The 72,089-nt window shown below is 38.3% G+C and overlaps 2 protein-coding genes across 3 annotated transcripts; one reads left to right on the forward strand and one right to left on the reverse strand.

Annotated features, from left to right (window-relative positions):
- Window positions 1-8,714: 8,714 nt before the first annotated feature.
- Window positions 8,715-40,835, forward strand: ephb4a (eph receptor B4a). Of its 2 annotated transcripts, none has more exons than XM_065284425.2 (17): window positions 8,715-9,675; window positions 24,620-24,690; window positions 24,815-25,096; window positions 25,298-25,688; window positions 30,530-30,685; window positions 31,107-31,442; window positions 31,533-31,657; window positions 32,706-32,874; window positions 33,076-33,172; window positions 37,198-37,259; window positions 37,349-37,462; window positions 37,580-37,827; window positions 37,942-38,157; window positions 38,251-38,400; window positions 38,487-38,680; window positions 39,381-39,539; window positions 39,720-40,835. In XM_065284425.2, the coding sequence occupies exons 1-17, from the start codon at window positions 9,597-9,599 to the stop codon at window positions 39,826-39,828; spliced, it is 2,958 nt and encodes a 985-aa protein (XP_065140497.1). In that variant the 5' UTR covers window positions 8,715-9,596; the 3' UTR covers window positions 39,829-40,835. The 2 variants fall into 2 exon arrangements, with proteins under 2 accessions (XP_065140497.1, XP_065140496.1); XM_065284424.2 differs by having other exon boundaries at window positions 8,716-9,675; window positions 33,073-33,172.
- Window positions 40,836-51,586: 10,751 nt separating this feature from the next.
- h1m (linker histone H1M) lies at window positions 51,587-53,314 on the reverse strand. Its single transcript, XM_065284681.1, has 5 exons — window positions 53,174-53,314; window positions 52,781-53,061; window positions 52,234-52,351; window positions 52,062-52,111; window positions 51,587-51,946 (listed from the first exon to the last, which is right to left on the reverse strand). Exons 1-5 carry the CDS (start codon window positions 53,247-53,249, stop codon window positions 51,671-51,673), a joined length of 801 nt encoding a protein of 266 aa, XP_065140753.1. The 5' UTR covers window positions 53,250-53,314; the 3' UTR covers window positions 51,587-51,670.
- Window positions 53,315-72,089: the final 18,775 nt, after the last annotated feature.

Here is a 72,089-nt window from a genome sequence, read left to right on the forward strand (position 1 = left end):
AAAGTCCCAAAAAGTCAGCGTGTTCTTTTAACATGGATTTCAGAAACATGGGTGACATACTGACATGTTTTCTTTTTGACGTAGCTAATATACATATTATGGATGCATGAATACATAATGTGTGTCAGTACAGATTTGCAATTGTTTAGAGCAACATAAGTTAAAAATGCCATATTTAACTTTCATTTTTGACCAGCTGTAATCATTTCTAATAACTGTATGACAAATATAAACTAATGCACTGTAAAAAAAATCCTGGTCGTTGAAGTAAAAGTTGTATCAACTTAAAATGACTTCAATTGGGAAAAAAATTATAATTACATTTTTAAGTTTTGTCAACTTACATTTTCTTTAAGTTTTCTAAAATATTTTAGGTGTTTACAAATTGTAAAGTAATTTTACAATTTTTTCACCTTAAAACTTTCACTTAAAGCAAGAAAACTTTATTTCACAAAGTGTTACCAGTTTTTTAAGTAGAGCAGCTGTAACTTTTTAAAATGTACATTTAATCAACTTGAATTTTTGATTCATTTAAATTTTGACTAGCGAGGAGTTGCTATAAATTATAAAAAATTAAGTTAGCTTAAGTTATTTCAACTTTATTTATATAATTTATGGCAACTCCTCACTAGTCAAGAAAGTTGAAATTAATTGTAATTTCAAGTTAAACTTAAAAAAAAAATAAGTGGACAGCCACAATAATATAAAAATAATATTGGCTAATTTAAAATAATTTACCTGCTCTTATTGCCAATTTTCAAGCTAAAATACCAAGATTTTGACATTGTCATCAGTCTTCAGTTTAGGAGTGATTACTGTTGCCCTCATAGAGGTGAAAGGGAACCGTCCAAAACTTACATTCTCACAAACTCACAGTTTCCATAGCCTTTGGTTGGGTCATCTGCCCATTGTGTCAAACAGGAAACAGGTCATGCAGTTTGTGAACAGTAGGAGGTGGACGACGTCTGTGTGTATGTGTGTGTGTGTTGTGAAAGATCTGCTCTATTTGCCTTTTAGCTTGTAAAAGTGAAGTGTCCTTGCAATGGCTTTGCAATTCAACAAATAAGCCTCTTATTAAAAAATATTTTTTCTGTAAAGGTTTTGAGTTATACAGTTCACTCAAGATTAAAACAGCTTTTAAAATATTTCTTGAATTTCAAGTTAAATATGCAGAGGCATTTGAAACACGGCATGCATGGTATAATTTTCCACATTTGGTCCGACTTGTCAACTTGAATCTATTTATTTAGATTTAACATTTACATTTTAATGAATACGGCACACCGTTTAATCCAAAGTGACTTACAGACACATTTTTTATTAGTATATGTGTTCCCTCAGATCAAACCCATGACCTTTGTGTTGCTAGCACTATGCCATATCTACTGTATCTGTCCATCTGTCTATCCATCTGTCTGTCTGCTCTATTCCTTCACTCATCCCTGCATTATTTCTTTTAAAGACTCAGATGTGTTTATCTATTATTATTTGTCAGACGCGTCCGGTTTCAGGTTGTTGAGTGTGTTTGTAGTCAGAATGGGGTCAGTACAGAGCAGTGGTGTGTTGTGTGTAATCCAGCAGGGAAAGTCAACGCCACACTGAGATCTCATGTGATGCATCATTAAACAGGTGTGATACTGATACTTCAGTCATGTGATTTAAACCAAGAGCTTTGAGTGTGAATCCATACATGTGTGTTTCTTATGTGATTGTGGCACGTACATACACACACACACACACACGATTCCACTCACTACACATCGCCGACCTGGCTGGTCACCATGGCAACAAAGCATTTTCATGTGTCCTCTCCATTCTAATGTCCCTAATTAAAACAGGTCTGTATGCAGATGCATGCGCGCGTGTGTCTGCGCATGTGCAGCTGTGCAGATGTTTAAAGCTGTTCTAAGTTTTCACATGACCTAGTTAGGTGTAAGATTGTACACCGTTAGAGAAACTTAATTTAGCCGACACGTTTATCCATAGTGACTTGAAAGTGACTTATTGGCTATAAAAAATGCCATGAGCTCTTCCAACTCACAGGTTGGGGAAAGCCCCAATTTTACTGGTGGGTCTTATGTAACCGGAGTATAAGTCTGGTAAATAAATAAATGTACAGTTATGGGAGTGACAGTGCACAGGGAATCCAAAGGGAAACAATGTTTATGTGTGGTTAAACTATAATAATAAGCAGTTGAGAGGCAGATTGAGTTGTGAGATTTCACACACTTTGCACCATTAAATCTCTAAAAAGAAATGGAGAGTTTTGCTTGTGGTAGTGCATGATTCACAGGCTTGTAGATACACAACCACTAAATGTCCCATTAAAATGTTTGGTTATAAGGTTATATGGTTCCTCCCCATCTAAATGGGTGGTTATTGAGCAGACTTTATGCCAATATTTTTTTGAAGTGTGACTACAGTGAGATTAACATTAATGTTAGCATGAATGACTTTTGACATGTCAGTAGTTACATTCCAGATGAAATGGTAGCTGCAGGCAGAATGAAAAGCTTTATAGGGTGGGATCAACTTAAGTGGTTAAACTGGTCACTTTACTCAGGTGTGAATTTAGGTGTGAATTCAGAAATGTGACCCTGGGCCAAAACCAGTCATAAGTCGCACAGGAATATTTGTAGCAAAAGCCAAAAATACATTGCATGGGTCAAAATTATTTATTTTTAATACCAAAAATCATTAGGATAAAGATTCATGTTCAATGAAGATATTTTGTACATTTCCTACCGTAAATATATCAAAAATATATTTTTGAGTTGATGCAGTTTCTAAGGACTATTTTCGATTTGTTGCACCCTCATCCCGGACAAATATTGTCCTGTCCTAAACCATACATCAAAGCTTATTTATTCAGCTTTCAGATAATGTATACATTTAAAAAGACTCTTGACGCTTGTGGTCCAGGGTCAAACATTTTAATGTCACACAAAGTCCAATGTTTATCTAAAATGGATAGACTGCATGTCACTTGCTGACGCTGTAAAAACCTGATATGAATACACGTTTCTTTCTCGTGCATCTCGTCCCATGTGCCACTCAGACTGGAGCTAAACTCATCCTGTGACTCCCAGCTCGTCACACTGGGTTTCTCCACAGACACGTTTGTCATTATCACAATCTTTACACGTTACGTTATAGAGTAACAGAGTGTTTGTGCGTGTGTGTGTGTGAGAGAGAAAGAGAGATTCAACAAGAATTGACTTAATAGCAGACCATAGAGAGTCAGACCGATACTATGCTCCATTTGCATTTGTTTGAATTTTTATTGGTTAACACAAACCTTTGAATTAATCAGTTGAAAACTGAGATGTTAAAAGTGTTAGTTGTTTGGAATGGAGGGGATTAAATGTGGGGCTGGGTATCGATTCTGATTTTCCGGATCGATTCGATTTCGATTCATAAGGTGCCGATTCGATTCTCGTTTCAATTACGGTTGTCGGGTCGATTTTTATACTCGATTCTCGATTTATTTAAAAAAACAGTGAACATAAGTTTACAAGTGGGTAATTAATAAAAACAAATTACGAGCCACCAACCTGTATATTAAACTCTTTTTGATCTTTGATCAAACAGGATCAGGTTATTTCATTAAAAAAAATCTATTTGTGGCCTTTGAGAATCGATTTTTAATCAACCAAATTTTTTGCCCAGCCCTAGTTAAATGGAGGCAAAAGTTATTATATTTTGATAACATTATTATGTTAGTTAATATCAATACAATTGTTCATTGTTTTTACATTGTGCATTAACAGTGGTTCTCAAACTTTTTTCTTCCTTTGCGCCCCCCCCCCCAAAAAAGAAAATGTATCACAAAAATAGTTCTTAAACTTAGCTTTTAACCAAACAAAACATTAAATTATAATGTTTTTTATAGGTTTAATTACACAGAATTCATGATAAATTAATGTATTTTATAAAATGTTGTTTCAAATGTATTAGTAATACTGAAATGAACATAAATGCTATAGAAAAATTGTTCATTGTTAGTTCCCTAATGCAGTGGTTTTCAAACGGGGGCCGCGAGATGGTGCCAGGGGGGCCCCAGTTTTATGACATTTTATGAAATACATTAATTTATCATGAATTATGTGTAATTAAACCTAAAAAAAATAAGGCTATTAACCAAAAGCACTACTTTTTTTGTATAATTCCGCGACGGAATGCATCGTTTACAAGGGCGGCGCACGCTGAAAAAGTTTGGGAACCACTGCCCTAATGCATTAACTTATGTTAACAAATACAACCTTATGGCAAAGTGTTACCATTTCCATGTTGACTAAAGGCAGTGTCTGCGTGCGTGTGTTTGGACATGTCTGGATTAGGTCAAAATCAAAGCAAAGTGCATATAGACCAATGTACTCGTAAAGGACAGGTTGTAACGGAGAACAGGCTCAGACAGGGTTTGTTTTAAACATCTTACCTTTTAGTGCACTGTTGTCATGTTTCAGATGTTTTTAATAAATATATGGCTCATTTCAGACTGATCTCATGGAAAGTCATGTTATAAAATTTGATTATTTGTTTCCATGGCACGAAATTCAGCTTTTTTTCGTGTCTTGAGCATGAATGTCTTTTTCGTGTCAGTGAGCACGAATTTCTGTAAATAGTTATTTCTTTTTCGTGTCATTTTATGTATGTATTTTATGTATATTTCTCAATGTTTTTTTCTTATTTTCTTACCATTGTCGCTTGGGGTTAGGGTTCTAATTACTTTCTGTTACATTTTTAGACATCCTAACCCAAACCCCAACTCCAGGCGAGAATAGTTTTAAGAGCAGAAGAAAAAAATGTAGAAACCAATACATAAAAGTATATCCTAACCCAAACCCCAAATCTAACCCTTACCCCAAGCGACAATAATTTAAAAATAGGGGGGAAATGAGAAAACAATACATAAAATGACACGAAAAAGAAAGTTGTGCCATGGACACGAAAAACTATTTATAGAAATTTGTGCTGAGTGACATGAAAAAGACATTTGTGCTCAAGGCACGATAAAAGCTGAATTTCGTGCCATGAATACAAATAAATAAATCAAATTTTTCGTGACAATAACACGACATTCCATGAGATCATGCTGCATCATTTTTATGTTTCATGTGGCTGTATTATAGTGCAGTGATGATATCAAATATTAATACAGTAGGATGTTGATATATACAATTTTTTTTATAATGCTTCAAGATACTAAAAATACTATGGTATTGCCATTGTACATTAAAAAAAGTATAGTTACAATACCATATCCGAACAAATATATTTTATATAGTGTTATATATACATGCCCCTGGTCCGCTATTCACAATCACAGATCCTTAATAAACTCCTACACATAACACCATTTCCCATTACGTTTCATAATGTTCTAATCAAAATCCTCTCCGACATATCAGTGATCTGTTTTGTACCGTCATGGAAAATCATTATCCCCACCGGAAAATATTCACACACATAACTTTAGATTTTTCACACTTAATAGTATCACCCCGATCTGCATCCAAAGACTTGTTAAACATAAAATACATGTCACGGCGTGATTCCGCTTCTCTTTTTCCAATGGCTCATCTCTCAAAGGCCCTCACACCCTCTGTCTCCAAGCATTTCAGCTCTCACACTTCTCCTTCACGTCCTTCCTGCAGCAGCTAATGGTTTACAGTAAGAAGACAAGTGCTTGAATTAGCATGACAAGAATCCCAGTGAATGTGCAACTCTCGAGCCAAATAACACGGCAATCCACATAGGTGCGATGAAGGGGGCTCCAGAGATGCATTAGCATTGGAATTAAAGGGGGTGAAAAGCTCCCCATGTGTGGTTTCATCTTACTTTTTAAAGAAAAAGGGGGTTTTGACAGGCTATTTGAAGCTCTTGTCCACGGATTTAAAGAAAGCGGTTGCTGTGCTCGAGATTTCAAGAGAAAATGCTGATGAAAGCGATGATAAGTCACCACTCCCTAACCAAAAAATACCATGGTGGTATAGCAATAGTATTATAGTACTACAATGTGAACTGCTACGTTGCAACCGGAGTATGGCACAGATGAAAAAATTATTGAAATAATATTTTACAATTTACTATTCTTCGCAAAAGCTTCTGGTGATGGACTTGCATGTTGTCCAAATGAAGTGTGTGTTAATAGTTTAAATAAAGCGTTCACCAATCATTCAAGACACAGCAAACAATATAACATTTAGAGGATATTTTTATAACTCAGCTGATGGTTTAATAGTGTTAAGCAAGACAAACATATACATCAGGAAAGCAATCTGGCCATATGGTCAACTAAATTCAATTTAAGCGGATAAAAGTCAGTTTTACTGGCGTTTTTCGCAGCAGCCACTATGAAAACCAGCCATTTTGTTGAGTGTTTTGCCACTCAACGTGGTCACATGGAAAAGTGACGTCGTTGCATACCCTCCACAGCCAACTCTTTTTCTAGCATAGGCAGATTAACCATATGGGCAATCGGACGAGTGCCCAGGGGCACCAAATCTTAGGGGCACCACCTCAAATCACAAATTAAATTGAATTTATAAAATTACAAAAGCACTTGATCTTTAGGGGCGAATCACACAGAATGCATTTGTAACCAATAAAATTTGCCTTTATTTGATTGACTTAGAAAAGAGCGGGGTGCTGCACTTTTTTGTTGCTAGGCGAGCTGTCCTGTCAGTCAAGTATTTGAAGCGTGAGAGCTCTTGAAACTTTGATTTGCTCTTAACTGTCATTTTAGCAGAAACTGGATTCTTGTGTGATCAATTTTGAGTATGTGGGTGGGGGGCATCTATATGGGGCTGTTGCACCACAAGGTTTTAATATGCCTATGATTGCCAGCATATAACTAGACCGTAGGGAAGCATGCAGGTAAGAAAAACTGGAATATGGCATTTAACATATTTTAACCCAATTTTCTGTTTAATGAATGCAAAACTAATTCAAATCAGAAGAGAGAGAGAGAGAGAGAGAGAATGTATTTCACCCGATATCAATTAAATAAAAAATAAATAAATACAAATCAGGATGAAACAATTAACAAAATCAGAGAACAGAGATAAACAAATCAAGATCCACACATCAAAAATAAAAAAAATAATATTGGGTGAGATACGTTCTCTTTGTATTTTTTTAAATACAGCATGACTAGGTTGCTCACACCCTGTCCATGTTTAGTGAGTCATGACTGTTGATGCTTATTAGTTATCGCTCTACATCTGCTTGCCTGCTGTGTCACGTGGTTAGGTTGTGCCGTTGAGGTGCGTTCATAAACAAATAAAAAGCAAGTTGTCACTTAACTCAAGTCTGAGTAAAGTCTCAAGTCATGAGTTTTTGATTAATATTTGTCAAGCAAGTCTCAAGTCCTAAAATTTGCGACTTAAAAGGGGACATATAATGAAAATCTGACTTTTTCCATGTTTAAGTGCTACAATTGGGTCTGAAGTGCTTCTATCAACATATCAATGTGAAAAAACAATAACTTAGTTTCGATAAACCATTCTTGGAAAAAAAACGTAGAAAATAGGTCATTAAAATTTGGCTCCCCTTGTGATGTCAGAAGGGGATAACACAGCCACTTAATCTGCACTATCCAACCACATCACTGCCATTTAGTGCAGAGATCAGCTCATTTGCATTTGAGAGGACACACCCAAAACAGTACACTTTGGCTCACACCTACAAAGTGGCAATTTTAAAGAAAAAACACCCCCTTTTTTCAACACAAATTAATACATACCTATCTTTTTTCAATGTGTGCACTTTTAAACTTTGTACAGCGCCTCGTGAATGTGTTAGCATTTAGCCTAGCCCCATTCATTCCTATGGCTCCAAACAGGGATGAATTTAGAAGCCACCAAACACTTCCACGTTTTCCCTATTTAAAGACTGCTACATGAGTACATGAGTAACTATGGTTGCACAAAATAAAACTTTTGTTTGGAGCCATAGGAATGAATGGGGCTAGGCTACATGCTAAGAAATTCAAGAAGCGCTGTACAAAGATTAAAAGTGCACGCATTGAAAAAGATGGTTATGTATTAATTAATCTATTTGAGGTAATAACATAGTAAAATATTGAAAAATGGTGGTGTTTTCCTTTAACATGCTATAATAAATGATCTATATGATATTTTTAGCTAAAACTTCACATACGTACTCTGGGGACACAAAGACTTATTTTACAGCATAAAAAAGTCTTGTTAAATGTCCTCTTTAAGACTGACTCAAGTCCCCCATATCTGTAAATGACAGTAAGCACACGGTACCCAATTCCAAAGTATTTGTTTTTCCTACTATGGAAGTCAGTCACCTTCGTGCCTACCATCATTTATTAAAATATCTTTGTTTTCAACAAAATAAAGAAAGTCATACAGGTTTAAAGCAACATGAGGATGAGTAAATGATGACAGAATTTAATTTTTTAGGCTAACCATCCCTTTAACTGCAGTTTGCTATATTTAATAAACTATACAACAGTATTTTTTATCTGGGTTATTTATTAATTTAAAAAATTGCAATCAAATACATTGATAAAACATTCACCGCGTTTTTTGCGAACACGATGACCGTGCAGTTAAATCAGATATTGTTTCAGACCGCATAAGTTTTTTGCCGTTTTTTAATGAGCAGGATCAATTGGCCTATAGTGAAGGGACTATCTGGGGAGGAGGTGCTCCAGAGAGGAGGAGACTGACTGACTGCTCCTCAGCTCCTTCACATTACAGCGACCGGCTGCTGGGAGACTCAACGCTTCGTATTAACTTCCAAGATTTCCCGAGATTTGTTTCATCTCGATGCGGTTTTCGTTCATATCCATACGAACGACTGCACGATCTGCCGTCACCGGAGCAACACACAGGAACGCGTTGAGTTGACTGAAGATCGCGTTCACGCCTCGGCGTTATTTTGCAGGACATTCACATGTTTAAAGATACAAAGGACGAGGTGGATACACGGACTGAGATCAGACTTCAGTCGCTGGACATCGATGTCATTTAAACCACCAGCCGAATAAAATCGGACGTCTCCGATGGGTCTGTAAACGAAGTGGCCTGCGGGACTTGTTTTAGTAGGTGGATTTTTAAAAGCATACGGTATCGGAGTGTGAAAATTGGGACAAGTCGACCTACTCCCCTCACAAAGAGGGTCCACGCAGCGGAGCTGAACAGCATGCTGTTGCACTGTGTGCTTTTAGCAAAACTGACACACATTTTTGCGTGTAGATAAAAGGCGAAGAATCGCGTGCTTGTGTTTTATAACGATACAGACCGCAATTAAATCAGCGCAGAAAGTTTAAAATCATTAACCTTAAACTTTTTTCAATCAGACATTTAGCTATCTATATGCTAACATATTGAAGCCTCGTTTATCAAATAGTTGGTTTTCCCCATCTATCACACTTCACTAGACAGTTTTCTTCATCTTCTATTGAAAGTTAAGTTTCTGCCATGGCTTGTTAGCTGTTCGCTGTCCTGTGACGACTCCCACCGCGAGATTCTTCATTCCTGATGGGTACAAGTGCCAGCTGACGACTCCCAAACCCTACACAGTTTACCCGAATTTGTAAACATTTATCTAAAGTAAGGATGGAGTTCTTCTCCAGGAATGTGGCCACGCTCTGGATTATCCTACTGGAGTTTCTGTTCAAAACACTGGCGGAGGAAGGTAACTCAATACAGTGTTATTAAACTCAACTACCTGTTTGCTACCCATTTGTTTACATGAACAAATACTGTAGTGCACTTAAGTAGTATTTACTATAGTAAACTGTACTAAAATTCGTTGAATTATTAAAGTATACTACTGTACTTACAACAGTTATCAATGCACTAGTCAATACTGCGGTATACATTAATAAAATGGTAGTTATTACTATAACATACTACATATTACAATACTGCACTATTCGTTCATGAGGCTATTAAGATCATTGCTCTTCTGTTTTTACAAGCTTACGTTTCAATTGCCATTTCCGAGCAATTTCAAGAATTTAATGTATTATATTTCATGTTAGCAGAACCCCGGGTATGTCAAACCATAACGCAATTTATTACACCAGTCCAGGCCCATTATTTTGTTACCAGGGGCACTTCGAGAATAAGGGATTTAGTTGTTAAAACGCTTTTTCGGGTTCTGTGATGTTACACCTGGAGTTTTGTTTGACGGGATTTGTTGAATTTTTCTTCACTAAATGTCTCCGTTTTACAGGTGTGCTTTAAAACAATTGTCTCTGTAAAAGAGGAAACAATGTAGAAATCTTTAAAAGTGCAGTCATTATGGTTGCCTCACCCAATTTAAAGCCTATTTAAAGTGCTCTTCAATAATCGATATAATTACAATGACTCTGAAATGACTATGGACTGTACATTTAATAACATCGATTGACTTCATTCTTAAGCCTCTTTGGTGTTTTCTCCACTGAAAATCGCCGCTGGGCGGATCAAGCTGGGGCACAATAAGTGCATCTCAAATAACACCAAATGTTAACTTACAAAGAGGACTGCCGATATATGGAGCTCTCGGGTCGATCGAAATTTGAGTCGTGTATTGTCACGGGATATTCCGTCCAGTAAGTTCAATAGGTGATCGATACAGTGATGAATGGCCTTGCACTGTGCTTAAGGTTCCCGTCGACAGAGGAAAGGCCAAGAAAAGTATGGATGAGTAAAGGGATGTTGTTACTACATACTTGTGGGTCTGTCGGTTTGCCGCAGGCTGCTTAATCGATGCAGGATTAGTTCTGCATTACATGGCGCGCCTCGCGCACACCTGCTTCCCGCCAACCGAAATCAATTAACCGACCTGTGTGACAGACACGCGCAGGTGATGCTCTTCCGACAGCAACACTGTCTCACATTAATGAGTTATTGACGCGTTTCTGTCGCAGTGTTTAGTTGATAAGTGTCCGAAATCATGTTGCTGGTGCCATCTCAAGGGAGAAGATGATTTCAGTGGACGAAATGCGGAACGGAAATGGTGTCTTGTCTTGGTTTGCTGAGGGAACTGTTCGTTGACGTGTTGCACGACGGTTACCGCCGTAAATTTCGCGACAGTCAGTCGCCATGAAACAAAATCATTTAGATACTTTATACTTTTCGTAGAGTTTTGTTTTGGTAAACGAAATAAGCATTTAAAAAAATAATGGTTTTCTAGCTAATTGTTCACACCATTTTGTCGCCCTACTGAAAAATCCAGCTAAGACCAGCATGAGCTGGTTTAAGGTGGCAGTAGCTGGTTTAAGATGGTCTTCCACCCTGGCAAAGCTGGTGGGTAAGCTGGACTTCCAAGCAGACCAGCTAAATCCAACTAGACCATCTTAAAAAGTGACCAAACCAAGCTGGGAGACCAGGCAGCTACCAACTTACCAGCTTATGCTGGTCTTAGCTTGACTTTTCAGTAGTGAATATTGTAGAAAACATTAATATTTATCTTGTTAAGGTTCAGAAACGCAGTATCTATTTTACTAGAGTTAACTGTAAAGTTTTCTACAGTATTTTTCATATTATTTTTTCATAGTCCGGTATGAAGCAATACACATTTTTGTTACTGTATGAAATAGTACACTGGGAACATTGCACTTTGGGAGGAGTTGTGGTACCGGGGGTTTTGGCAGTTGTATCGACTAATATGGTAAAGTCAGAAACAGAAGCAGCAGGGGGGAGATTGGATTTGATTTGATAGTAACTCAAACCCCTGTGTGAGATTAAACTAATGCCAGATCTGTGAGGATCACCGCACTGATCTCTAATTCCCTTTGTGAGGAAATATCAGCTAAAGGAGAGAGAGGTAACAATGGCTTTCATGTGAGGTCAGAGCTCAGGAACTTCTCTGTCTTCCTGCTTCTGTTACCCCGAAGCAAAAAAAGAGCTTAGCTATCCCACCTTCTGTCACTTATTCACTTCTCTTTGCCTTCATCCCCAATCTGTGTCTCTTCTGTTTCATCTTTTCTGTCCTTCTTCTTAATGGACACGTTGACATTTTATAGTTAAGAAATACAATCATACGTCACGCCACGTTTTAGAAGTATAACGTAGCATGCTATGCGTTTGTTGTCATGTAACCATATAACCACTCTACATGCATGCATGTTTGAAATCAGCGAGGATTATGTAGTTATTGTATTATAAATAGTTAATACTTAATTATCCTATCCAAGTTATACTATCATTCTAAAAAGTGAGTGAAAGCCAAGCGTAAAATTAACATGATGCAAAAGCTCAACCAGGCAATCGAGCATATCGGCAACACGTGTGTATTTTTACATGTGAATTGCATTGTTTGTTAACTTTTTGTCATTTAGCATTTCCTTTTGACTGGGGTGAAGTCTCCAACACTCTTCTCCCACTGCAGAAATGCACAACCCTCCCCAGAAATCCTATTAAATGGAACCGATTTTTATAAGACTGGGATTTGCATTTAAAGCAGTCTTCTCTCTCCCACTCACTTCATTCTCTCTCTCTTTCTCTCTCTCTCTTTGGTTGTTAATCCTGTGATTAGCCGCTTGAAGATTTAAACTGCAGCTCTGCGTCTCATCTCTAATCATCAGTCCAGCACCTTTACTCTTTCCGGTCTTACCACAGTATGCTTGTCTCAAAGCCTGCATGCTGGATCTCAGATGCAAAGAATCGTTTTCCGTGTTTCATGCTTTTATGTGTTTTTGTTGGACTGTGTGGTCTGCACGGTCCCGATTGCTGATCCAAACACTGCAGATTGATGGGATGATAACAGTGCTCAAGCAGCTCTTGTTGGGATTGGACTCTCTCTCTCTCTCTCTCGCTCATGTCTCTTCAGCCAGTGCATTGGTGTCAGTATGGCCTTGATGGATGAGGGGCTGACAGCCAAAGAGTCTTTATCTTTTCTCTTTCTGTCTCCATCATTCTCTCTCTCTCTCTCTCTCTCTCTCCATCCACCTACATGCCTCTAAAAGCAATCGAGAGGCCCTATTTAGCATGAACCTTTGACCTTATAGAGTCGGACACAATCGGTAGAGAAGGGACTTGATCAGGATCCTGCAATGCAGTTGTGCGTGTTTACAAAATGGAGTTGCAAAGTTATCACGCTTGCAAAGATATATAAACACCTGCATACCTTACTAGTGTTTACAAAATTGTCGCAGCATTGATCTCGCACACCCATAGAGCAATTTGCCCTTGTATGGTTCAGATATGGTTCTCGTTATGTACAATACTTGTTGATAACATGTTCAAATAATGTAAATCCAGAGTTTATTGCGTCCACAAAGCATGTTATAAGTGAACCGTGGTGGTGCTGCGGTCATCTTAAACATCTGTCGAAGTGCTTAACGCAATTTACCATAAGTCCGGCATGCTCCGACATCCTTGTTGGTTTTGGAACAACATTCCTATTAACCATAGATTTTGGGTTAGGTTTAAGCTTACCAGTGTCTGGGTTTATGGGGTTAAATTACATCCCAGTAATTTCCCCCTGTCCCACTTGGGCAAATCACATTTTGTCACTTGCCGGAGACAACACACTGTTTGACTTTGTACCAGTTTGGCCTTTCGCCAGCTTACAATAATTCCTCGGCTTCTGCTGTTTTCAGTCTCTTGGGAATACTTCACAGAAATGAATTGCTGGTTTCAGTAGGTTGGTTAGGTTTGTGCAATGTGCAATAATCTTTACAGTCCACGGTGTACACCACACAACATGAGCACAGATATAATGCACATAGACAGATTATGTGGGTTTTATTCATGAGCGTCTCACAGAAACTACCGAAATATGTATTGTCTTAAACATTTTATGCATAATTTGGTTTTACACTCACTCTAAAATTTTGGTGTTTCCTAGACTGTTGCAATATTTTTTTAAGAATACGTAAAACAACAAAACTCGATTTATTGATAAATGGAAAGACATTTTCATGATGAGATAAAAAGAGCTCTCTCTTGAATGTTTCATAGTCAAGAAAAGTGTATGAACCTTCTTACTAATCTTGTTTGATCCCTTATTTTACATTTCAAACACAATGTAGGCCCTCCTATCGAAACACTGTGTTAGTTCTCTCATTAGGGCGCAGTGTGAGATCTTGGATATATATTTTTTTAATTCGATTCGTCCAGTGTTCTTTCCAAGCTACCCGCAATACCCCATTTGCCCCCTGTTGGTAAGTGCACATTCGGCAGCATCCGTCTTGTCTGCAGTTCACAGCACGTTGTTGCTGTTCGTACACGGTTTCTTCCTCACCCCGTCCTGTCTACTTTTACGACCCTCTCTTGTTTCATTCCTGGTGAAATCTCGCTGGTCTCTATAGCACGGCTGCAATTACAGACCGATAGCACAAAGTACAATTGCGGACAGCAAGCAAAGCCAGTTCATTTGTATTACTTTATTTAAATCTTTTGGGGTTTCCCCAAGTAGGACATGTTCTTGGCTCAGGGCCTTTGCTGGCCCTATACCAACCCTGCTATCAAACCATCATAGCCTGAACTGAATCCTGAACTTTAACTATTAACTACCATTAGAATTAGAGGAAAATGACTGGTTAATAAGGCTGTTAAAGTGCCACACACCACTCAAACCACAACTCTGGTTCAGAGAGAAAAGATCAATTGATAGGAAAATAACTTCAATGCATTTAAGCCCTAAATCAAACCCACAAATCTGATTGGTTGATAGTAATGTTGTTACAGGGCCAAGAAGAATGCTGGTCCAGGAACACATTTGATTTTTAGTAAATCATGTTAAGCAGCAACGGGAATGTCCTGATGTGAACAACCATTATTGATTATTGCATTCACAGAAGACGCACTGTTAGAAAAGATATGAGATGAGTCAGATGTTACAACCGTGGACGCAGTTGTCTAGGAGCTCTTAAAATGGGTCAGATGTGTGTGGTGGGCCATTGACGAAAACATCAAATCTTGTGTTTCCATACAACTGTGGAGTCTGTTGCACACGTTTATTACTAAGACGTAACTTACACTTAGACACTGGTACATTTAGGGGCCGTTTACGAAAATATTTTCAACCATAAAGTCCGAAATATAGAACGTACGCGCACAGTCAAATGCACAGCCTTGCAAAGCATAGTTTATTGGACTCATACGTGTACACAGACGTTAGGCACTTGCGCATTGCGACAAAATGCAATGCATCTCCTGGGCTACATACTACATTTTCCTTTACGTGCATACGCAATTTAGGCATACAAAGTATGCACGGTTACAAACGCACTGTATGCCGACCACCGCGTATTTGCGAAACGGAACTATATTTCTAGTTTCATGTGGTTTGGTTGTTCGTTTACATGACGACAGGATGCATTCTTAAAATACATTCTTTTGAAGACACAAAGTTTTTGAAAACAACACCTTGTCGTCTTCGTGTAAACTACGTAAACGCAACTCCGTTATAACGTTGACATCATGCGCATGTGTTAATTCAATCTATAGGCTTTTGCGAGTATAACCAAAAGCAACAATGGTGGCCTACAAGACTGAAGATACTGAGTTTATTAAAGCTTCTCCAACAAAGTTTTGCGCAATTTATACTTATAGTCATAATAAACCTCGCTCGTCTTCTGTCTAAACAAAGCTGTGCAATGTTTTCTTCATCTCGATTGTTTGTATTTAAAAACTATGTAAAAGAATGCATACGTGCGCAGGCATGACATGCATCTTTACAACGTAACGTCACCATCTACAGGTCTGGCACGCATAATATAGCACCGTTGTTGATCTTTTCAGATCTTTTTGAAATGCTTCTATGATATTTAATTGTTAAATAAGTGTGCATGGGTTTCACTATGGGTACAAATTTGTGTCAACACACATATACTAACACATGGTTGCGTTCTCACACTCCGATCAGCTGGGTGAAAAACAGAGGCGTAGAGAAAGAAAAGAGGTGGAGGAAACAAAAGAGAAGGAGGAGAGTCATGCCGAGAGTGTATTATGTATTAGATTTCAGCTGGGGTTATGCCGGGCCAGCGTGTATTTGTATGCGTGATGGACAGAAACGGTCTGCTTTCTTTATTCAAACACCAATCAAACCAGTACACCATATCCTTTCACCGACACTTATAAATGTGTGTCTTTGTGTGTGTGCGTCAAAGTGGATATGATTAAGGGTCAGTTATTGTGTGCGTGTGTTTTTTATAATGTAGCCATATGGAGACGTAATGATGATAAAGGCTGTTATGCTTCCTGACGGTCGTCATTCGCACATCAATAGAGCTCCAGAGTTCAACAGATTGCTTGCAAAGGTTGTCCTTGACTATGTGTGGAATGAAAAATACTGCCTACTACACACTGCGCAGTATTTACTATAGTGTGCACTGCATACTTTTAATCTGTGCATTCCGACATTTTTGTCATGAAATGTCATAAACGCTTGGCGAATAATGAGTTGAGAGAGAAATTGCGATTGATGTCACTAATGCTACATTCATCTTGCTGAAAATTAAAGGTCAAGTTGAGCGCATTGCATTGTGGGGCTTTCGCACGGTGTGGTCTGATTTGTTTACTTCATGTTTTGACAAATGTCTTTGGTCATTAGGACTTTTCATGCATGCAGGTTGTCTGTATACTGCGTGCAATGAAATAGTATGAATGGGTTGTCTTTGTAGACGTGTGCTAGTTTGGATTAGGGAAAAAAAGAGCATGAGAGTAGTGCAAACTAAAAAAGCAGTGGCGTGTGAAATGTGTTTTATTTGTAGATGTGCTACAAATCTGACAGCTATGGTGTGTGTGTGTTTGTTTGGTAAAGGGCCCGGCAGCATAAAAAATAGTCTGTGTGTGTGTAATATAAATGTCATATTAGAGTATTCTGAGCACAAGGCCAAGTCGACATGACTGAGCAAATTAAATCTGTGCCCACGATACCAAGAAAAAGCCACACACATTGAGATTGAAATTCAATATTAGACAGGTAACTGCACGCTCGGTATAGACTATTGCTCATGGTGAGAAATTATTGCTCACTGTCTCTCTTTCTCTGTAGACCTCAAAAATTTTATCAGCATACGTAAATGTGATTTCGTGGACAAAATGTACTTTGTACAGGTATGAATGATTTTAGTGGTTTAAGGTTGTTGGTGTGGCACACGTGCAAATACGTGTCGAAGTGTAGCCGAAATGTCTAAACGGTCACTGTTTTTTAGTTCAACATTTGTGATGGTGGAAAAACAGTTAAGCGCTTTACATTTATAGCTATGAGAATAGTAAAACAGTCCAGTTTAACGACACTTTGAAGCAAATCTGTTGTCCCCTCGAGCAATCCAGTTTGCTACCGTCATGGTAACACTGAAACCTTCCATGGCCAGGCATTTGCCGTATATGTTTCTGGCTTTAGGCTTTCTGCGTCCAAAAGCAAACAATGTTGATGCCTTTTAGTTTTTTTCTTCCCAAGTCAAATACAAGTACGCATGGAGACGCTATGTAAATGCTTTTACTCGTAGGTAAAACAAATCTACGTTCAAAGATGCGTCGGATTATGTGAAGCATGTCAACAAGTTGAGACGAGAGAAGTATTCTTCATTTGTTTTACGTGGATTCAGAAACGATCCGCTTTCCTTTCACGTGCTTCTGTCCGCCCAAACCATAGTAACAGAGACAAAACGCTTCTCATGGTGGCCCCTTTAGAGACAAAGCCATGTTTTCATATGATAGCTAAAGAAGTACATTTTGTTTGTGGAGTTTGTACACGTTTCATCTTTTTCATTGTCAGGCTTATCCGCTTTTGTTTTACTTAGATTTTTCAAATAGTTTTATGAGGATTTAATGGATTAAGGTGAACTTCTCTTGCATAAGAGAAATTATATTGCGTAGCGATTGTGAGATGGTCTAGAGATAGGATTGTGGCTGTGTGATATTGAAGATATTTTTGCGATATATTGGGGTGTAAATCTGACAGATCATTACAATTTGATTCAAAATCAATTTTATCCGCCAGCGATGCGTTTTTTTTTTTTTTTTTTTTTTTTTTTGCTGATACATCTAACAGTTTTTCTGTACTGTTACAATTCGATTCAGTTCAGTTAATTTATCAATATTTTTGTATTACGTGCCTAGTTAAGCAGTTAAATTTTAATTATAAATATAAAAACAATTTAAATATTTAGCATGGACATTTCATTAAAATCTTTGAAAATGGCACAATCTCTGTCCAATTGGAACATTTACAAAAACTAACTAACAAAAATACACTTTTTTTTAAATAAAGAAAAATTAATAATGAGGGGCAAAATGTCACATAAAAAAGTATTGAAAAAATAAATTAATGTAAAATAAATCTGTTAAACTTAACCATTTGATATCTGCATTTGAACCGCTTTGTTGCTGCATCGCATTCACTTATAAACAAAAATGTGCGCTTTGGCGGAAATGCGTAGATGGACGTTACGTCAAAGAATGAGGACGTGGAACATGTCAAAATAAAGGTACTTTAAATAGTTTTTTTTATGTTTGGCATTGAATCGTTAGAAATAAAATCGAGGTATTGATTCATATCCACCCCTATTATATATTGCGATATTCAATTTGCGTTGCTGCTTCTTTTTCTAAATTCAATTAAAATGTTATTAAAATATATTCAAAAAAAGTTATATAACCAAACCTATGAAGATCTCATGCAAAACACTCAAACAGAGTCTTTTTTTTTTTTTGTAAATAGGCACTTTTTATTTTAATAGAATCTACAAACAAAGCAGCATTTATGAATTACCTTAAGCCCAGGATGAGGCAGATTTGAAGCTTAAGTGTTTGATAAACGCATAATACATGCCGAGAGTATCATTATCTAATTTTTGACGAAGGTGGCATTTAGGTTTCAGATTTCATGGAAACGACTTCTGAAAGGGAACAGCCATGTTTTACTTTTGCATAAAACAAATCAGACATTTTAACAATGTAAACAAAAAACTAAAATAATGTCACCACTGTCATATTGGCATATATGCCAAATAACATCCACGCCCCATATACTATGTTATCCACATCGACCTAAGACATTGACCATATGTTACTTTTGGAAGTATTAAAATTAAATCACTCATTTATTGCGATATGCATATCGTGAAAGGCACGTTTGCCAAATCTTCAGTAATTTCTATATATTGCACAGCAGTAGTTAGTATTGTTGATTATTTAAAGAAATAGTTTTCCCCTAAATAATTGACTCACCCTTATGCTTTCACAGATTTGTATATGATTTTTTGAATTGAACACAAATTTATATTTTTATATTTAAATGCCTTATATAGGGCTCAGCATGGCGAAGCTCCAAAGCACAAACATCCATCACTAAAGTAATCCAGATGACACCAGTGGCTTAAAAAGTGTCTTCTAAAGTGAAACGATACATTTGTTAGAGAAAATGATTCATATTTTGAGCTTATTCGGCGAATTTGAAATGTAAACAGTCAGATCCGATTGATGCATTCAAACTGGTGACTTCATTGAGAAAGTAAACACTGATTTCACATACAGTTTAACGGCAACTGGTCGACCAGTACAACAGCTCAACCATCCGGTTTTAAAAGTCTGTCATGTTGAACATTCCTAATGGAAGCATTTGTGTGTGTGTGTGTGTGTGTGTGTGTGTGTGTGTGTGTGTTGTCCAGGTGTTCTTTACTTATAAACCATTAGACAGACACACACTGTTGTCACGCTACAGCAGTCATGTTAAACGCTCGTCTCTCTTCACTTTCTGTTCATCCCTCCATCCATCTCTTCCTAATCCCTCTTTTCTCTCTCGTGTCTCCTCTGCCAGTCTTTCACCTTGGCCTCTTTTTTCCCTAACTTTCCACCCCACCACACACACACGTTCACCTCATCTCTCTCTCCATCTATCTCTCTCTTCCAGTAATTGGCGCTGTCTCTTTTCTTTAATTAAAGTGAAAGAGTAATTGTAGGCCGTTGCTGGTCTTTAGTCATTTCCCCGTGTGTGTGTGTGTGAGAGAGAGTGAAGATGTGTGTAATTAAAGAGCTCACAGAAACACACTTGTGATATTTGAATCAAGGTCATTGTGTAGTTTATCATCAAGATTTTTATAGGACAAATCTATTTAAGATGAAATCTCTTCGATATTGTTGAGGACTTTTGCTTACATTTTTAGGAAAGAAACTGTAATCTGACTTGTATTTGTCTGACAGTAATGTCTGAAATATACTTTCCAGCAGTTTTTAGCTCTATACACTTAATGCCCATTAATACATATGTGTCTACTTTTATTTTTACAAAACATTCTTAACTCTTTCACCGCCAGCGTTTAAAAAAAAAGTTGCCAGCCAGCGCCAGCGTTTTTCATGATTTTCACCAAAGTTTAATGCCTTCCATAAAATGTTCTTCTTTAAATATATAAACATGACCCTCTGCTTTCAAACAAAAAAAGTTTCATCCTACCTTCAGTGGTTCTTTTGCAATCAGCTTTTGAATATGGGTAGGTTTCTGCAGAAACACCACATTTTGAGCAAAAAGCAGAGATAATTCCATTTTTGTGACGGACTTTTCATAGAGATCCCATTCAGAGCGATCTTTAAAACAGACACGGACATGCAGCCGCTTGCCATAGGGCAATACTTCCGGGTTTAAAAAGTTGTGGAAGGGTGTAAAGTTGTGTAAAGATAATAGCGGTATTGCGGAAAGATGGAAAATCTCGTCATTGGCAGGGAAGCGTTTTCTTCTGATTGACGAGATATCTCGTCAATGCCAGCGAAAGAGTTAAAGGACTAATCAATTTTCTTAAGAAAAATCCAGATAATTTACTTGCCACCATGTCATCCAAAATGTTGATGTCTTTCTTTGTTCATTCGAGAAGAAATTATGTTTTTAAAGGAAAACATTCCAGGATTTCTCTCATTTTAATGGACCCCAACACTTAACAGTTTTAATGCAGTTTAAAATTGCAGTTTCAAAGGACTCTAAACGATCTCAAACGAGGCAAAGGGGTCTTATCTAGCAAAACGATTGTCATTTTTGACAAGAAAAAAAACAAATATGTACTTTTAAACCACAACTTCTCGTCTATCTCTGGTCATGTGATGCGCCAGTGCGAACTCACGTAATTGCTTATAATGCCGTGGAAAGGTCACGTGTTACATATATGAAACACACATTTGCGGACCATTTTCAACAATAAACTGACACAAAAAACATTAATTAGTTTCATTCGACATACAACTATGTCGGAACGGTCCTCTTTTCCCACACTTTTAAACACTGGGGCGTAGTTTCGCATTCGTCATCCGTGACCTCTTGACATGATGCCGTGGTGCGTGAGGTCTAAAAGTTTCAAAGGTGCATATTTTTTTTTTTTTATTGTCAAAAATGACAATTGTTTCACTAGATAAGACCCCTTTGAGATCGTTTAGAGTCCTTTGAAACTGCAATTTGAAACTGCATTAAAACTGTTAAGTGTTGGGGTCCATTAAAGTCCATTAAAATTACAAAAATCCTGGAATGTTTTCTTCAAAAAACATAATTTGTTCTCGACTGAACAAAGAAAGACATCAACATTTTGGATGACATGGTGGTGAGTAAATTTTCTGGATTTTTTAAGAAAATGGACTATTCCTTTAAGCAAAAATATAGGTAAAGTTGATGCGTAAATTTTAAGGTCACCTAATATGGCCATTTTTCAAGATGTAATATTATTATTGGGTGTCCTCAGAATGTACCTTTGAAGATTCAGGTCCAAATACGCTATATAACATTTATTATGCCAATTTTTGTGGGTGCTGTTTTGTGAGAAGATTTAAAATAGAAAAACACCAACAGCTTGCCGCATGAGACTGTTGAGGTTTTACAGGTATTTAAAATAAATAAAAGGTGGACAGATTTTTAAGGCGACACACAATTGTGTTCAAACAACACATTAAAGTGAATTTCCCATGTTGGGTGACTTCTAAATAAATACTTCTGAAAGACAAATGGTTTGGACGGAAACAGGAGTCATCAGGTGTCTGTAACAGTCTGAATAAGTGAATAATCGGAAATCTTAAAGTTTTCATTAGTAATAATAATGACAGACGTGAATCAGTGTTTATCTGTGTGTGTGAGTCTGTTTGCGTGTCACAGCGCGTTTGTGTGCATCTTGTTTGTTACTCATCTCTGCAGGCGGGTATGAATGTGCGTCTGCTCGGTTTTTTCCTACATTATTTCAGCTGTTCTGTACAGAATGTGTGCGTTTCTGTACAAGTGTATGATTGAGTTTGTGTGTATACCACCCTCGTTGTACCACAGGTCATTCACTCTTTATGTCCACTGCGCTTATCTGGAAAACCCATCCGGGTGAGTTCAGTGCGTCCGTATATACAGTAAGACGCAGGCATTAAACGGGTCAAAAGAAACGAGTTCGGACAGAAATCGCCTGCCGTGTGTCTAATCCATCAGAACAGAGGCCGGCGCCGGTGACATCGGGCCAAAGAGCCACTGACAGATGTGCAGGTGTGTGTGCGCCGCCAGGTGAATGATAATCCTTGTGTCAACTTTGAGTTTCACAGAGTCTAACCTATTTTTTGAGGTGAGCCGTAACGCACTCGCGATGGCTTTTCCTGTCCCATTAAACCTAATGATAGAGTAGACAGCAGGATATAGACCACTGTAATTATATACAGGGAAAGCACACACACACAGACACCGTAACGCGGCGTAATATATCACATCACACACCATATGTCCTCAATAACCTTCATACGTATAAACTGTAATAAGTGTATCTCACGGAAACATGTCAGGGTTACTTTCACAGTCAAAATGAAAAAGAGGAAATGTTTACATATTTTTATATAAGCTTATGAGACAAGTCGGCCCACCAAGCCCCCAAAAATATTTTAAAAAATTTAATTAAAGAATTAGTTTTAGTTGAGCAGCCTTGTAAGGTCGATGTGCGTGCTTTTGTTTTATTTTTCTATTTTTAATTTTTAAATGGTATTTAATTTCAATATGCAAAATATTTTTTTTTTATTCCCTGTAGTTTTAGTCAGCCAGACGTGTTTTTGACATGTGCCATCAGATTCTCCTTTATTTGTGTGTGTTTTTTTAGTGCAGATGAGTCTGTAATTTGTTTTTCTTCTGAACTCCGAGCAAATCTCACAGTGGGAAATCACCGTCAGAAATCATCTTTCTCTCTCTCTCTCTCTCTCGCCCTGTTTTCCAAACCTCCCTCGCCCTGCCCTCTTCTCATCCCTCTTTCATCCTCCCCTCCGGCCTCCCGGGCGTCCTACGTTTTGATTCTCGGAGCTGGACTGCGTTTATCAGCCGGCCGCAGCCTCTCCACATCAGAGGGAAAGGGTGACATAAAGGGCCACGGATAGAGGGAAGCGCGGAGAGATAAAAAGTGTGATGGGGACATATGGAGTTATCGAAAAGAGAAATGAAAACGGACGCGTGGCAAGAAAGGGATGTGAAATTTGAAAGCAGGGAAAGCAAAAGTGATGGGTGAAATAATGAACGCGAGAGAGGGGGCGTCTGGAAGATGGATGGCGTATAGGAGAGCGTTTGGCGGTCGCACCGAACGAGAGACGTCAGTTTTTTTTTCCTGAGGCGGTGCACACTTAAATAACATTATTTTTAATATTGATGCGAATCTTAGGTGATACCAGCGGCGGAAAGCCATTCAGTCCTCGAGAAAAGTGCCGACCCAGATACATACAGATAAAGAATCGCTACTTGTAGTGTGTGCATTCAACACCCAGATTACTTACAGCAGTTGCCAACATGTGCCGTATACGTATTCTGCATCCCACAATGCCGTGTGGCATCTTCATCTTCCAGTGTGACAAATGAAAAATATATGAATGCATTTTTCTCTTTAGTCATACTGGTAAAGATATACCATTTACAACCAGAAATATAAGGGGAAATGCATCACATACTGTATAAAACAAATATAGATTCAATATATGCTAAGCAGTATACCGTTATTGCATTATAAAGGCCATAGCAGACTTTTTCTCCTCGTTGATGCTTTTCGGCAGTCCCAGAGACAAGTCCCGACCCAGATACATACAGACAGAAACACATTGATTCCATCTCGGTATGCTAAACTCCTACACTCCTGGGAACGGCAGCACAGGAAGAAAGAGCAATAGAGGTGTTTGTCCATGGAGACGCCGCGGCTAGGAAGGGAATCTGAAGAAATATTCCATGGTTGTATTTTTAGATCAAAGCGAGTCTTTGGGATCGGAGCTTGGTTTGAACCTGGTGGCTTCGGGTGGTCACGTGACCAGCACACCTCCCATAGGACGAACCGCGGGGTCAGGTGCATGCACGGAAACCTGGAGGGGGTGCCTGAACGAATGCCTGATTAAAACGCATCGCCAGCATCAATATGTAATGACCGATGGCCGGTTTGAGTAAAACGCAGACGAGTGAGGAAAGATAAAGAGGTGGAAATGGGCATTTACTGGAAATTCTGCACTTACAGTAGTGTTTTTTATTGTGTGAATTTATGCTTGTGTTCCCATATCAATCCCTGTGGAATATGGGAGCTATGTAATGTATGGTGTGGTTTAAACACCGTCCCATGAAATCCGAGGGATCACTTTGTCTTGACCTAGCAATGTGTTTTGTTATAAGAACACCTGTACATGATCTCGTATTTTATACATGATTTATCTTTAATCTCTCTTCTTTGTTGTGACAGAGGTCCTGATGAACACTAAAGCAGAGACGTCGGATCTGAAGTGGACGACGAACTCTCAAACCAGACCTGAGGTGAGACCTGAATAGCTTGAGCATTTGAAACTATATATTGTAAAGTAAATCAATGCGCACATCAAACAAACCGTCGGCCAATCATCATCCGTTTGTTTTCTCTCTGTCCCACCTCTACGTGCAGTGGGAGGAGATAAGCGGTCTGGATGAAGAGAACAACAGCGTTAGGACCTATCAGATATGTCAGAACGACGGCTCCACCAGTAATTGGCTGCGCAGTAAACTGATCGAGCGGCGAGGGGCGTCGCAGGTGTACGTGGAGCTGCGGTTCACCATGATCGAGTGCTCGTCGCGGAGCACGCCGCACCGGACCTGCAAAGAAACCTTTAACTTGTACTATTACCAAACTGACACAGATGACGCCACCCCTACTTACCCTGCATGGATGGAGAACCCTTACACCAAGGTGCAGATATTTTATGTTTACGTTTAAGCATTTGGCAGATGCTTTTATCTGTATGCATGCTATCTGGAAGTCAAACCCATCGAGGATGATGCTCTACCAAATGAGAAATCAAAAATAAGCTCTTGAAAGCTCGAGAAATGAGCGAATAATGAGATTTGGTGATGAGACATAACCAAGATTGTATATTCTCTCTTTCTTCAGGTCGACACCGTGGCTGCCGACTTCCTCCTTCGTAAAGGCGGAGATAGGAAGTTTAACGTGAAAACGTTGCGATTGGGCCCTCTGACCAAGCGTGGATTTTACTTAGCGTTCCAAGCCCAGGGCGCGTGCATGGCTCTTCTATCAGTGCGTGTCTTCTTTAAAAAGTGCCCCGCTCTCACGCGCTCACTATCCGTCTTCCCCGAGACGGTGCCACGGTCGCTGGTCCAGGAGGCGGTGGGCCAATGTGTGCCAAATGCTGCTCAGCCTGGACCCAATCCCAGACCGCCCAAGATGTTCTGTGGAGAAGATGGACAGTGGGTAGACCAACCCACCACCACCTGCACATGCCAGCCGGGATTTGAGGCCAACCGTGGAGAACTGGAGTGTAAAGGTGAGAGAAAAAAAGTGGAGTGGAATTGAAAGGAATGGAACGGACGGGTTTTGTGTGACGCTAAGATGAGCCAAATGAAATTAAACTGAAAATAATTGTCAAATTAAACCGCTGAACTGGATAAACCTGTATTAAATCTGAATTAGACGGGTGATTGTGTGTTAGTTTGGTCTGCATGAAAACGTTTTGCCCTTCTGCCCTGAAAACGAGTGTTGGGGTGCGAACGTATGTTTACACTGACAGCATCTGCGACACGGATGGGAGGTCACAGTCACACGGAGAGACATTCGAGCGAGAGAGATTCAAGAAAGCAGTTAAACAGTGAGGGAACAGTTAACAGAGACAAGAGATTGAGTAGTTAACCACAAAAACTAGAGAAGAAAGAAAGGAAGTCGAGACTTTTGCTGTACAGAGAGAGAGAGAGAGAGAGAGAGAGAGAAATGGATTACTGTGTGTTTCATCAGTGTCCTGCGGCTGTGCTTTGCCACATTATCATTCCTTATTATATTACTGCCCGGTGCATTCTGGGTACATTTACATTACATTTATGCATTTGGCAGACACTTATATATCCAAAGTCACTTCGAGCTAATTCAAGTTATGCATTTTATACGAGTGTGCTTTCCCTGGAAACCAAACATCAAATCCTCAGTCATGGTATTGCTAGTGTCATAATCTGAGTTAAATACATCTCAACTCCATCAGCATCTGTTTCATGTTGCCGATTAGCACCAAAAATAATTGGTGTTGGAATCCCCGCGATGAAAAATTTTGCAATAAACAACGATCGCATTGTTTTGTCAATTTCTGCCTTAAAACCCGGCATTATGAGCGCATTACCGCCGGTGCAATTGTTCAATTTTTACGAAAACAAACGCTGCTTTCAGCACATAATAGTTTTGACTTGTTGAACTCGAGATGGAGCTTGTACGTTTAACCCGAAATATTCCCCCAAAACACATGATTCATTATCAGCGCCGGTTCAAGTCATCACAGCGTCTCAATAGAGCGGATGGGATGAAATCCTCCCTGTTTAAATCCGTGACTTGAGCTCTTTAATGAAGGGTGGGGCGTGTGAGTATGTTAAGAGTGTCTGGTGTGTTTTCGACTCATCTATTAAACACTGCAGCTGTGATTTCTGTGAGTGTACACACACACACACTCAATGACTTACTCAGCATTCATTCACTCAAACACACTACATCTGCTATTCACCCCCCCCCCATCTCCCACGTACGCACAAAGGCGGCACAAAGACACAATAGTGGCGCCTGTGGGCAGGGATGTGTCCGGCACAAAGCCATTCTAATGACATGACCAATTAGGCAGGGGCCGAGAGACAGAGAGAGACAATGAAGGAAGAGTGGAGAGAGAATAGTGGAGTTTATTGAGCAGGTGAAGAAGGAGTGTGTGGGTACAGAGGTCACAGGTGAAGGGCCAAACGGTCACAGAACACACTGGTGTGTGTGTATGCGTGTTACTAATGGATAATTAGCCACCTACAAATTCACTTATGCATGAGTACAGTGGTGGTATTGAACAGTGATACCATGGTACTAAATGATTATTATATTTGTATACTGTGTAGTATTGAAATGCTGCACGAAGGTACTTGAAAAGTTTAGACACATTCATGTTTTCGTTATATTTTTCCATATTTAAAATAATCGTAAATTAAAAGTATTGTTATATTTTATTCTTCACCGTTTGCTCAGAATTTACAAGGTAGTACTTGTGATGTTTTATTAAGAAGCTTCTTGAGGTCCCAACCTGCGATGATTTTTTTTTTAAAACAATATTAAAAAAGTTTGCATTTATTCTGGACTCTCTTAACTGCTTTTTCTTCATTATTTACCCATTTAATAAAATGTTAAATATTTTTTTAAACACCTTCTGATTAAACGATTTTTATGATCATGACAAACAGTCATGTTTCAGTTAAATGTGTCGAAGCCTGTATAGCGCATAATGCGCAATCGGTACTGTATATGTATGTTCGGTATATTTTAGTTTGATAAGGCTGATAATTGGGAAGGGGTAATATATCAGAAATTGTTTCACTATTTTTTATTTTTTATTCAGATTTAGAAGGTGTCCAGCATCAGAATTAAAAAAAAGGCCTTGAAGCCATTTTTTTGTTGCACGTATACGATTCAGGTCTGAACTTACTATAACCATTATTTTTAGTGGATTTAAAAAATATTTCCTGTAGAATTATTTACATTTTTTAGATTATCATTATCAAAAATGATCATTACCGCAACATGATTACATTAAATATATCCATTTACAAACTCATGTTTCGGTAATGAGAACTAAAAAGTTGTCTAGGTACTATGACAAACAAAATTTCAACTTTTTTCTGGAGAGAAAAAATAAGAACTGTTAGCCATATTGAGTGTCACAGCCAATTATGTCTCTTCCAACTATTTTTTTTTTTTTGAAAATGTTAGTTCCTTGAGGGCTTAAACAATGATTGAAAATTGTTGTGGAGGATGAGAAAATTTTTCTTGCACACATTTATATTCCTTATTATTGTTTCTACATTTACCAATGTTCCTAAATACCACATGTTTCTTTACTGTAAATGTTTATAGTATAACATGCACTGAAGCTTTTTATTTTTTAGATTTTTTTAATTATAAATATTTCCATCTCAAAGAACCCAAATCCAGTCATGGACACGTTACGGTAATGAAAATTCTCCCCTTAAATGTGGAAAAAAATTTGTATGATGTCATTTGAAATCATGTGCAAAATAGTACATGAAGAAGAGATGTTATTGACTGTATGCTTCCTATTTTGATAGCATTTACTTTTTAATCAAAATGTTTCATGACACCTCAAAAATCTATTTTCGCGAGAATCACGCATTTGCATTTACATTTATGCATTTGGCAGACACTTTTATCGGGGAGACTTATGCCTGAAGTATAGTTAAGTTTTTACGCGTGGGTTCGCGTGCATATTTCGTCATTAGAATAATGTACCCACACTGACGAATTTTTGTAGCCAAAGAGAGGTATTGCATTTTGTCGCAATGCGCATGCGTCGAACATCTTTGTATACATACAAGTCAAATAAACTATGATTTGTAAGGCGTACACGTAAGAAACAAACTATACTCAAGGCTTCACAGTGCATCGGTCATCGAACCCCTGACCTTTGTGTCGCTAGCACAATGCTAGCAATGCTAAAGTTTTGTTTTACAGTTATAAAACATCTATCAAATCCATTTACTTATCTGGATTGGATTAAAGTCTCTGTAGTTAGTATTAAGGTGAGAGTATCTGTTGTTATAAAGACTCAGTTTGTTTCATGGTCTGACTAGTTGTTAAATTGAAAAAAAATACCTTGTCGAAAATAACAAATGTTTTGGTTTCCTAGGTAATCTACGTTTGTTTGTTTGTTTATGTTGTTACTGCTAAAACCTTATTTTTTTCGAAATAATTATAATAATTACTTATTATTCATTTTATAATAATATTTAATTATATAATTACATTTAATTGAAAGTATTATATTGAAGATACTGTACTTGACTTTCTGTATACCAGAACAAAAGCTGTTTTTTTATCTAGAAAGTTACCAAACACATGTATAACTAGAATAAAGGCCCTTGCTTCAGTTTCAGTGAAGGTCAAAATAAATGAAAAGAAGTGTTATGAAAACAGTAATATACAGCAATCAGAGAGATTTCTATTCGGTTGAGATTAGGTTTCACCGAAGACCTTTAATTAGCTAAAATAAACAGATACTCATGTCAAGAGAAGGTAAATAATGGCAACTTTGTGTCTGCGAAGCCCATCAGAGCTCTAAAGTTAGAAACAAGTTTATCCATCAGCCTGTAAAATCACAGACATTCATTATTGGGCCTTTTCAAACGTGCACTCGTGCCGGTGTAAAGCCCCCCAAACCATGAGAATAATTCAGACCGTATGTTGGGCCGGAGCGAAACCGATGTTAATCAACTCCAGATGTGTTTCCATGAAGAGAGAGCTTGTGGAGAACTGATTGTGAAATGAAACTAGTCAGGCAAAGAGCTCATCTTTTTTTTTTTTCTAGCGTTCGTTCGTACACACATGCACGTATTTTTGCGAAGCAATTCGAAAAGTAAGGTTGTCGTGTAATCTGAAATGCTTGGGCGTGTGAGGTTCAGATGTGCTGGAAGTGTGTTTGTGTTAGCCGGGTTTAATAACCATGTTAGCCGTGGCAGTGATGGAGCAGCTAAACGCTTTGAAGAACATGATCGTATTTCATACGGTACCGGCCACACAGAGATTGAAAACTCGTCTAAACTTATTTAAATTAAAGGAAAGAAGCTTAAACCGAAATGGACACGGACACTTGTTTGGTTTTGTTTTGCAAATGCTTGTTTAAATGATGACACACAAGACTGTGTGATAGTGTGTGTTAGTACTTGAGAGAGAGAGAAAGAAAGAAAAGAAGAGGGTGTGTGTGTGTGTTTGTTTGGATGTGCGTGTGTATTGGCTTGAATTGTTTTTTATTTTTTACAATTAAGGCAACTGAAGGAAAACAAATGTGCATTACTGAATGAAATGTATTGCATCTTGAATATTTTCTTTTGTTGCGTGTAAACGGTGAAGATTTTTCAATGAAACAGATTTGATATCTTACTATTGTATTGTTTTGACACATTTCATCCTGTTCTTTTATTTATGTGCTACTGAATGTGTGTGTGTTTACGCTCTTGTGTTTATGCTTTTGAACGTTTTTGCCATGTGTAACGTTTGCATTTATTTTGTTTATTTTTGCATTTTGTGTGCTTGTTTTTTACTTCAAATAAAGGCAACCATTAAAATCTCTCTCTCTCTTTGTAGCGTGTCCTGCGGGTCATTTCAAGATGGGTTCTGGTCCAGGCCCGTGTATAGCGTGTCCTGATTCCAGTCACACAGGAGAGATGGGGTCTGCCTCATGCATGTGTCGCACTGGTTCCCATCGCGCCCCCACCGACAGTCCGGATACACCCTGCACACGTGTGTACAACCACGCACCTTAACACAAACACACTTCATATGCTGGGTATCCTCCCTTCCTCTTCTCTATTCTTTTGTTTCCCTCTCTTTATTTTCTCCACTCCTTTCATTTTGTGGTCAAGTTAAAGGAATATTTCAGGTTTTATCATTTAATGTGCGTGATCATGATCTGTTTGCATGTCGATTATCTTACTATAAAATAATCCCTTAGCTTGTAAAAGAACAAAGGACACAGGAATTTAAAAGTTCATCCACCTGGAAAAGTACTTCCGCTTCTAAATTTAGGCTTTCTCGCTGTTAAAACAACACGAATAACACACACAGATACAATGCAATGCAAAAATACTGTTGTATTGATTATTGATTTAATTAATTCTCTAAAACTATGTTTATATAAACATAAATGTGTTTTGCCACACAGGTCCACCCTCGTCTCCCCGCATCCTCGTCCCTCAGGTCAACGACACGTCTCTTACTCTGGAATGGAGCGAACCGCTAAACAGCGGGGGCCGTTCGGATCTCACATACAGCGTGGTGTGTCACATGTGTCCGATCCTCGGAAGCCCCTGCATGCCCTGTGGGGACGGCATAAACTATCGTCCGTCACAAAGCGGGATACAAACCCGACGTGTCAGCATTTGGGGTCTCCGACCTCACACCTCCTACAGCTTTACCGTGATGGCCCTCAACGGGGTCTCGTCGCTGAGTCAACAAGAGCCTGCGGGGGAAACCATCAACGTTACCACCAGCCCCAACGGTGAGGCGAAAAGAATAGTCGAATTGTAGTTCCCATCATGTGTTTTGGTAACGGTGATGTCATTGATCACATGATTGTGTTGTTTTGCAGTTCCTGTGGTGGTGTCTGGATTGAGAAAGAGCACAGCCACAGAATCGAGTTTGACGCTACACTGGGCCACACCGACACAGTCGCACTATAACGTCCTGCAATACCAGATACGCTACTGTGAAAAGGTACTATACTACAATGTTACACTACTAAACTGTACGTACGATAGTATACCACACTTCAGCATGTATGGTAAATATTTTTGTGTGTTCTATAGGGCTGACTAATGTTGTTTAGTTAACAATATTTCATTAAAAAGTTTAGTTTGGCAATAGGATTTATTTGGTGTACTGTCACTTTAAGACTACATGAATTGTTCACGTTCACACCACAGGGTACGTGTACAAGGATAATCGCGACATATTTAAATTATTTTGTGGAAGAAAACATGAACCCAACATTTGTGCGATTTATTCCAGACTTAGTGAGGTAACGGTAAATAACAGCACACGTCGGTCATGAAACTTTGACTCGTACTGCAATTCCAGGGTTTTCAAACTTTTTGTCAGCCGATCTCCATCGACCTAAATCATTTACTTTAGATTTAACTAAATATTTTTTTATTTATTTAATATTTTTTATTTTTTTATTTAATAGCACATTTGCATGTTTAACTTCAAAAACGTCTTTTTTAAATTCGTTTTAAAGTTTTATCAGTGGTATTTTATTTAGTCATTATTATTATTATTATTATTACCTAATATTGGACCTCCATCTGGTAATTTTCTTTTATTTGTATATAAAACATATTTGTCCATTTTGCACAAGTTAAATTTTTTAGATTTTTTACGTTTTATGATTTTGTGGTAATTAATAGTTTTTTCTTCAACTCACAAACTTCCTGCAATTCCCTTGCGAACCACCAGGAGTTCGAGATCCCTAGTTTGGAACCCCCGCTGTAATTTATTGTTTTCCCTTCTGTTTTTCATTGCTGCATGTAGCTTATATTACAGTCTATTTTGATGACCGTCCCTATCTCGCCTCTCCATTTTTCTCAACACTCGTGTTGTATCGACCGCTCTCCGTGTCACAGCTCTTTATTGTTTACACCAAACAAACCTGCCAGACTAATTAACATCGAATGCATTCAGACAGCTTAGAATAGCTATTGAAGAATCAACTAAATGATCTTAATGAAGATTTCTGATGTGTGTGTGTGTGTTGTTTTTAAAGGAACGTAACTCTGAAGAGAACTCCTGTCATTACATGGAGAGCGATATCAATCAGGTCGTCTTGAGCAACCTGCGGAGGGCGACGCAGTACGAGGTTCAAGTCCGCGCTCGCACCTTCGCCGGCTACGGCAGCTTCGGACAAGCCGTAACCCTTCGAACGCTCCCTGACGGTAAGTACGGAGGGCGTTTGGGGTGGGGGTCAGCCGTGTGTTGTGGTCATTTATTAGCGGCCAACTTTTATGACCCTAGAGTTTTCTTTGCAAAAGCATTTTATTGATTTCTCTTCCCTTCCTGTGCAGATCGAAGGCAATTTTTTGAGATTGTATCATGCCTTTTTTTTCAAACTGTCTCTCTCTATTTCTCTCTAGAAGATGCTTCCTCGTCTCCTCTGCTTGTTACCGGGGTTCTCATAGCCATGGGCATGCTGCTGCTCATCATCGTCATTGCTGCGGCCATCTACTGTATCAGGTGAGACAGAGACAAACGAGAACCAAAAATTGTGTAGATGTTATAATTAGACCCACACACAATACTCAGCCACACAATCCCGCAAATATATTCCTGCAAAAACTGAAACGCTGAAAGCGCTACTCATCCCCTCGCCTGTTTGTTTAGTCAATGTTTGTACTTTCTCAACTGCAATTAAGGTTGACCTGCTGAAAAGTGTAAACAGCGTGTTCCTGTGGCATTAACTTCAGGATAAACCAATGACATGAGTATTGGGCGGGGCTGTTAGCTGTCAGAACAATGGCTGATGGGAGGAGTATATTAGACATCATACATTTCCTCTTTAAATCTGTATATTTACCCTCGAACAATGTGGACCTAATAGTATATGGAGCGTATAAAAGTGATTTTTTTAGTATGCCTGTAACTTAAACTTGCACACATGAGTTTAAATGACTAAAGGGTCTGAATGGCTCAATCTGTGGAGTTATTTCAGCTGTATGAATCTGTGTGAACTTACTGGAGACAGGATGCAGTAGCCACAACCCAGTCTCTACAGACCAAACCAGAAGAACAATAGCTGTGACCCTGGGCCAACACACACACACACAAATGTATACACAGTGTATTAAGATGTATGTTTCTATAGTATTTACACATACAGTACTGTTCAAAAGCCTTAGGTCACCACCAGCTTTATTGTTTTAATGGTTTGAATGACTGTCCGTATTTATTTTTTAGTCTGTTTATGAAGGTTAAAAACTGAAATAAAGGAAATATATTAAACAAACAGTAATTTTCACAACAAAATGTCTTCTTTCGTGTGATCTCTTTTGAAACTAAGCATGTCTTGACCTAAGACTTTTGTACACAGTACTGTATCTATTAATGAAGACATTTGATATGTCAGCAGTTATTGCATTGTTCTTCACACGCGAGTGTTTTCATACACAAACATGCAAACAATTTCATTCACAGTTAAACAGAAAGTCCCTACACTTAAAGGGATAGGTCACCCAAAAATGAAAATTCTGTCATTTTCTTACTCTCATGTTGTTACAAACCTGTATACATTTATTTTTTCTGATAAAAACAAAGGAAGTTATTTTGAGGAATATTTGTAACCAAAATGAGCCACATTCACTTTCATAGTAGAATAAAAATACGGTTCCTAAAAATATATTCTTCCGTCTTCATCAAAACAAAGTAATTTATACAGGTTTGTAATGACATAAGGGTGAGTAAACGATGACATAATTTTCATTTTTGGGTGAACTATGTCTTTTATCACACAAACACACCAGGGGTCTCCGATTCAGATCTGCTTTCACAGTTGGGTGGGACAAAGGTGGCTATTTTTGTCCAGAGACAGCAGACGGATGGAGAAATGTAATGCTTAGAGGTTGAGCACGGATGACCTGTGAGGAGTTCACTTTTAAACTTTGTCCTCCAATTCTTCTCTCAAATCTCTCTCATATCTCAAATATCTTAACACATGCTGCTTTGCACACCACATCCTCAATGAATGCATCTAAAAATATTAATATATACGTTCATACATTTAGCATCTATATTTTTGCCAAATAATCATATCTTCTTGAACTTTCTTATTTTTCTATATTATTTTTTAGTTTATGTATTAAGTTGCAGTGTGGAACAAGGCACTAAGATAAAGCATTTCACTACATTAATGCATTACATGACTGTAATGTATGTGACAAATAAAAAAATTAATGTATAGTTTACTGAGAAGGTAAATTGCAAAACAATATCGTCTGGCTGATGCTTTTATCTAAAGCAACTTAAAGTAAACTATACAATTTATCTGTAAACCGCAAAAGAATATATTATTTATTTATTTATTTATTTATTTGCTGTTTAGATTTCCTTTATAAATATATATATAAAAAAATAATTGAGATACATTTACTTGAAATTATGTCTTGTTTTCTGAAAATAAAAATGAGTTATGCTTAAAACAAGTAAAAATATTACCACAAATTAAGTTTATTGAATTAACTTAACTTTTTTACTTCACTAACATATTTTTTACACTGTAAAAATTTAAAGTTGGATCTGCTTAAAGTTTCTTCAATTGGTAAACCTTGAAACCACCTATAATGATATACTTTTGTTTTTTAAGTAAAAAATTTAAGGTAAAAAACTTTTAAAAATGTCTTTTGTTAGTAACACCTAAAAAAATAACTTCTTAAACTTAAATACTTTTTAGCATAAACTCACTTTTTTCTCAGTATTTTAGTCTTTTTCGTTTTTCATAAATCTAAAAATAATAAAAAAAGAAAATTTTTGCAATGTGTTTGTCTATCCTGATGATCAAACCTATGGACTTTTTGTGCTGCTGATGCAGTGCTATACACATTGAGCTCGAAGAACACTACAGATCTTTTACCCCATTGGTTATATTGACTAAATTTCAAAGAAAAAGTAAGTTCAAATGATTGCCGGTGGGCTCCAAAATAAACTTAATTGGAGATATGTTGTCTAAACAAGTCTCATTATGTTACACAGTTTTGCTTGTTAAGTGAATGTATGTTGTTTTAAGGATGTTTAGATGTTTCTACTAAAATAACAAACAGCTCTGTCCCGATGAAGGAAATGAGGGTTTACACTGTTATGGGTTTGTTAGCCTCTGGAGAAAAATTCAAGAAGCAATAGTCTTAAAAAATTTCTCTGTATTAAATCTCAGTGGTGTCTGAGACACACCATTATAACAGATAAAACAACACTGGATAGGCCAATAAAGGTGAAAAATGTTTGAACTACTAGCAAGTGTTGACAAGTAAACAGAAAAATGAGAAGGAAGAGATAAAAAAAAAAGAAACGAGATTATCAAGGAGAACAAGAAAGAGCAGATCAAGTCATTTAAGCCGTTCTCAAAGTATAATACGTATGAAAAGTGAATAAGGAATCAGAGCCCGAGGTCAACGCCAGACAGAAAGAGGAAGAAGAGGGTGGAGCCGTATGGATTTTCTCTTCATTCACTTCATACTTTGTTCGGTTTAATATGACAGCACAGGACTAAACTATGAAACGCGTCAATACAAACAGTTTCATCGTGACCCTATCAACAAACCTGTGTGAAATTGATCCTGATACGTGAGCGGTTTGGAATGGGTGTTCACACAGTAAACCGTCAATATTTATTTAGACCAGATAACATTCATATGATACCGATGAAATCTAACACTTGTGAAAGAAAATGACACAGGATTTGACTTGCATTAGATCTCATACATATCCTGTCAGAACAGGTGTGCCTCCACAGAAATATATTCAGGCTGTTGTCAAATAACAAGACGTTGTCAGGAAAACATTTGTTAAAGGGCTCATATTATGCCAATTTTTACAAGATGTCAAATAATTCTCAGGTGTGCTCAGAATGTGATTGTATAGTTTCAACTCAAAATACCCCACAAATCCTTTGTTATAGCATGTCCAAAATGCCCCTATTTGGTTGGGAGCAAATGTCTGTGCCTTTAAATGCAAATGAGCTTCAGCTCCTTACTCCCTTGATAGCATCGTGGTCACGGTGACCCACGTTTGATTCCCGTCTCTGAGGTCCTTGGCCGATCCTGCTTCCCTATCTCAACCCAACACTTTCCTGTCTATGCCCCACTATACTGTCTAAATAAAGGCCAAAAAACATAACTTAAAAAAACTATTGGATTCCTGTGAATACAGTCTGAGGCAATTGTATATTTAGCCACATTAGTGCTACAACGTGCTAACAAACACATTTAGAAAAGGTTTTGGGTAAAATTAACCAATCAGTCAGTGCCTGTGGGTGGGGCTTATCAGTGTGACATCACATTAACAAGAGAATAAAATCGGGGATTAAAAAGGAGTGGGTGAAGTTTTTTTTTTTTTCATTTTAGGATTGTTGTGTTCACAGACTGCCAACACAAATTTTAGTCCAAACTATTTGTTTGTGTAATCTGTGCCCTTTAAATGTTGTGTTTCTGTGGCTGCCCGTTGCACAGCTAATAAACAGATGTTAACATCCAAAATCCTGTTTCTGTTCACAGGAAGCAAAATCTCTCCAAAGATCCAGAAATGAGCGACAAAAATGGCCAATATCACATGGGGGGTAAGCCTTAAAACACAAATCTTTTCTCATAATTGGAGCCATGTACAAATAATAGACTTTAGTTATTGACATTTATTTTTCTCGCAAAGGAGTGAAAGTCTACATCGATCCATTTACTTACGAAGACCCTAATGAGGCGGTGAGGGAATTTGCTAAAGAGATAGATGTCTCGTTTGTCAAAATCGAGGAAGTTATCGGGGCAGGTAAGTTTCCATTCGCAGATTCATTAAGTTCTGATGGGAATATTGAGATAAAAGACACACATACCCAAAAAAGTAGTCTGAGAAATGCAATGCTCAAAACCCTTTGCATTTTTTTAGGTGAGTTTGGCGAGGTTTGCCGGGGAAGGCTGAGGATTCCCGGTAAGAAAGAGAACTACGTTGCCATCAAGACCCTTAAAGGTGGATACACTGACAAGCAAAGGCGCGACTTCCTATCCGAAGCATCAATCATGGGTCAGTTTCAGCATCCGAACATCATCCACCTGGAGGGCATTATAACAGCCAGCTGCCCCGTTATGATCCTCACAGAGTTTATGGAGAACGGAGCTCTGGATTCCTTCCTCAGAGTAAGTATGCATTGTATGCAGAGGTGCCTATGATTGTTTACAGCGGTGTCCATCTCTTTGACTTCTACGCCAGCACTCTCTGATACACAGTCGCTTTTGTTTATCTTTCCCTAGCTGAACGATGGCCAGTTCACGCCGATACAGCTAGTCGGTATGCTGCGTGGTATCGCATCGGGTATGAAATATCTGTCGGAGATGAGCTACGTTCATCGCGATCTGGCGGCACGGAATATTCTGGTTAACAGTAACCTCGTGTGCAAGGTATCCGATTTCGGCCTGTCGAGATTCCTGCAAGAGAATTCGTCCGATCCCACGTACACCAGCTCACTGGTAAATATACTCTCACTGCTCGGCGTACACAAATATGCAGTTAATCGTGCAAGGAGGAATGCATGACTAAAAGATGTGCCGTGTATTTTTTAGGGTGGTAAAATTCCAATCCGTTGGACTGCGCCAGAGGCGATCGCATTTCGCAAATTCACATCTGCATCGGATGTCTGGAGTTACGGAATTGTCATGTGGGAAGTGATGTCATTTGGGGAGAGGCCATACTGGGATATGAGCAACCAAGATGTAAGCGAATACACTTATATTCAATGCAACCATTCATTTAGCAGGGCTTTCCCGTATTAACATAAATTGTGTATTTATCCAATCAGGTGATTAATGCCATCGAGCAGGACTATCGACTGCCTCCGCCCCCTGACTGCCCCACCTACCTGCATCAGCTGATGTTAGACTGCTGGCAGAAGGAGAGGACGGCACGGCCGCGTTTCGCCAACATCGTCTCGGCGCTCGACAAGCTCATTCGCAATCCAGCTTCGCTTAAAATCACCGCCCAAGAGGGGGCAGGGTATGTTGTGTCGTTTTTTTATTTGAGGCTGGGCGAAACATTTTTGGGATGAATGGTAATATAAGTGTAATAAATGGAAATTTCATCACAGCATGCAAGCTGTTTGGAAAAAAAGGAGTCGTCACATCAGACCATATCCCGCTGGGAAAAATACCGATTTATTACCAAAACTCAATATACTACATAGCTCGAACTCAGTGAACTCACGTTCAACAGTTTTAATTTAACATTTTTATTTTGCAAAACGGCCACTCAATAAAAGTGTTGCTTTGTCCTCCAAATTGACATATAGTGCGCAAGTTTTATGCCACGGAAATACTCCTATAGATTACTTAATTACAGTAAAAGCGACAAATCCCAACAATGCTTGTCAATCACGAGCATCACAGTTAATGTTTCGCATTATTCACATCTCTTTCCGCCTATCATCATCAGACCTCAGCTCTTCCCTGCACAGTATGGTCTCTTGTATGTTAGTGTTGCCCCTCCCCTCTCAGCATGTTGGCCTGACAAGCTGTCAATCAAGTTTCGGTACCACATATGTGCCTGTCGCATTCTTGCCCCTCCCCTCAACCCTGAAGGCATAGCTGTCATGCTCTTGTTCTCATTGGCTGGCGTTTTACAGCTGTGCTGGTTTAGGCCAACTTAGTATGGGTAATTACATGCATTTTAACACACACTCTCTCTCTTTCTCCTGCAGCCCCTCTCACCCTCTGTTAGATCAGCGCTCACCCCTGACGCCCTCATCCTGTGGGACAGTGGGTGATTGGCTCAGGGCCATCAAGATGGAGCGTTACGAGGAAAGTTTTCTTCAGGCTGGATTCACATCCATGCAGCTGCTCGCCCACATCACCACAGAGTCAGTATTTATCTGATCTACAGGACACGAAATATAGCCATTATGTAAAATATTATACAGTTTTGCATGTAGTTCTTTACAAGTATTTATGTGATTGATCAATCATATAGATAATAAACTTAATTTGGTTTTAGTTCAAACCATAGATTTATTTTCTTCCTCTTGCTTGCGTCTCATCAGGGATCTGCTTCGTTTGGGAGTAACGCTGGCTGGCCATCAGAAGAAGATTCTTTCCAGCATTGAGGCTCTCGGGATCCGAAACAAAACTCCAGGGAACGTGCTGTACTGAGCAACCTGCGCACGCACGTGCAAACGCATACTGAGTTTTGGTGTAAACTTCCCGTGCACAATCAGGAACAACCGTACTTCCTTTCTTACAGGATCACTTAAGAATCAAACTTCCCTTATCTGCTTCCAAAACTACCTGAAGGAAACCAGTTCGAGAGTTTGTCGGATCACTGTATTAGCGCTAACGTGGATGTTACCTAAACCATTTTGCCACTTCTGGAGCCACGTGGCATAATCTTATCAGATGAGGACTGCGATGATGTCACGGTACGGGAGGGGTGATGTCACGATGTTACAAGTATTTCCAGAATATTTTTCTAATGGAGACTTTCATAGTGAAGAAACGAACACGACGTAAAGAAAAAATATCTTTATTACAAACGAGATTTTGGATATGAGTATCAGATTAATAACGATGACTTCATCATCCTTCGTATTAAGGATGTGCCATACGTGTACTTCGATGGACCAACTCATGTGCACACTTACTTATTGTGTGCCAAGGATCAAATATTTTGTTTTGAAACGATGCACTCGGTGTGTGTGAGCGTGTGAAATAAGCACAAGAGACTTTAGCACTTTTTTAAGAGAAAGACACGAATAAGGTGGACAAACGTGCCACATGTGCTTATACAGATACACACATACATACACACATTAGACCTGCAACACTTGACTGGCACTAAAAGAGACCAAATAAATGAGTGTCTGTTGTTTTGTGAGTGGCTGAAAAACTCCAAACGTCCTTCGACTGCGTGACTGTTTTCATTTATTGTTGTGCTGGTTTGAAATTTTAGCTAAATTAACCACAAGAATCCATCCTTTCATACCACACAAGGGATTATGGGTAAGAGCATTTGGTCTTCACATTGGAGATTCACAAGAACAAACCAGGGACTTGATTTTTATTCTGTTGCCTATTTTTTTGTATAAAATATATCTTATGTAAAAAATCATTTTTTTGTTAGTGTAATCTGTGTTTCTGTTACAATAAAAATTTCACATTTATTCTCGTTTTTTATTCTTTATTGCATCTCTTTAAAGAGATCATATGATGAAGAATCAATTTTGAACACATAACACATGCTGTAAATCAAAGCTCATATATCACATAGCAATTCATTATGAATTTAATATATATACAAATGTAATAAGCAAGGAATAATGTATAGGCAGCCAGTTGTATCACACTAAAGGGGGCTTATTTCACGATAACAACTGGCTTCCTGTACGTTATCCCGCTTATTACACTGCTATTTACTGGTAAGGAACAAAACATTTTTGTTTGAAATTTTTTATTAGCTATTTTTTAATGAATGCTACGGAGCCCCTAAGGGGACATGAAGCTAAAATTAAATAAAGTTTAGTTTTGCGTGCGCACAGGAAACCATCACGTGCTCACGTAAAACTTTCTGGTGCGCACGTGAAAGTTTGCGTGTAATAGTTTCACGTGCCTGCGTGAAAGTTTCACGTGAGCACGCAAAACTAAACTTTAAAAAAAAATCTGCACATGAAAGTTTCACGTTAGCACATGAAACTAAACTTTAGATTTGTTTATTCCAATGTCACCTTAGGGGCTTGGTAGAATGCAGCCTTTCCGCGAGGAATTTTTTTTTTTTTTTATTAAAGCTATTAAAAATATATATAAGGTCATATGTTATACGTAGCCCCTAAGGGGACATGGAGCAAAATTGTTTAGTTTCATGTGCTCACGCGAAACTTTCATGTGCAGATTTTTTTTTTAAAGTTCAGATTCGCGTGCGCACGTAAAACTATCGCATACTCACTTAAAACAATCGTGTGTGCACGTAAAACTATCGAGTTTAGTTTCGCGTGCGCACATGAAAATATCACATGCTCACGTAAAACTTTCGTGTGCGCACGTGAAACTATCGAGTTTAGTTTCGCATGTGCACGTGAAACTATCACGTGCTCGTGCGAAAGTTTCCCGCGAGCAAGCGAAACTAAACTTTTCAAAAAAAAAATTGCACATGAAGGTTTCGTGTGAGGATATGAAAGTTTTGCGTGAGCACATGTAAAAAAATCTAAAGTTTAGTTTCTCCAATGTCACCTTAGGGGCTCGGTAGAATGCAGCCTTTCCACGAGTAAAAAACATTTATTTTGTATTAAAGCTATTAAAAAATATATATATATAAGGTCATATGTTATTATACGAAGCCCCTAAGGGGACATGGAGCAAAAAATTTTAGTTTCATGTGCTCACGCGAAACCTTCATGAGCAGATTTTTTTTTTAAAGTTTAGATTCGCCTGCGCATGTAAAACTATTGCGTGGTCACTAGAAACTATCGCGTTTTATTTCACTTGTGCACGTGAATCTATTGCGTGCGCACGTGAAACTATCTAACAAGATAGTTTTATTTATGTGCGCAGGCAAAAATAAACTTTTTTTTTAATTCTGCACATGAAGGTTTCACGTGAGCACATGAAACTAAACTTGAATTTTTGCTCCATGTCCCCTTAGGGGCTCCGTATTATTAAGACATATTTATATTTATTTTTTGTGTAAGATTAAACTGTACCTGTCAAAATGATTTACAAATAGAGCTGTGTAATAACTGAAAATAATATCTATTAAAAACAAACTTAAAAGTAAAGAGTAATAAAATCTAGGTGGGTGCAATGAGTGTCACAAAAATAAGTAATAAAGCTTCATGGGAAGTATGTATTGTTTTCTATTGTAATTTTGGGAAGAAATATGACCCAGTTTTTGTTTAGATTTACTCAATACCACTGCACGTACGAGTCCCAGACTGTGGTGTTTGCTGATAAACAGACAAACAGGGAAATGGCAGAGCTGTGACATGGGAACAGGTTGGAGAGAAGAGACGGCAGCATTAGTCTGAAGAAGATGGAAGGTTTAACTAAGTCAAGGACATTTCGAGGACTCTTGGGGAAGAAACTGTTCTTTCTGCTGGAGGGATTGGGGACATGAGATCCGCTGGTGTGGAGACGCAGACCGGGGGAGGAAAAGTTTAAACCTTTTCCCAAATCTCACCCGTACCCCTGCTGAGCAGAGAAGGTCATTGTGTCTGCGGGGAGGAATGCTTAAAACAAGACACTCCAAGACATCAGTTCACCCCAAAACCATTATGGATAAATGCATCTTTGTGAGCAGCACAATCAGTGAATGCATCCAAAATTGCATTTGTCTTGAGTATAGGTACTTGTTTGAGTCCCTAAATGCTTAACAAGGTCATATTAAGTTACGAATGGGTGTAGTATGGATAAATTCCTAGCTAGAAATGTAATCGAAAGAAGTAGTTTGTAATAATTTACACTAAATTTGTGCTCCAGCTGCTTTCTAGGCCGCATTTTATTTTTCCGAGCTCTACCAGGCTCGACCAATCATATTCCCTGCTAGTCGATGAATTGCAGTTTAAGTCACTTCCGTATTGGCTTTATCAGAGAGATCGGAAGGTTGCCCTTCGATCTCGACAGGAAGAAAACCAAACATTGGATTTGAAGGTGTCTTGATGCCTTCATGCGCCAAATACATTACAAGCGGCTTTGTCGCTGTGTGTTGATGAATGAGGTCGTTAGGGGGCGTTTCTAATTCTGGTTGTCATAAACAAATGAGTACCATCCACTGCAGTAACTGAAGAGAGACCGATGCCGCTTCACTCTCATTGGTAGTCGCTCCCGAAAGACACTAAAAAGTTTAACTTTTCGGTACTTTGTCACAGCGCTGGACATGCCCATCCAGTTGCCAATGGTCACTTTCACTCATGTCGCCGAAAGTAGCTTTTATTGAAATGAATGCGATCATGGCACTCTGCTAGTCGCTGGCGGTCTGAACGGGGCGCTTAAATTTTCTTTTAATCCATGGGGTTGTTGAATGCTTTATTCTGATTGGTTGAGAAATGTTCCTCGAGTATGCAATATTTTTTAATAAAGGCAAACCTGACCTCTCAAATGTTTTAGAATAACCACCAAAGCAATGTTTACTCCGGTTCTTTGAATTATTTGAAAATAATACACACTCCTCTTTGCGGAACGCCACATTACTACCTTGGTTATGCATTATTTTTGAATAATTCAACAGCACGTCATCAATTAATCCTTACTTATACCACAGGCCTGTTGAATGCTTTCATTTCTGATTGGTTGCGAAATGTTACATGGAGATTTTCGGGTTATTTTTCTGTAAAATGCACCACTAACCTGTCAGTTGGTTTAAAATAACCATCAGAGCAATGTTTGTGGTAACCGTGGTATATGTGGAATACTTGACTCCGGTTCTTGAATTATTTGAAAATAATGCGGCACGACGCAAAGCCTTGGGTGTGCATTATTTTCGAATAGTTCAAAGCCACATCATCAGTTTTTCCTTAAATATAGTAGGAAAGTAAGTGGTTTAGTGGTAAGGAAGAGTTAAAAAGGTCACATAATATATTTTATCATTTTAAAATTTCCCCCTAAGGACTGCTTCTAAAGTTGCTTCAGGGTCTGTTTGCCAAAATCAGGCATAATTTCTCTTGACCATTTTTTTTTTACCTTCGTTCCAGGTCTTTGAATTAAACAGCCTGTTTTCATCCGTCACGAATTTCATCTTTGCATAAAACAACCCACACTGAAATGTGCCATTTAAACTGAAGATCAGACTGAAATGATCAGAGATCTTGTTAAAAATAAACTACAGCTGCTCATTTCCAGCAGTGAGGATGTGTTGACTGTCAAGTATTATTTTTTTCAATCTCTCTCTCACTATTTAATAATCATCATGTCTAGACATTGAACAGAAAATTGAGGATATCTGTAAACACGGACGGTCGAACCAATTTATTTATTTTAGTCAATATAGACCATCACTAAGCACTATTGATTTCTCCAAATGAATGTAAGCTTAACTATTCCGAACAAAGATGTTAATAAAATAGAAACAATTTTCTTTAACTTTAAACTCAATACTATTTTATTATTAGATGTTGAAAGTAACGCTATTTTTAGTTCTTAAAATCAGACACAATTGTATGTGAGGGAGAGAGTAGTTTACTTTTAAACTACTTTAAACTAAAACTGATATAAATGTTTTTTCCGTGTGAAAAGAGTTAACAGATCGCAAGAAGCATTTCTGAATGCTTGAGCAAATGATGGGTTGCTCTGTTGGATTTGAGTTTTTTGGGGGGGATTGTCCTGGTTGATTTCGAGTCTGTGGTTGTGTGTCTTTATCTGTATGAAAGAGCACAAAGCACATTCCTGAAGTGTCCCACCCAACCCCCTCATACAATCTTTGTCTTTAAAACAATGGCTCTCTGTAGCATCTCTTCTTACCATGCATCCCCGTGAAAGACAAAAGACAAAGTTTTTACCTTCCTTCCAGTCAGCACAACCCTCTCAGCATTCACATGTGGATTTATCATCGTCCTCAGTCACGAGTCGCAACAAAATCTGCTCAGATGACTTTAGACACAGTTGACTGTGATTACAGATTTGCTTTATCAAGCAAAAAAATCATAACCAAACTTACCATAAAAGTTAAATAATGTAAAACAAAATCAGATCAACATAGGTTTTTGATTTACTCTAACTTAACAAATTAAGTTATATAATTTCAACTTGTTTATATGTTATGTCAACTAGTCAAAAACTTTAAAAAAGTATACTTCAGTTGACTTGCATTACAGTTTAATTAAACTTGCTCTGAGCATTGAAGATTTTTTTTACATTTTTTTTTTACAACTTACACCTTAATTCGTTGTGTTTCTTTGGCACATACACAGTTACACACATGATGCAACCTGCACTTGAAATGTAGATCTGATACTGTGCAAGTATATATGTACAAGAAAGAAAGTAATAATATAATACAAAATAAGAATAAAATGGTTAGGATAACAATAGGAAATCAAAAAAGTTTAAACTAAAACTATGCAGAATATTCTCCTGAGGTTTAGGTGAACTGATAAACTTCTGATACCTTTCAAAAAATGTCCCAAAAAAGCTTGCTGCAATATAAAGTCTAGGTGTGCTCATACGTGTGTCACATATGGATAAACCCAACCTTTGGCTTAAAATGAATCAATTTAACCCAAAGGTTGACCCATGTCCATATTTGACCAATCCATGGGTAGATACAACCCAGTGATTTTTTTTTTAGTGTACATATGCCGAACATATGTTCTTTCCATAATACAAAAAAAATGTAACATGTTTAACATAATGACCTTGCCATATAAGTGAAAGTTGGATTAACTTAAAACAATTACTTCAATTAGTAACACATAAAAAAATATTTTCAATTGAAATTTTCTCACTGAAAAGCTTACATTTTTAGGTGTTACAAACTTTTTAAAAACCTAAACTTTTTAAAACCTAAAAAGTTTTGTCACCTTATTTCTTTTTTACTGCGCCCCTAAAGTGACATTTCAGTTTAGTTTCATGTGCTCATGTGAAACTTTCATGTGCAGAATTTTTTTTAAGTTTAGTTTCACGTGCTCACGCGAAACTAAGCTTTATTTAATTTTTACATCATGTCCCCTTAAGGGCTCAGTACTTTTTCATTTAAAGTAAAGTGGAATAAACAAAAAAGTCAAATTTGGAAATGAGAAAAAATGTTAATGTTAAATTTTCTTACTTTAAGCTAAAAATTTTAATGGAAAAAGCTTACGTTACATGGAGAAAAAAAAATTAAAGTTCAGTTTTGCGTGCACACGTGAAACTATCGTGCGCGCACGTGAAACTATCGCGTGCGCACGTGAAAGCGAAAGTTTCATGTGCACAAAAGTTTCAAGTGCGCACGCGATTGTTTCACGTGTTCAGGCAAAACACAACTTTTTTTACAAATTCTACACAGGAAGATTTCGAGTGAGCAAATGAAAGTTTTACATGAGCACGCGGAAGTTTTACGTGAGAATGCAAAAGTTGAGCACATGAAATTAAACTTTAGATTTTTTTACTCCAATGTCACCTTAGGGGCTCGGTACATTTCTAGGTGTTACACACTGAAGCTTTTTAAAACCTAAAAAAAGGTTTTCACTTAAAGTAAGAAAATTACTGTTGAATAAACTAAAAATTAAACAAATTCTACTTAATTTTTCTCACCTTTATTCACAGTTGAAAAAGTTTATACGTATATTAAGGTCTTACCAATCTAAGTAATTTTTTAAAGTTTTTTACAGTTCTCTAATTGTTTTTCTCAAATTTTCCAGTTAAAAGTCACTCATACACTCTAAGAAATGCTGGGTTATTTTCAACCTGTTGGGTCAAAAAAGGGATGAGCTCAACCTATTGGGTTGTAATTTCACAATATGCTGAGTTGTTTTAACCAATTGTTGGGTCAAATATAATTTTTTTTTTGGGTTACTTTAACCCAACTACTGGGTTTGTCCCTTTTTGACCCAAAGCTGGGTTGAAAATCGTCCAATTTTTTTGAGAGTGAACTCATTCAGAACTTAATGTGAGTAATGATGTATCATTTTTTTCTCTGAAAATGATTTAACACAGAGTCGGAAGCATCAAGTAAAGACACATCATTTAGTTATTTGAAGTGTCTTTCATTGTCAGTTTGATAGGAGAAGGGTCTCTTGTGCTTTTAGTGTGTATTTAATGTGTGCAACACACTTGTCAGAGAGATGTCTCTAGTGCATGAGTGTTGACAGAGTGTGTATGTGACCTTTGTGTGAATAGCCATCCATTACAGAACGACAGGGGAGATAAGGACAGAGGTCTGTCCTATTAGATGGTCTCTCTCTCTCTCTCTCTCTCTCTCTCTCTCTCTCTCTCTCTCTCTCTCTCTGTGTGTGTGTGTGTGTGTGTGTGTGTGTACGTGAACACTCTACTCTTTATGTCTTGTCTTCATTCTTGTGTGCATTGAAGCATATGGGTAGACCTGGCTTTAGAAGGAGATAGGAGAGATATAAAGCCAGACGCTTCACATAATGTGAGTGTGTATTTGAACGGTCTGCGCATTATTAACATTCCACACTTTAAGGGCATCTGGTGGTCATTGTAAAGGTTAAAGCGATGTTCCGAGTTCAATAGAAGTTAAGCTCTGTGGCATACTGTCAGTTATTGAAAAAAATTGAAAACTATAATATCAAAAACTCATGCATACAATAATTTGCTTTAATTAAAGTCTAAATCGATAAGGATACACTGGGTAGAACATTAAAATACATTGAAAGAGTACTCTGTTGTAAAAGATTGTAAACATTACAAAAAAACTGATGAGATTGGTGTGCTAATTGCTTACTAACCTTGTTTGCATAAAGATTTTATGCAACTTCAGTCCAAACTGTAAATAATACTTGCCAAGACACAAGTAAGGGATTGTTTATATGAATGAGATCATGCGGTCAACCAAAAGAAGTCCAAATTAAAGTCTGTATGACTCTGGTTGTAAAAAAAACACATGACTTTTAAATTATAATTATGAATATTTGCAATGTGACGTACAGGATGAGAAACCTGAAACTAGCATAGACATGTAGAAAATCTATAGCATATATCAATAATCAACTCAAGAGGTCTTTATATAAAAACATTTGCCCTGCTGAATGCCGCAACTGACCAATCAGAATCAAGCATTCCAAAAAGCAACGCGATTTAGATCAATCTCCACCTGTTATTACATTTAGCTGCAAAATGATTAATCGCGACTAATCGTTTGCAGAATAAAAGGTTTTGTTTAGATCATAATCGTGTTTAAATGCAAAATATGAGTGTAAACCTGATTTTGTGTGGAAATCAACAATACACAGATGCTGTTAAAGAGCTCACAGTAGCAGATGTAAGACATACAGGAAAAAACAGCGGGTATTACTGAAAAACAACAGGCTACGTTCAGCTGGTTTGCTTTAGTTTCAGCCTAAGGTTATCTTTCCCTCTCTCCATCAATCTGTCTGTACCTCCCTCAGTCTGTGTACGGTTTAGTGTTTGCTGACCTCTATCATTCTTTCAATCACCCTGTCTTTGCTTTAAAGTCCAGTCTATTTGTCCCCTTTCATATCACTCCATTTGTTTTCACTTCCTCAATCCATCTCTCTCGTCCACACATCCACCTCATCAATCCGTCTCTCTGTCCTCCCTCCGTCCACCTGCGGTAATTCGGTCTGCTTCTCCCTCGCTTCCCACAGTCCAGCTTCTCTTCGGTAATTTCACCTGGCTGGGAGCCGTACGCTAATGAGGGGGTAATCAGAGGGATTTCATGCGCCCCGCTGTCTGAATCGGGCCCTACATACACCCACTGTGGCCCAGGGCTTCCACAGGCCCTCAGGGCTGCCGAGCATGCAGGAAAACTGCACGGATAAGACCGACTTATTAAACTTACCTCGAGGGGCCGAACCCTCGCGAGCAGTTTCGGTGCCCTAGTGAAGAATTCCATTGTGAGATGACCTCTGATCCGAGCGTCTTTCCTGTGGATCAGCAAGTCTTAATGTGATTGTGTTGACTGCTTGGGTTCGGTGTAGACCTCTGTATTAACTGGGTGGGGGTATGAAATCAGCTTCAGAGTTGCTTTACTTTTAATCCTTGTACAAAATCAAATTAAGATACCGACATATGTCCGTGCTGTTGCAACTTGCAAGTCAAGCTACAGTCGCTCCACACATTTATGTGAAACCGCTCTCTGAATACAGAGTAGTGACAAAGTTTACAAGCATTTATACCACGGGCCTGTTGAATGCTTTATTGGTTGAGAAATGTCCCACAGGTAAGCTTTATTTTTCTGTAAAATGCACACCTGTCAAATGTCTTAAATGACCCTCAGAGCAATGTTTGTGGTAACATTGGTATTAGCGGAATAATTGAATCCGGTGCTTTAAATTATGTAAGAAATAATTGACGACAGGTCATTGAATTATTCAAAAATAATTCAAATAATAATAATAATAATTCAAGGACATTGCTCTGGTGGTAATTTCAAGACATTTGATAGGTCAGGTGTGCATTTTACAGAAGAATAAGGGGCCGTGCACACCAAAGCTTTTACACCCGCGGCCAGCGTATGCTTTCAATTGTTTCCAATGGAAGCAGGGAGCTTTTTTGTGCTGAAAGCCGGTGCTCAGTGTTTTTTCTGCGCTCAGCGTCAAAAGAGTTGAAAAATATTCAATTTTGGGTGAAAAGCTCAGCTCGTCAATGTCAGTTCTCACATGGCCGTCCAATCACAGTGAAGGACGGATGGGTCAAATATCACAACAACCAACCGGCACATCATACAACGACGACGACTGATAAACAAAGCAGAAGCATCACAGCAAACAAAGCGCTCAGATAGCTGAAATAAAGCTGCCAGTCGGCATCCGCCGGGCGTTTTCAGCCAATGAAAATGTTTTGGTGGGCATGCCCCCTGAAGTATACCTGTGGAACATTTTTCAACCAATCAGCATAAAGCTTTCAACAGGCACGTGGTATAATTGAAAATAATGCACATGGCGGTGCATTACCACCTTGGGTGTGCATTATTTTCAAATAATTCAATGGCCCATCATCAATTCCTTACACAGTTGAACAATTCCATGCAAACGCCTAAAAGTAAACCAAAGTAATATCTCAGATGTCAATATTTCATGGCTTACAGTAAATACCAATGAAAGGTCTCAAATTTTATAAACTTTCAATAAACATGTTATGGTTAGGCAAGTGCGGCTTCGTCAAATCCATGGTTGTTTCTATCCCTTAAAAATGCTGACGTGAATTTTACTATATTGACTATATTGTTGCTTATTGGTTTGTGAATTAATGTACAGAAATCCAAAGCATTTAGAAGGTGTCCAGCATCAGAATAAAAAAAACCCTTGAAACCATTTTTTTTTTGCACATATAAGATTAAGGTCTGAACTTACTAGAACCATTATTTTTAGAGGATTAAAAAATATTTTTTATAGAATTATTTACATTTTTTAGATTATCATTATCAAAAATGATCATTACCGCAACATATTACATTAAATATATGCATTTAAACACTCATGTTTCGGTAATGAGAACTATAAAATTGTCTAGGTACTATGACAAACAAAATTTCAACTTATTTGGAGAGAAAAAAATAAGCTTTTTTAGATTTTTTTATAAATATTTCCATGTCAAAGGGCCCAAATCCAGTCATGGAGGCATTGCGGTAATAAAGTTCCCCCCTTAAATGTGGAAAAAACAAAATGGGTTTGCATGATGTCACTTGAAATCAGGTGCAAAATAGTACAGGAGATGTTTGTGACTGTATGCTTGATACTCTTACTTTGCATTTACTTTATCAAAATGTTTCATGACACCTCAGAAGTCTAATTTCACTAGAATCACCCAAATGTGTCCGTCACAAATGCATGTCTCCCCTCACCTAAAAGGAAAGCAAAAGTATAGACAAATTTTCTGGTGTATAGACTATAATCAGGGCTTTATGAAAATAAACAGATGTTTCAATATATCGGTATTGCACAATTCCCTGAAAATTAAACGTAACCAAAAGTCACATCCATACAGCTAAAATTACACAGATGTGCACATTAAAAGTATGTGAAACGATTCTCAATTGGTAGAACATGTTAAAAATGCAAAGTCATGGGTACAGGGCATACATATACTGGAAGATTCAAGGACCACAATGGAAAGAAGTTACTTTTAACTTTGTGTTATCCTTGAAAAAAATGTGTTATTTCACTTATTATCCAATAAATCAAGATGGTTGGATTAAAAAGTTTCAGAATTGATGTTGGTTAACTGTCTGCCAAATGCATAAACCATTAGTCACTGAACATCTAAACACCATTCTTTACTGAAGGAATTCAAGACACCCTGCTACAGATTTTGAAACAGTAAAACTTTTTATTCTGAAATACAAGTGCATGTATAAAATGACTATATAGAGGATAAAAACAAGATCATGGCATCACTTTTTTCCTCTTTTCCCAGTGGCTTTGGTGGCTGCTGCATCTCCCTTCTCTCCTGCATCATCCTCCTGGCTTTTCGCTGCAGTTTTCTTTCCCTTCTTAGCAGCAGCTGGCGGCGCCTCAGCGCCCTCCTTTTTTGATGCCTTTGGTTTTTTAGCTTTGCTGGGTTTGGGCTCTGTTCCACCCTCCCCTGCAGCATTCTTTGCCTTGGGCTTCTTAGCAGGGGCCACCTTTGAGGCAGTGGCGTCCCGCTCTGGCGTTTTAGGCTTAGCATCCTAAGAGAAGGAGGGAGGAGAAACGGCAGTGGTGGGGAAGAGAGAGGTTTAGCCGCCTCAGCTGTAAAAATGTCTGCAGACCAAAGGAGAAAAATAGAGACTATGCAGAACTTACATCTGTAGCCGCTTTCTTCTTTGTGGGCTTTTGGGTCTCTTTGCTCATTCCTTAGAGAAAAAACAAGCAAGAGTTGAACATAGTTGCAGTATGACTCGCAAAAGTTGTAATTAAGTGACCAGAAACCAGAAGAGATACAGATTCACACTTGTCACTTTAACATGTGACATACCATCATTCTTGGCTTTAGGTGCCTTTGCTTTTTTAGGTTTGGATGCTTTCGGTACATTGGGATCAGCGTTTTCCTTAGTCTGCGCTTTAGCTTCTTTTGCTTTGGTCTTGGCAGCAATCTAAAAAAGTCAAAAACCATTTGAAATTATTCATTAGAAAATCCATGGCACATACAGATCCGCATGGTAAACATGTTGGCACGTCAACCATTACTATAACTAAAAGATGGGAGAACCAGTGAGATTTGAGTCAATTCCCATAGACGCCCATTAAAATGCTCAACTTTACAGTAGAAAATAATGTTTACAGCCTTGAACAGCCTATTATTGGCTTAAAAAAAAAAAGCCCTTTAAAAACCTATTAGGTGATGTCACGAATACAACGTCCATATTTGTAGTATACTGCACTGGAATCATTACGATTACTTGTATCCTTTGGAGATACAACACCGGTTTAATAAAACCCACCATCGGTATATTGAGGGCAAATAAACTTTAATTTAGTTCAGTTTAAAAAAAAAAAAGTATATGTAACTAATGCAGCGTTACCCGGAAGCGTCCCTGCGCGCCCGTTGTGGTCGGCCCGGAGTTCGCGGGTCTCACGATCGTGCCAGTCTCGATCCCTTTACTCAGTGCTCGTCGCACCATGTACTTCAGTCGCGTCTCGTCCACGCTCGTGTGTTTCTCCTTGATGTATCCACGGATAGCCTGCGCCGAAACTCCCTTCCTGGAGTCCAGTTCCTTCAGCGCCTCTTTCACCATCTCCATCGTGGACGGGTGAGGAGAAACCTTCCGCCCGGCAGTTTTACCGCCTGAGCTCTCAGCAGGACCTTAAAACATTAAACGTTCAAAAAAACCTTTAATGAATGAGAAGCAAGTTTGGAACAATTCATGATGGTACAAGTACGTCATTTTTGACATTCGACTAGACGAATTACTAACCTGTTTTAGCGTTTTCAGTCTCTGAATCCTTTGGGATGGTAGCGGTTGGCTCAGCAGCTGCTTTTTTAGGAGCCATTTTGAAACCAAATTAAGATGAGGAAGCTTAAAGCACACTAAAGACACCGTAATGTTTGAAGTACTTAACGCAAGCGACTGTGGTTATTTAATGCAGTGCAAGGAAATTATGCAGATAAGATTCACCTGATCATAATTAGACTCATTAGCGTGATTGGTCCAGTTGCGGGAGAAGTTCGACTTCTTGCAGTGCTGCGCAGATCGCTCGTCATATGACATCACATAATCGCGAGAGCAGTGATGTGGCGTCATACACAGAACGGACTGCGCAACGCTACTGATAGATCGGTTGTTTTCTTTAGGATTAAATGTAACCGCCAATAAACACTAAAGAAGAAGAAGAAGGCTTCAATTTATATCCTTTCCAAGCGTGCTGGTTGTGTTTTCATTTGTCAGAAAATTCAAAAAACGTGTACAGAATGAGGATGTTAGTCTAAATGGTTCAAATGGGAATTTCACTGAAGACTTCAAATATGACACAAAACAAAGATGTTTTCGAGCACACAGTTCCCAATAGGTCTTTTATGGCACCCAGTTGGACTATGGTTACCAATAGGATAAATCTCCCCTGTATGACATCAAAGGGAATTTCAAGAAACTCCTACGACTCCCCTGTGATTTCTACACATTATTCCAACGCAAGTCGATTTCTGGGTAGGATTACACAATATACATACAGTATATTCAGCCTGTCACACTTTCTAGTCAAACTGCTCCCATGATGTCTGTTCAAAATATCGATTAAAACATCTCTTCTTGTTTGTTTTTAACATTTAGGGGTGGTTTTCCGGACAGGGATTAACTTAAGGACAGACTTAGTTTAATTAGGAAATATAACTCTTTTTAACAAAAATATCTTGCTAAAAACATACTGGCGTGCATTTTGAGGCAAAACAAAGGGCACTGATGTAGTTGAATTTATTGAAAGGATAGCCCCTTGAGATGTAACATCTCATTTTCAAGGGGGTCCCAAAAACACAAACAAAATAAAACAACACAAAACAAAACACAACAATAATAAAAAAAAGCTTAACCTTTCCCCCACACCCACAAATCACAGTTGAAATACAAAAACTCAGCATCATACATCAGTAACATCAACCTAAGACAGATCCTCGAATCATCAAAATGAATAAATGTAATGTAATGTAATGTAATTTAATATAATAATAATAATAATAATAATAAATATATAAATAAACAAATCAAAAACATGAACAAGTTATTTCAAGACAAGAAAAAACACAATCTTAAAGTGGTTAAGAGAGGTAGATCTCAAAGAAACAGGAAGATTATTACAGTAAAAAGGAGCTTTATACTGAAATGACCTATCCAACTTCACTGAAATTATTAGGAAAAAGGAAATAAGGACATTGCATATACTAAGTGAATATTTTAAGATATGTCAGTGCAAGTTGTTTTTTACTTCTCCTTTACGTTTATTTTAGTCTTGGTCTAATTCCTGTCCGGGAATCCGCACCATAGTGACTATGTGCTTGCATCATTTAATGTGAAACACTTTGCCCTTACGAAAATTAAACATTGGTTTTATACAGTTAAAACTAAAAATAACATGTTAACACAAAAAACATGGTCCATTTTAATGTCAAAAAGTGTCCAGATTTACCTAATTTAATATATGTGTACAGAGTAGACGGTTTCAGTAACAACACGCGGCTTTCGTGGTCATCACGTAACTTCCGGTAAAGTCTGCGAAGAATAAATAACAACAAAGTCCTTTTAAAGTAGTTTATTTATATAACAAGCAAAATAAACAACACGTAGATTAGGAACCCAAAAAAACATTTGTAATTTTCGATGAGGTATTTGTTTAAGAGTTCAGTTTCAGCAACTAGTCAGAGACCATTAAACAATCCGAAACCGGAAGTAAAGTTTGGACCAGACGCTGCATGTGCGCCTGATGAAACGGTCTATATAAAAGTCTGAATTTTTTATACGTTTTTATTTTGTTATTTTTTTATTGTATTGTTGCATCTTTAAATTTCTGTAAAAAAATCTTATTTGCTCTTATTAGGAACCTATTAGGAACCTAAGGATCAATTTATGATAAATTTGATAAATATTATAAATTTGATTTTAAAAAATTCTTTAAGAATGTGTGTAGTTTGTGTCCTCTTATCATAGTCTGTTGACCTCATCCTTGGATTCTTTTACTTAAAATTAATGTTTGCAATGTAGTTATAAATCTAGAAACTGGTTAGTTTGATTTATGAGTTTGAAACTCTTAACTGAACTTGTTTTCATTTACGACAGAGAAATGAAAAAGATAAACAGTTGCAGTGGTTAGTAACTGTTGCGCTTTGTTTTCTCTTTCTCTCTTTCGTTCGGCTCTTTGTTTGTTTATCATTATTCTAGTCTGCCACTTATTTACCATAAACTCTTAAAACTGCTCTGAAAACACTGAGAATAGTGACCGCAAGAGGACCAGATGACTCGGTCGCTCTTTAAAAATTCATCCCTCCTTATTAAAGCTGATTTACTGCCTTGTTTTGGTCCTTTTAAATGACTTCAGCAAAGACAAATGGACTTTTCCGAGGGTCACGTCGAAGTCTGGGTGAAAAAGAAGAGGTTTGTTCCATTTGGAAATAAGTGTGATGAAGCGCACGACAACACACACAGTCCTCATGATACAATTACAAACAGTTAATTGGATTTAGTGATAGAGGAGTAATCGGGCCAAGAGTGCAATGAGCTGAAATCTGCAGGCCTTTAATGACTTCATTTGATCAGGATGTTGAGCATCCATCTGTCCGTGTGTCTGTCCGTTTCATTTTGTTCATTAGGTAGTGACACATGTTAACTCATGATGTAGTGCATGTGTGTGCGTGTCTACAGTACATTTACACATGTTCATGGACGGATCATTTGGTTTTGATTTTTCCCAACATCTGCTAACAATTTAACCGTTTGTCTTTCAGTTAGTGACATTTGTGTTAGGTTCATGTGTGCGTGTACGAGTGAGATTCGAAGTCTGTTTGTATAGATCACATGCTTTGGGAGTCATTTTTTAACCCATATAGCCTACACAAGAGGCATGTGTCAAACTTTCATGAGAAAAGATTATTGTTATCCATATAGTGAAACTTTTACCTCTTTCTCTCCCTCTCTCTTTTTTTTTGTTTTGCACCTAAATTTTAAGTATAATAAACTTGGATTTACAAGACATTTCAATTTCGAAAAAAAGTGATGAGCTGCTATAACTTACAAAATAAAGTTGAAATAAGTTAAGCTAAATTAACTTTATTTTATAAGTCACAGCAACTCATCAATGCAATATTTTTTACAGAGTAGGATTGCATGGAAGTTTCTGCAAGATTGTAAGTCACAAATCTGGAAGAGAAGTAGATTTGTTGGCTGTGTTACCTTTTTTTTATACATCAGGTCAGATTTCTTTTCTCAGTTCAGTTGGATAATAAAGATCATCTGGTTTTCTGGCAGTTCAAGGGCATGCTGCCATTAAAGCAAAAGTAAAGTTATATATCCGATTAAACTTTTTCACTGAAAATGTAATGCTGATAATTTCATTTGTTAGAAAAATGTTCGGATCTTTTATTGTAGTCTCAGACGTTTGCACCTCATTGTTTCTTGAAGCACTTTTCTGGTGGGAGTGTGTTGTGCTTTATTTTGTGGAGGACATTTTGTTGAAAAGGATTTGAGCTGAAAGACTTCTGGCCAGCGGTTATCTGGATGGGTGTGAGTTTATAAATGATGGGCTCTGATTCTCTTCAGTGATTGGTTGGGAGTTTTTTTCTCAATATATATTTTCACATGTGTGAGTTGCACCAAGTGAATTATGGATATTCTGACCTTTGCAAGCTTATTGGGCCCCATGACACCATTTGTGTGTGTGTGCGTGTGCGTGTGTGTCCTCTCCTTTACCCCCGTTCTCCTTTTTCCAGAGTAATAGGAACCAGGTTTATCTTAGCTCACACGCACAGAGGAGACTACAGTATTGTTTTTGAAAATAACACAGCTTGCAAGCTGTGCCACATTATTACCCATTCACATACAAACACAGTACGTTTATTTAGCATTTACCTGAAACTTTTGTATTTCCAATGCTTCGTCTTTAATGGTAGCTATCGCTGTAGGTAACATGTTGATGTCTGTTTGCATATTTTTAGTATAAAGTTCACTGAATCGGGGGCTTTTATTGTATTCAGATGTTAAGAGATTCGTCTCTGATGTGTTTACTCAGCTGTCTCTCCTGGTTTCGGACAGTAAAGGGATTTGAGTATTTTATTATTGCAAGTGTCTGCTCGACCCTTTGATCCTGTTTACAAAGTTTATTGTTAGGAAAACTCTCATATAGAGAAATGAACACATCCTTTATTTATTGGATATTTAAACGATCAAAGTTCAAATAGCATGTCTTTAATAAGCAGTTGAATGATCAATGAAGTGTGGTAACACATTGACAAACTTTGCTGGCCTCATCAGCAGAAAGTTCATGGACTGAAAAGGATTTGCTTGACATTATTGCATTGTTGTTAAAAGAGTGACAAAAGCTTCAGCTGCCATTGCGTTTGTTCACCCTATTTCTCCTGATGTTCTATCAACGGTTCTGTCTGTTTCCTTCTGTCCTGTGTCTCACGAGACACTGGTCCACCTCAGATCGCTGCATTAAATGCATTCTTCTCTGTTAAGATGGAGCTGATGCCAATGAGAAGGAATTCCACTCTTTCTGCACCGCACCATTATGATGCACCAGCTTCCTCCAGAGGCCTTTTCTTCTTCAACTCTGAATGTTAATAATGTCATTGGATTGAATTTCCACACACACACGCGCGCACACACACACTCAGAGAGAGAGAGAGAGAAAGAGAGAGAGAGAGAGAGACACATTCCCTTAACAACCTCATTCATCCTTATATTGGTATTAGGGCACATAGTTGACCTTTCTGTCTTTTACTGGGGGGGGGGGGGGTTGAATCCTTAGCAGATCTGTAACCTTGTTTTCTTTAAGCATTATCTCTTTCTTTCTTTCTCTGTTCCTCTATTTCTTTGTTTCAAAGTTTTAAATTAAATGTGCTTTATCTGTTCACATTGTCACTTAGGAAATGCAAAATGCTGGAAAATATGTAAGATGAAGTAAAAAAAGTCAAGAATGCCAGTAAAAAGTTTAATATGAGAGCAAATTGCACAAAATGAAAAAAGAAAATTATTAGAATAAATAAAACGAATAAAATGGCAGAATGGTTAGAAATTGACATAAATAAAATAAAATGGGGAGCAGTACAATAAATATAAATAATTCATTTAAAACAAGAATAAACACTTCATATTTCATCTGTATAATCTGTATCTATTGTACAGCTCAGTTGTTCTTAAAGGGACACTCCACTATTCGTAGACTAATCAAGCACGCATAATTTTAAAGGAAACTCCACTTTTTTTGAAAATATGCTCATTTTCCAGCTCCCCTAGAGCTAAACATTAGATTTTCACTGTTTTTGTTTTTTTTACCGTTTACACACTTTTAGCATAGTTTAGCATAATCCATTAAATCTGATTAGACCGTTAGCATTGCGCTTATAAATAACCAAATAAGAGTTTCAATGTTTTTCCTATTTAAATTTTGACTTTTCTTTACACTTATAGAACCAATGTGTTAAAAACATTAGTGTTGATTCTGGGACAACACACTAAATGCGTTGTCCCAGAATCCACCCATCTCAGTGTTATTATTAATACAAAACATTTTAACACAACTTTATTTTAACAAAAATCATCACAAAATGAAACATAATTGGTTAAAAGCTTAACGTACAAAGATGTGTAAATCCTTTCTAATGGTGCATTCCCACCAGCCACAGTAGAGGCGGCAAAAACGCGCTTTTCGCGCGTAGTTGGACGCTTGAACATTTAAGTTTACTATCTTCATTCGCGCGTGAAAGCCGTGCATGAAATTTTAGTCATTCGAGACATTCACGCAGAAATTTGCGTCATGGGAGGGGCTTCTGTGACAACGCTGAGACTTCGCCACTCCGCTCGCTTCCTGTAATCACATCACTACTTCAGCAAGGTCCTGATTGGTTAACGCGACGCAGAATTCCTGCGGCAACGCTTAATTTCCGCGCAACGCACTATTTGTGCAGCGCTTACCGCGTGTACCGCGCTGCAGGATGCATAATTGTGGCTTTGCATTGACTTAACATGTAAATCACTCGTCTACCGCGTCTGGTGTGAACCCGGCTTAAGAGTCTTACATCGCGTACTAAGACCAACGGGAAATTAAAAGTTGCGATTTTCTAGGCAGATATGGCTAGGAACTATACTCTCATTCTGGCGTAATAATCAAGGACTTTAATGCAGTAGCATGGCTGCAGGAGGCGCAATGATATTACGTAGCACCCGAAAATAGTCCCCTGCTATTGAAAGTAACCAAGGGGACTATTATCAGGGGCTGCATAATATCATTGCGTCATCGTTTACTTCAGGGTATGTACATTTTGCACCAAAGGAAATGTAAAATCGTGAATCGGACCACAGGTGCTCTTTAATTCAATGTCATGGATTTTCTTTGGGGGGGGGCAATTGTTTGTCTATTTTCGCACATCAAAAAGTTTGAGAACCATTGCTTGTTCCCATGACTTACACAAACTTATATAACTTATACATATGAGCTTGTATAACTTCAATGAACATACTGAAAGTTACCTGGATTAAGATGTTGGTCAAATGCATGTACTGGCGAATGCATTTGTTCGCCAAAACCTGTGAAACTCTAAATGTTTAGACATAAATGTCTGATATGTGGTGAAATACTGTTATAAATGTTTCCGTCATCCTTAGAGAGCTATTACACACACACATAATCCCTAATGCACAGAGATACCAATGACTTTATAATTATTTAGTATTTTGTGTGTTTGTTTGTGTTAAAGAGAGAGAATAAGTGATAGCTCATAATGGTTTCACTTGAGTAATGTCTCTCTCATGAATAATAAGCCAAGATAAATATTGTTCATGTTATAAATGTATGAGAGACTGGATCACTCTCATAGAAGCCCTTCTTCTCCGTCATCAGCAGATGTGTGTGTGTGTGTGTGTGTGTGTGTGTGTGTGTGTGTGTGTGTGTGTGTGTGTGTTCGTGTATCACATTAGGGCTCATTTCCTTTACAGAAACTTACATTTACACACACTGGCAGATGTAAGCATTAGTGCCAGGATGACTTCCTCTCCTCTACTTCTGTGCTTTTACTTTGGATTTGGCTCAGGTTTTTCCAAATAAAACCCTCTTTCCTCTCTCCACTGTTGGAAAATCCATCTAAAACTAGATTACATTCGTTGTCGGTTTTATGAGGTTTGTAAAGGTTGGAGAACCTCCAGGCCAGTCATTGACAGTCATTAACTGCTCTGTGTGCTTGATAAGTTGGACTAGAAGCTAAAGGGTTTAGACATGAATCACTTTACGCTGGTTTATTTCACCAGTAATTAAACGTCTGTCATCATTTACTAACCCTCATGGTATTTGAAAACATATGCTGATATTTTATAAGTAGTATTACAATATTAAAGAATATTCACACTGCTTTTCCACATTAAAAGATAATTCACTGTGTACGATCGTGATCTAATGACAATGATGTCCATTAATGACCTTTTTTGAGAATATAAATGCAATTTAAGTTTATTTTTACATTTTGGTCTGTTTGTCACCCTTGTTCCAAAGGCTTCTGAACACTTAGTGCATTAGAATGTAAAGACTATGGTGCTTTTTAATCGCATTTATTATTATTATTAATTTTTTTGACCCAACAATAGGTTGAAACAAAAACCAGGGGTGCATTTCCCAAACAACGACGTAACTTGTTGTTGAACGACCATAGTACGATGCATCGTTGGAGAAACGAGCTACCTTGTCATGACTGTTCCGAAAGCATAGTAACTTTGTCGCACATTCGTGATTTGAACCATGTTGGTTTAACATCATAGTTGATGATGTCACGTGGGAGGTGAAGTACTAATTAATCTGTGCAAATCGAATTAATGGCAGATTATTGCTGTAAATAACATATATTGCATCGGAAGATTTGTTATCGTGATTTAGTTATCTGTTGTTTATTTTCAAGATATTTAATTCACGCGCAAGTTCCCTCTTACGTCACTCCTCCCAGGGATTCCCCAGGGTCTTAAACCTCGTAGTCCTGCGCACATGCGCAGTTTTCAAATGCAGCGCTTTCATTCTGTTTACAAATTTAAAGACGTAAAATAAAATTGTAATATATTTATAATGATGGATATAGACTGTACTACATGTTTTTTGCTTATTTTGTTCAAAAGCATGACCAACGTAAGTCTACATATGATAATAACAAGGAACGATGCTTCTAACGACAGGTCAAGATAGGGTGGCCATTTGTGCCAGTTCCGCCCGACACGTCCCGAACATGTTTTCAAGTTCGTTCTCCGGAAGTCGCGTTGCTCGACCGCATACGTCATCGAGGTTCTCACATTTCAGTTAAAAATTTATTTATTTATTTTAAGACAAACAATCATTGTAGTTTCATTCTTATCTTGAAATGTAACGGTTGCTTTTCTGAAATTAAACCGAAATATTAAACCTTGATGACTTATGCGGTCGACTAAGGCGACGTCCGGGGAATGAACCAGAAAACATGTTCGGGACGTGTCCTGCGGAACTGGCACGAATGGCCACCCTAGGTCAAGAGCTGTCGTTCCAACGACACAAGTTAGCGATGCAGTTTGCGAATGTTCGTTTGAACCATGGTTTCGGGAAACACCAAACCGTTGAACGATGTTACTGTAGTAAAGATGGAACTTACGATGTTCGTTGGCTAACGATGCTTTTGGGAAACGCACCGCAGTGTAGGTTAAATTACAACCCAACTGGTTGGGCTTATTCCTTTTTGACCCAACACTGAATTACAAATAACCCAGCATTTTTTCATACATCAAATGACACAATTATGTATAAATAGTGTAATGCCGTGTGTCAGTAGCTGTGTCTTTTGCAATAGTGTTTTGTCGACATTTAGAAAAGTATGCTGTTTTTGTGCAAATATACAATGAAAACGTATCTACTGTGAAGCATTACTTTTAGTTGGTACAATAACTGTTTTTTTTGCAGGACTCAAAGGAGAAAACTGAGAACACGCTGACTCTTTAAGGATGTAAAATTGTCAACTACTCCCCTAAAATTTGGCTTATCAAAATATTACTCTTAGCGCCCTATATTGCCCTGTTTCCTCAATGTTTTCCAGACTTTCTCTTTCTCTGTGTCTATTCAGTCTTGTGTGTTCCCATTGGAACGCTGCAGTAAGCGATTACAGTAATTGACTGTAATGACTTCATCATTGTTTATCTAATTGAAGCCCCTTATAGCAATAAACCCCAAGTCCCTGATGGGATATCTCCTGTTAGTGTGTGTTTGGGTGTGTGTGGTCCTGTTAATCCCTACGGTGTGAGGACCAAATGTCCCTTAATTTTTGACCTTGTGGGGACATTTTGTTAGATACCCATGAGGGGAGCAGCTTATACATCAAACTAAATTATGTTTATTTATACTATTATGTAGTTTTAGGGGTTGGGTTATAGGGGAAAATTATCGAATATACAGTTTGAACAGTAAAAAGCCATTATGTTTACATAAATTCCCCATTAAACATGGAAACACAACATGATCAAAGTGATAATTTTGGATAAATGTCACAACTACTCTTTTATTAACCTTTCCTTTGCCCTTCGCTGCAGTGTTGAGTAAAGAGATTTTGGATCATCATCATCATCTGCCTTTCATTACCGTGACAGTCAGAAATTGTCATGATCCTGTCTTCAGGTCAGTTTTCTAGTCATAGTGACAGGATCATGGCAGCCCAATGTTTTGTGTGAGAGCACTGGCTTTGTTTTTCATAGCCATGTGCTTTCTGTCTCGTCTCTTGACCCCGCCCCCTTGTTTCCTCCTTAATTATCCCATTATTATTTGAATCATGTCACCTGTTCCCCTCTTGATTTGTTCCCCTATTTAATGCCCTTGTGTTTGCTGTCCTGTGCTCGTTCGTCTGATGTTATAAATGTTGATACCAGTGTCTAAGCCTGTGGTTGTTTGATATTTCCTGTGAGTACCCAGTTTAGTGTAGTTCTAGTCTAGTCTTCTGTTATTTTTAAAGTACTTTGTTAGTCTTGTGTCTAGTCCAGTGTTAGTTTATTGTAGTTTATATCCTGTCTTGTTTTGCCCCCTTGTGGGTTTTTGTTTTCGCCCCTGTCTTTTTCAATAAAAGTCTTGTCCTGTCCACACGTGTCTGCACTTGGGTTCATCTGCCTAAATCCCTGACAGTACGAACGAGCCAATTCTGAACCCAGCAGACATGAGCGAGTCTGATTCAGGGTGGTGGGATACCCTTGTTGCCGAGACCCGGGCTGGTGAGGGCCCCTTTCCGCCTCAGGGAGGACTCTCTGTGAGGGATTATGCCAGGTCGGTTGAGGGGATAAGGGGATTGTTTCCCGAGGTGTTGGCTAACTCCTATCTCGTCGCTGGCCTGAATGTTCTCCCTCCTTATCAGAAGCGGAGGGAACTGGTCCATCTCCCTTACCGGGAGATGGTGAACCGTCTCGGGGGACAGCTACCGGAGCGGAACAGCAGCACGCCACCTTCAAAGCTCCCGGGCAGCCCATTGTCCCCTATCCCAGAGGGACTGGTCATTGGAGTGTTGACGCATGAGGACCCGACGCTCACCATCTCGACCCCAGAGAGCTCGTCTCAACCCATCAGTCTTCGAGGCAAACGAGAGAGGAGGATCTCCTGGGAGTCAACGTCAGAAGGGTCCTCCGTCGAGTCCATCACTCCCTCTACTGTGCCCACTACACCGGCCACAGCGTCTGCGCCACGCCCGAAGAGGAAGAAGAGGAGAGGGTTGTCTGCTTCACAGCCTGTTCCTTCCTTCCTCGCCTCCGGACCGCCAGCGCTGCCCCAGCCGTCTGCGCAGCCTCATCCATCTGCCCAGCAGTCTGCGCAGCCCCATCTGTCTGCCCAGCCGTCTGCGCAGATCCAATCGTCTGCGCAGCCTGCACAGATCCAAACGTCTGCGCAGCCAGTGCTGCCACCCTGCCCTTGTCAGCCCAGTGACCCTGTCTTGTCATCCGTTTTCCCGTCCCAGTCAGTGTCTGTCTCTCCTGTTTCACCTGCCCCGTCAGTTGTTTTCCCCAGCTCACCCGCATCACCCTGCCCGTCTACCAGGCCTTCTTCCTCTGCCTCCGTGTCATCATTGGACTCTCTCTCCCCTACCTTGCCAGAGTTTGCCCCTTCCGGTCATGCCTCTCCCAGGCTGCCCACAAGACCCCCCTCTGCTTCACCCAGAAAGCCCAGGACACAGAACTCTCGCCGGCCATCTCGCATTAACTTTTGTGTTCCTCCACCTCCGTTCCCTTGTCTGTTCTTTTTGTTATGTAACCCGAACCCTTTTGTAATTTATGCCTGTCTGCCATTGTTGTTATTTGTTATGTTTTCGTGGGTCTTGTCTGTTTGTCGTTCTGTCCTGTCTCGTGTCTAGTGTGTTCCCTTGTGGGACGCCAGGTGGCGTCCCTTAAGGGGAGGGTTCTGTCATGATCCTGTCTTCAGGTCAGTTTTCTAGTCATAGTGACAGGATCATGGCAGCCCAATGTTTTGTGTGAGAGCACTGGCTTTGTTTTTCATAGCCATGTGCTTTCTGTCTCGTCTCTTGACCCCGCCCCCTTGTTTCCTCCTTAATTATCCCATTATTATTTGAATCATGTCACCTGTTCCCCTCTTGATTTGTTCCCCTATTTAATGCCCTTGTGTTTGCTGTCCTGTGCTCGTTCGTCTGATGTTATAAATGTTGATACCAGTGTCTAAGCCTGTGGTTGTTTGATATTTCCTGTGAGTACCCAGTTTAGTGTAGTTCTAGTCTAGTCTTCTGTTATTTTTAAAGTACTTTGTTAGTCTTGTGTCTAGTCCAGTGTTAGTTTATTGTAGTTTATATCCTGTCTTGTTTTGCCCCCTTGTGGGTTTTTGTTTTTGCCCCTGTCTTTTTCAATAAAAGTCTTGTCCTGTCCACACGTGTCTGCACTTGGGTTCATCTGCCTAAATCCCTGACAGAAATAGCTTCTGAATTAAAGTAGACATAATTTTCTGTTAGCCTATAGAGGTGTTTTTCTTTTCTACTAAAAACATTTTCTCAGCCGTTTGTGGGACGAGTGAAACCCTATAGTCTCTCTCTTTCTTTCACTCCCTTTTTGTATTCATGCTTTGCAGTTTGTCGACATCTTAGAGGCACTTTGATATTTGTCGATGTTTATGTTTACTGCAAAGAGACACTTAAGCACATACTGTACAGTACAATTAGCTGAACTGAATAATGTTGTTTAGAGAACGTATATACAGCTACTACACCACAAGAAACATGACCAAAACGGCATACTACAGGCTTTTTTAGAAGTGTGAAATGTTATAAAAAAAAGTTTTGTTTATTAGAAAACATCTCAAAATAGGTCATGTCTAAACATTATAGTACAAAGAGTAAAGGGTCTTCTACTTCTAAAGGCTCTTCAATCGAGCGTTGGTTCAAAAGGAGCGCACAGCATGACTGGAACTCATTTACCTTTTGTTATCACATTTCAAATGTATTTTTATTTTTTACAATTTTTTTTTGCATTGCAAATCAGCTTTACAGAAAATACATTTTAGTGCATCATTTATTTCACATGCATGACCCACACTGATAAGAGTAATAACGTGAGGTTCACTTTTCAGATCATTTCTACACCCCTACAACTAGAAAGTAACCAGAACGCAACACAACGACAGTTCACTTTAATGGTTTATTTGTACAGAGAGAGCGGTAAAGAGAAAAAGCATGAAACTTCTGTAAGCAACGACACATCGCAGGCAGTCTGGACACCTTCAGCCTCCTGCAGTTCATGTTTATCACTCTTCAGCACTTTGAGCTCTGTTCATCCATGAAGATGCCTTAGTCTGCTTTCTGTTTCAGTTTTTTTCCTGTTCTCGAATAGAGAATGTTCGTGCAAACAAATGTCCTGTTTTATGAACGCAACACATACATCCCCGTGAACGGCCACAGAGCCGGCAGCTAAATATAGAAATGTTTACAAGTCTCCGAGTGTCAGGTATAGAGAACGCTGTGCACTTTTTAAAGTGCCAATCTGATTTCGAGGGCAGCTCGAGCTGAAGATGCAATCATACAGATGATATGAAGTGATGTTCGGTTGTGTCATTGATTTTAGAGCACAACGGATTGTAAAAATCCCACTAGTGTCCTCTGTTGGGAAATTGATTTTTTTATGATAACATATACAAGACAAACCACAACCTACCGTCTGAGCTCAGAGGTTTTTAAGTGATGGTATACATTTTAACAAAACATATAAACCAGTAGGCTTATTTATTAGCTGAATTTGTGCAAAATTATTTAAGAAATGTATACTACACTACCCATAATTCAACAGAGAGATCGACCAACTAGAAAAGCAGCTGTTACCATGGAAACAGGGAACACAGTTAGCTCTACAATAAAGGGGAGAACACACAAAACTCGAAGTGTTGTATTTGCATTGCGTTCCTCGCTCACACGCTGGATTTAAAGGTCACGTTATTTCTGATCCCATTTTTTAAACCCTAGTTAGTGTGTAATGTTGCTATAATAGCATAAATAATACCTGTAAAATGATAAAGCTTAAAGTTCACTGCCAGGCCATATATTTTCTTTAACAGAATTCGCCTTTTAAAGCCTACAGCGAATGGCCGGTTTGGACTACAGCCCTCTACTTCCTGCTTTAATGACGTCAGTAGAACAGTTTTTTGACTAAACTCCTCCCACAGGAATACATCAGTCGGCAGCTAAGCTAACGGCAAGCTAAGCTGCCATCGAATCACAACACACTTAACAAACTACACAATCAGAACTCGATATGTATTTCTGAAGGAGGGACTTCATAGAACAAGGAAGACATCAGTTCATTTTGAGGACTGTGAAAACAGCGCTTTACAGATAAGTAAATTGTATCAAAAATACCACGTTTTTTTTACACGTGAAACATGAACACGTTATATTGTGCACTGTAAACACAATTTAAGCTTCAAAAACACAGAAAAAACAGGATCTTTAACATTCCAATTTTTAGCTTGAATTGAATTTTTCATCTTGTGCACAAGCATGTTTTGAGGCAAATAGCATGTGTTTGCGACAATCGCGCCACCAAATTTGCGTCATTCCCATCGCCCCATGTGAATTTGCATCTATTCGCATCTTTACATTGACTTTGTAATCTACTCACGCAAATCGTTGAATTTTCATTTGGTGGGTACGCCCCATAAGGTCTAAGCGTTATTCCCAGACTGATCTCACGGAAAGTTGTGTTATAGTTACAAAAAAAGTATTATTAATATATTTGTGTACATGGCACGAAATTCAGCTTTTTTATGCCTTGAGCACGAATTTTTCATGTCACACGCACAAATTTCTATAAATAGTTTTTCGTGTCGGTGGTGCGACTTCTAACGTGGCATTTTATGTGTTGTTTTCTCATTGTTTTTTCTATTTTCTTACCATTGTCGCTTGGGGTTAGAATCACTTTCTGTTACATTTTTAGATGTGTCTCTAGAGTGTCTCTTTGTGCGTGCTCGCTTAGTCTACGAGTCCATAGGGTGTCCCAGTTGTCTAATTTTTTTGCTTTAAAGTGTGCTAATCAGTGCCTCCTTTGCACCCTTGATGCGGTCTTCGGCGAAGCCCGCACTACAGCAGGATTCTGTTACATTTTTAGACATCCAAACCCCAACTCTAACCCCAAACCCCAGGTAAGAATAGTTTTAAAAGCTGAAAAAAAACATGAGGAAACCAATACATAAAAGTACATCCTAACCCAAACCCCAAATCTAACCCCAACCCCAAGTGACAATGATTTAAAAATAGGGGGGAAATCAGAAAACAATACATAAAATGACACAAAAAAAGAAAGTCGTGCCACAGATACAAAAAACTATTTATAAAAATTTGTGCTGAGTGACACAAAAAATACATTAATGTTCAAGGCACGAAAAAAATCAGAATTTTGTGTCATTGAAAACGAATAAATTAATAAAATTTTTGCACGAAATTCAAAGTTGCGGAGATCAGCAGAAATAGATTCCAAAACGGTAGGAATCAAATGTTTAACTATAGGAGAGCTGGAAAAGAGCATATTTAAAAAAAGTGGAGTGTCCCTATGTGCGTGCTCACTTAGTCTACGCGTCCATAGGGTGTCCCATTTGTCATTTTTTTGCTTTAAAGTGTGCTAATCAGCGCCTCCTTTGCACCCTTGATGTGGTCTTCGGCGAAGCCCGCACTGCAGCAGGATTCTGTTACATTTTTAGACATCCAAACCCCAACTCTAACCCCAAACTCCAGGTAAGAATAGTTTTAAAAGCTGAAAAAAACACATGTGGAAACCAATACATAAAAGTACATCCTAACCCAAACCCCAAATCTAACCCCAAGCGACAATGACTTGTAGGGGGGGAAATCAGAAAACAATACATAAAATGACATGAAAAAGGAAGTCGTGCCACAGACACAAAAAACTATTTATAAAAAAGACATTTGTGTTCTAGGCACGAAAAAAAATCTGAATTTTGTGCCATTGAAAACAAATGAATCACATTTTTTGTGATTATCACACGATTATAGATCATGTTGGTGAGATCATGTTGGTTTTTCCAGAGGTCAATGTATATTTCACAGCGCTATCTCATGGCAATTCATACATATTTTACGTGGTTCATTTGTATTCATTCATATGTCCACATTCGTACACATTTTTGTACTGTTGTCCTCTGCCCCTTGGATGGTGGGTTTGGGGTTTCTTTATTGTTTTTTTTATGATAATTGTACATTTTGGCATGATTAACTTTTTACGTATATTTACAAATTAGCCAACTTGTAAAATATGTACAAATTCTCATAAGATAAGGCTGAATTTGTCTTTGTTTCCAATGGAAGCACTGTGTTTTTAAAAACGGTGGCAGCTGGCGAGGCACTGTAAACGCTCTGCGTTTAATACCAGTCGCCGGGAGTTCAAAACCGCTCAACTTTGCAGCCCCTGGGTATTAAATCCTGCAAAGATTTTATATTCCTGAAAAAAATTGGATATGACTTGCTTTGTACTTTACTATGAGAAAAGTAGGTGAATTATATAAGTTTTGCAGATGTGAGAAGAAAAATATTGCAGCCAGCAGCATAACCTGACGGCTTTAAGACCCAGCTATAAAAAGTTTCTTCTGCTGCGAACTGATCGAATGCATTATGCCTAGCACCTTTAACAAAGACTGCTGGGCAAATGTTACATCACCAAATTGTATTCAATAGCTGACCCGGTTTGCATATTTTTCAAATCATTTCTACACTTTTGCCAGATGCAGGTGACCAGCAGTCCTGGTCAGTCAGTTGTTTTATAAAGGTATTGTCGATAGCTCTAAAGACTCTATTTGGAGATAAAATATAGTGAGAGGCTGTATATAACACTGTGTCGTGTGCATCACTATTCCCAAACTTGTGCCTGATGTCAGATGAGCGGCTCATTAAACACAAGCTCCCTGTGAATCCTACAAACACGGCAGAAAAATATTGTTACAATCACTAGAAGCTGCAGGCATCGCATATGAGAGCGTAGTGGTGCATGTAAGTAAACAAAGTAAAAAATAAAATGTAGAAATTGTGTTTTTATTCTTCACCTTCACTTCAATCCAAACCTATATAATGGGATTTCTTCTGAGCAACAGGAAAACTATTTTAATGGAGTTTATCTCCATACAATGATAGTTCAGAGTCTGTCAAGCGCATAATATCCATACGGTTTGTGTTAGGAACAAAGTTTTGACAAACCAAAGAACCTATGGCATTTTCCATGAATAACTTCAAAACTAACCTGCCATGATGTGTCAAGGCCAAGTTTAATCTTGAAATCAAGAATTGACTGAGTGATGATTATCAGTGTAGATTTAATTTTGTTTGAAGAGCGAGTTTAGAGTTTAGGGGCATGGAGATGGAACAAGATCTGGGGTGCTGCTTTATATCAAAAATGTCACTGAGCAGAACGTGGAAATTTTTGGATGAGAGTGATTGATGGATGAGCAGGCACAGACACAAAAGCATGGAGAAAATAGCTGTTATCTACATCTCCAATGGACATCTGTCTTTGCTCGGACAGTGAAGGACACCTTTTGAAAAAAATTGACCTTGTGGAAGATGTTAGAACTTGCAGAGTGGGGTTGATTCTGTAACATGAACTTCACCATCTATGTCATTGCTTAAAGGTGCATTGTGTAACTTCTGAAAGGATCTCTTGAAAGAAATGCAATATACAGTAATATACATAACTATATTATCAGTGGTGTAAGACCTGATATAGTGGAACTGTGTTGTTTCTTAGAACATCTGGGTTGGTGAAGTGTGTGGATCCTGCTGCAGTGCGGGCTTCGCCGAAGACTGCATCAAGGGTGCAAAGAAGGCGCTGATTAGCACACTTTAAAGCATAAAAATGACAGATGGGACACCCAATGAACTCGTAGACTAAGCGAGCACGCACAAAGGGCTCATTTTCCAGCTCTCCTATAGTTAAACATTAGATTTTTACCGTTTTGGAATCCATTCAGCTGATCTCCACATCTGGCAATACCACTTTTAGCATAGCTTAGCATAATCCATTGAATCTGATTAGACCGTTAGCATCGCGCTCAAAAATAACCAAAGAGTTTTGATATTTTTCCGATAAAAAATATGACTCTTCTGTAGTTACATCGTCTACTAAGACCGACGGAAAATTAAAAGTTGCAATTTTCTAAGCAGAGATGGCTAAGAACTATACTCTCATTCTGGCGTAATAATTAAGGACTTTGCTGCCATAACATGGCTGCAGCAGGTGCAATGATATTACGCAGTGCTCAAAAATAGTCGGTCTTAGTACAAGTTTTAAATAGGAAAAATATCAAAACTCTTTGGTCATTTTTAAACTTGGATGCTAATGGTCTAATCAGATTCTATGGATTGTGCTATGCTATGCTAAAAGTGGTACCGCCAGACCCGGAGATCGGCTGAATGGATTCCAAAACAGAACAAATCAAATGTTTAACTCTAGGGGAGCTGGAAAATTAGCATATTTTCCACAAAAAGTGGAGTGTCCCTTTAAAGCCACCATTGGGGACAGGGCCTAAGTTGTCTTAGATGATGATGTGTTTGTCCTGTGGCGGCTACCGTAGCTTCTCTATAGGTGTGTTCCACTGCGCAGACCGATCGGCGGCTGACTTAAAGCAGTGCATGGCGGTTAGTAATTTTGTTCGACTTGAGCTGGCGCTGAAGGCACGTGACTGTGTCATATGGTTTTAAAGTACCGCCAGAGCGTTTAGAGGGTAGCCGGCTTGCTCAGCCGGTGCAGCTTCACCAGAGCGGCTGCACAGAGTTCTGATGACGACACAACTCTTCGTGATTGGTCGCCTCACTGAAGACAACGATCACTGGGTTTCATGTTTAATCCAACCTTTAGTTCAACAAATAAACATTATAAATTCATGTTTTTATAACAGGAAAAAACTCGTTTATATGCATAAATATGTTATATTGTGTCGTGTAATAAAATAAAAATGAAAATACCAAACTATATTTGTATTTTATTAATGTAGGCTTTTTTCCCGTTATTTCCGGCCATACAGTACAGTATAAGCAGCAATTCAAATATTCGATATAACATGTTTCTGGTTGCAACTTTTTATTAAAAGGTTTATTTTTATCAAATTCACAATCTAATTCACTTCATTCGCAATTAAAAAAAGGAAACACGGCGCAAACGTCAC

Source organism: Paramisgurnus dabryanus, chromosome 5 (assembly GCF_030506205.2).
Source record: "Paramisgurnus dabryanus chromosome 5, PD_genome_1.1, whole genome shotgun sequence".
NCBI lineage: Eukaryota > Metazoa > Chordata > Actinopteri > Cypriniformes > Cobitidae > Paramisgurnus > Paramisgurnus dabryanus.

Excerpts from the sequence above, each read along its gene's own strand:
- ephb4a (XM_065284424.2), top strand. The coding sequence starts at position 9,597 with ATGGAGTTCTTCTCCAGGAATGTGGCCACGCTCTGGATTATCCTACTG. Across the intron at positions 25,097-25,297 it reads TGGAGAACCCTTACACCAAG|GTCGACACCGTGGCTGCCGA; the intron begins GTGCAGATATTT and ends CTCTTTCTTCAG. Across the intron at positions 37,828-37,941 it reads CTCTGGATTCCTTCCTCAGA|CTGAACGATGGCCAGTTCAC; the intron begins GTAAGTATGCAT and ends ATCTTTCCCTAG.
- h1m (XM_065284681.1), bottom strand. The coding sequence starts at position 53,249 with ATGGCTCCTAAAAAAGCAGCTGCTGAGCCAACCGCTACCATCCCAAAG. Across the intron at positions 53,062-53,173 it reads GACTGAAAACGCTAAAACAG|GTCCTGCTGAGAGCTCAGGC; the intron begins GTTAGTAATTCG and ends TAATGTTTTAAG. Across the intron at positions 52,112-52,233 it reads ACCTAAAGCCAAGAATGATG|GAATGAGCAAAGAGACCCAA; the intron begins GTATGTCACATG and ends TTTTTCTCTAAG.